Below are 56,131 nucleotides of genomic sequence, written 5' to 3' on the forward strand. Positions count from 1 at the left end.
ATATATATATATATAAACCTAAATATATATATATGTATAAGATGTTATGGTCTATTTGTTTACGTCCTTGTCATTGTTAATTAAAAAATCGCCGTTGTTTCAAGAATTGCTGTTGCTTTTAATAAATATATAGACCTAAATACCTTTTTTCTTTTTCTCTAATTGTTTGTGTATTGCTTGGTCATTGTTGCTATTCTGTGTTAGTTCACTCAAAAAAATAACTTGTTCCCGGAACATAATAAAATTATGGAAATAATTTCCACCTAAATAAAATGCTTTAATTTAGCAAGAAACAATTTTGTTGAGTGACCTGAATGTAAATATGATGGGTCAACATGATGCATTTGCATTAGTGTTACTTAATTACCAGTGGTCAGTCCAACTAGATTTGTAAGGGTAAATGTAACATACTAATGTAATTTTGTAATGCCATTTAAACATGTATGATATGATTATGAGTTACTTAATTTAATATGGTAGTTACAACTACTTTTTAAAACAGTGCAGTACATGAATTAATTGTGCTGAGCCAACAACACAAAGTTAGGTGGAAGTGGTTTAGCCCAAGAGACATGAAAATGAACACAATAGTACTTATTCAGAAAATAAACAATTAACATACATATTCAGCAATATAAACAAATGTCAACCTATATACCCCCAGCTGGTGTCAAGTTTGGAAAATAATAACACGAAGAAAAGAGCTCAAGTGGCTTTTGAGAAATCTGCAACATACATTCCTATACACTTAGACAAAACCATTGAACAACTCACATTAAGTGTTTATGTAACCCGGGTGAAAAACCCCATTGTCATTATTATTCCCTTTTTTTTGTGAAGCGTTAAATGATGCCGTGTGTCATTACGTCGTGCCGTTACGTCATTTCGTCGCGTCGTTACGTCATCACATTGCGCCGTAACATAACTCCGGTGGGGCTCGCTGCCGGCAGCAGTGAGAGGAGCACGCCGGGGAAATGTTTGCAGGAGGTACGTTGTAGTACGCCGCGGAATATCGTAATTTAAACACTCTGGAACTAAATGCATTACAGTAACCTAATGTTGAAACATAGGAGCCGACTACCGGAGCCGCTGATCATACGATTCGGAGACCTAGTCTAAATGAATCATGGAATTGGTGAGTTGCGCTAACGCTACATATTACTTGATGCGGTAAATGCCTGTTTCTTTGAATATGTCCTACCACAGAAAATATTAAGCATGCTAAGGTTGTTGGTGATACTGAAATGATTGATAAATATTGTAATATAACAAATATTGTTATTTATTTATAGTGATTTAATTATATTGTACAATATTGTGATTGATATACTGATATGTATTGGGATTATTGTGTGATTATGAGATATTTAATAGGTCCTGTTTTCCATACAGGCCAGGTGATGGCGAGAAGTATAAGAGTATAGTCAAGTTTGAAGATCCTTGGAAACCTCCACTGCTTTGGTCGGGCTGGTAGGAGGCTCCTTGGCACAGGCGCTCCTCTCTCTCTGCCCTTACACTCATTTAACATTCCACACCTACATTACACACATTCACCCATTAATACAGACTGTTCCCTAAAACTTATTTATTGTCAATTTGTATATATATATGATCGGAACTGTACATATTGTATTGTTGTATATGAATGGCCATTTGTATTTTGTTAAATAATTCTGGTAATGGTTCACAATTATATGGTGTCACCAAACTTAAACTGCGTTCTGTGTCTTCCTCTCCACTCCTAGAGTCAGACCTGTTCTTCTGAATTCAGCCCAAACCTTAGACTTTCGAAACGCATCTAAATAATAGCTATCTGTTAAACTAATTGTACCTTATTAGGGTAGTGTACATGTTACATATTGTGGCGAGCTAGCCAGGAGTGGAGAAAGACTTGAACATTTGTGGTTTTTTTTGGTTTTCATATATTCATATATTTGTGTAGTGGTAATAATAATAATGGACATATTCGAGAAGCGTGGCATTAAGATTCCGAATGCAGTTTTGATAAAGGAAGCAACAAAAACTGAAACAGATGATGAAGTAGTCGACTTTTTACAGCAGTACGGTTCTATTTTAAAATTTGAACGTATCGATGATGAACCCGATTCTGTTTTTCACCAGTCGATTGTGATTGAATATAATTCCACCGCTGCAGTAGTTGCGTTACGTCCACTTCTACCGTATATATATGAGTGTGATGGCGATGATGTTACTTATAAGATCTTGGACCTATCTACTGTCTGCGCGCATGAGGTTGGGAGGTCACAAACTAAGAACTACCTCTCTGAATTACAAAAAGTTGCGAAATGGACAGGCCAAGATTTTGCGGTTGTCCTTAACGGGGTAATGTCTCTGTTTGGTCAGTCAGTCACCCAGCTTGATCCTACTGCTACTGATGTGGAGACTTCGTTGGATGATGGAAAGCCACCGTCTGCTGTCATAGTCAATCTGTCGACCCCAGCACTGCTCTCTGCTGCCACCTTTGGTCATTCACTTGGACCTGCTTCTTCAGACCAGAGCACAGAACCACGCACAAGGGCCCAGCCGGACCCTACAGCCCAACACGCCTCAAGATCCTCGTTACCAGCTATGTCACATGCTAACCTTAATCCACCTGAAGTTCAACGCTATGTGGTTGAGCATATCGTCAAGAACAGCGACAGTGCTATGCACCCTGCACAGCGTCTGAGAACATTCTCTGGAAGATCACCCAGAACTCAAACCGAGTCAGATTACGACACATGGCGTTCCGGAGTTGAACTGCTATTACAAGATCCTGCAGTGTCCGACCTACAGCGTTCACGAAGGATCTTTGACAGCTTGTTACCACCTGCTGCTGATGTGATTAAGCACTTGAAACCCGACACTCCACCAACAGTGTATCTACAGACACTTGATTCAGCGTACGGTACGGTGCAGGATGGCGATGAGCTATACGCCAAATTCATGGACACATTCCAGGATGCTGGAGAGAAACCGTCCCACTATTTGCAACGTCTGCAAGTGGCGTTGAACCAGGCTGTGAAACGAGGCGGAGTTTTAAATAAAGACTTTGATCGACACCTACTGACTCAGTTCTGCCGTGGCTGTTGGGACAATTCTCTCATCATAGAACTCCAATTAAAGCAACGGAAACATAATCCCCCATCGTTTGCTGAATTTCTGCTACTTCTACGAACTGAGGAAGATCGAGATGCTGCAAAAACTATTCGCATGAAGCAACATCTAGGCTCTTCACGACCCAGAGCTGCCACTAACATGCAGTATGCCTACACCGACAGTGCAGGAAAAGGAGAGATTGCTGCACTTACCAACATCACGCAGCAACTCGCTCAACAACTGGCCGATATACAGAAGCAGCTTGCAAATCTCACTGTTGTCCGGTCAAGCTCCAGTCAATCCACTGCTTTCAAACCCACACCTGGTCACAAGTGGGGTGAGGGGCAGGGGGCGGGCAAGCCATCAAAGAACCCGTCTTCTGTTCCCAAGCCAGGCTACTGCTATCGGTGTGGTGAAGATGGCCATATAAAGACTCATTGTGACAATCCCCCAAACTCTGCACTTGTCGCCGCAAAGAGGAAGCAGTTCAGCGAAAAGCAGCAAAGATGGCAGAAATCGAATACTCCGACAATGTCCTAACCAGAGAAACCATGTTGAATGTTATGAATTAACCCAGATTACTCCCGCTGTTCCAGCTAGGTTACCCAAAGGCCTGGTTGGATCCTGCTGCACAGCCAACATCAAAATCTCTGGTGAAGAATTTCACTGTTTGTTGGATACAGGATCGCAAGTCACTACGATCCCGGTGTCGTTCTACAACCAGCATTTCGCCAACCAATCTGTTAAACCCTTGCGTGATTTACTGCAAGTTGAAGGAGCCGCGGGGCAAGTAATTCCTTATCTTGGATATGTGGAGATGGTGGTTACATTCCCCAGTGAGTTTCTGGGAGTTGATTTGGATGTCTCCACGCTAGCACTTGTTGTTCCTGACGTTGGAGCCCATCAGTCCCCAGTGTTAATTGGCATGAACACCTTGGAGCCGCTGTACAACCAGTACATTGGAAGTGAATACACTAACTTCCAGCCGACTGGCCATGGCTACAAAGCAGTGCTGAAACTACTGCAGATCCGCCACCAGCAACACCAGGTGGGCAGCAATGGAGTGGTAAGGTTAGCCAGCAAAGCTCCCATCCTCGTCCCTGCTGGTCACACCACCCTCATAGATGGTTCCATCCACACCAGCATGCTGTTTCCTGGTCAATGGGCCCTTGTGGAGCATCCAGCTTCACCACTGCCAGGTGGGCTGTGTGTCAAAAGCTCTTTGATCATGCTCCCAAGTCAACCCCAAGAGAAGATCACAGTCATCCTCAGCAATGAGTCGGATCAGGACGTGACCATCCCACCTCTCTCTACCATCGCTGAACTGGCAGTTTCGCCCCAGATCTTATCGCACACTGTGTCAACAAGCCGGTCATCATCAGAAACTTCCCCTACTCTGAAGTTGGATTTTGGAGAATCACCTATTCCACCAGAGTGGAAGAGGAGAATCACTGAGAAGCTCAACAACATTCCTGATGTTTTTGCACTTAGTGATATGGACTTTGGATGCACAGACAAGGTGAAACATCGCATAAAGCTACACGATGAAACTCCATTCAAGCACAGGGCTAGGCCCATCCACCCTCAAGACATTGAAGCAGTCCGACAGCATCTAAGGGACCTTCTAGAGGCTGGTGTCATTCGTGAATCGGAGTCGTCATTTTCATCGCCAATTGTTGTTGTCCGTAAAAAGAATGGTGACATACGGTTGTGCATTGATTACAGAAGACTGAACCTTCAGACCGTTAAAGATGCCTATCCCCTGCCAAACCTGGAGGAGTCGCTGTCTGCTTTGTCCGGGTCCAAATGGTTCAGTGTTCTCGATTTTAAATCTGGATATTATCAGATCGAAATGAATGAAGAAGACAAAACTAAAACGGCTTTTGTGACACCCATTGGATTTTGGGAATTCAACCGAATGCCTCAAGGAGTAACAAATGCTCCATCAACATTCCAGCGGTTAATGGAGAAGAGCATGGGAGATCTACATCTAAAAGATGTTCTGGTTTATCTTGATGATCTTATTGTCTTCTCAGATACACTGGAGGAACACGAGCGGAGGTTGCTGCAAGTATTACATCGCTTGGAAGAATACGGTCTCAAGCTTTCTCCCGAGAAATGTAAATTTTTCCAGACGTCCGTTAAATACTTGGGACACATTGTTTCAGAGAAGGGGGTCGAGACTGATCCAGATAAGATCTTTGCTCTAAAATCGTGGCCAATTCCAAGAACCCTGAAGGAGCTCAAATCATTCCTGGGATTCGCTGGATATTACCGGAGGTTCATAAAAGGGTACTCCGCCATTGCAAAACCCCTCAATGATTTGACGCGTGGCTATACACCTACCTCCAAAGTTCAGAAAAGGTCCAGTCCAGTAAAAACCCATGACTCGAAACAGCCCTTTGGAGAGCGATGGTCCCCCACCTGCCAGTTTGCATTTGAAATGCTCATTGAAAAGTTGACCAGTTCCCCAGTTCTTGGCTTTGCTGACCCAAAGCTGCAATATATTTTGCATACTGACGCCAGTACCACTGGGCTTGGAGCAGCTCTATACCAAGAGCAAGAGGGTCGGCTGAGAGTAATCGCCTATGCCAGTCGTGGCCTGTCAGCGAGCGAGTCGAGGTATCCTGCACACAAGTTAGAATTTCTTGCATTGAAATGGAGTGTGTGCGAAAAGTTCCATGACTATCTGTATGGAGCCAGCTTTGTGGTAGTGACTGATAACAACCCGCTCACTTACCTGTTAACAACTGCAAAGTTAGACGCCGCCAGTCACAGATGGCTTGCTACCCTGTCCACCTACACTTAAACCTTGACGCTGACGCTCTATCTCGCCGCCCTCACAGCCACCCTACTGACCTCACAGAACAGAAAGATTGGGACCTGATCAACAAGTTTACGACAGAGCGAGTCATTAAATCTGGTGAATTGGAAGAACTCAACACAGACATTATCTCTGCCATCTGTCACCGCTGTCTTGTCACCAATCAGTCCAGCAGTTCGGCAGGGAGTCCCATTGCCTTGGTCAAGTCTTTGAGCCTGTCAGCTAAAGCCCTTCCTGACTGTTATGCCAGCGAGAACCTCCATGGCTTACCAGTTGTTCCCTCCCTGTCACACCTCAGCCTTAAGGAAAAGCAACGTGCTGATCCATTACATTACATGTCATTTAGCAGACGCTTTTATCCAAAGCGACTTACAAAAGTGCATTTAAACATTTGGGTACATGTAAGAGCTAGAAGTAAGTAAGAGCTTCAAGTAGAACAAACAATTAAGTGCTAGTCATAAGTGCGATGTACAAGTTTTTTGTTTTTTTTTTTGTTTTTTTTTCGTCTTAGTCGAGGTAGAGTCGGAAGAAATGTGTTTTTAGTCGGCGTCGGAAGATGTGGAGGCTTTCAGCTGTCCGGATGTCGATGGGGAGGGCGTTCCACCATTTGGGAGCGAGGATCCAGTCATAAGAGAGGTTATCTACCAGATGGAGACTGGGGAAAAGGTTCCCCCAACAGCAAGGCAAGAACTTCCAGACCTTGTGCGGTTGTTGAGGGAGCTAAACCGCCTCGAACTGCAAGAGGACATCTTGTACAGAAGGAGGCGAGATGGAGAAGAAGTCTTGTTTCAGCTGGTGTTACCGGAGGAGCTGAGGTCAATCGTGCTTACAAGCTTGCATGATGACATGGGCCACATGGGCCTCGAGCGGACCCTAGACCTTGTACAGTCCCGGTTTTTCTGGCCCTGCATGGCAGCTGACATTGAAACTAAGATTAAGACCTGCAACCGTTGTGTGAGACGCAAGGCGCTCCCAGAGAGATCAGCACCACTTGTTAACATTAAAACCACTCGTCCCTTGGAGTTACTCTGCATGGATTATTTGTCACTTGAACCAGATCAAAGCAATACAAAAGACATTCTCGTCTTCACGGATCACTTTACAAAGTTTGCAATAGCCATTCCCACAGCAAACCAAAAGGCGAAGACAGTGGCAAAATGTTTATGGGAGAACTTCATAGTGTGTTATGGGATACCAGAACGCCTCCACACAGACCAAGGGCCTGACTTTGAGTCCAAGTTGATTAAGGAGCTTTGCCAATTCTCTGGGATCGTAAAAACACGAACAACCCCTTACCATCCTCGGGGAAACCCAGTTGAGAGATTCAACCGGACCCTGCTCAACATGCTTGGAACGCTCGAGCGCAAGCAAAAAGCTAGATGGAAGGACTATGTGAAACCGTTAGTGCACGCTTACAACTGCACACGGAATGATGTCACCGGCTTTACACCATATGAATTAATGTTCGGCCGTTCACCACGTCTTCCAGTGGATCTGGCTTTTGGCCTGCCTGTGTGGGAGCATCAGACTACTTCTCACTCTCAGTATGTTGAGGACCTGCGGTCCAGACTTGAGGAAAGCTTCCAGCTGGCTTTGAAGAATGCTGTAAAATCTGGCGAAAGAAATAAAGCCCGCTTTGATCAATGAGACATCGAGTCTGAAAGAAGGTGATCGAGTTTTGGTGCGAAATGTACGACTTCGTGGCAAGCACAAACTGGAGGATAAATGGGAGCAGGATGTCTATGTTGTTGTAAAACGTGTTGGAGACCTGCCCGTGTACACAGTGCAGCCTGAAGATAGGGCGGATGTACCGACTCGTACACTACACCGAGATTTACTTCTTCCATGTTCCTTCCTACCTGTATGTGGTCATTCAGATCCTGCACCAGTTACACCTCCACGTCGTCCTCAAACCCGGAGCCAGAATCCAGCTAGTGTTGATCACACTGAAGATTTGTTTGAGGAGGAAGATGGATGGAATGTGCCTGAAGTTCAGATCAAGCCAGCCACATTCCAGTTCCAAAGTTCACATGTGGAACCCTCTTCTGAATACAGTACTCAGTCTCTATCCAGGACTGTTGGTCTACCTGTGTTCTCGGAGGATGCTGTATGTTCTGATCTGGAAATTGTGCACTTACCTGTTGATGGGGAGTCTTCTGCTGAGTCCATAGCTTCTCTACCTGTGGGAGAAGAGGAGCCTGCGCTTGGTGAAGCAGTATCTGTGACTGATGGGATACTACCTACCTGTGTTCTTGAAATTCTACCTGTTGAAGGATCAGTACTTCCTGACCAAGCAGAGACATCACCCAGCCAAAGTGAGCAATTGCTCAGTCCATCTCCGATATCAGTTACAGCTCCAAACTTACCTGATCCAGTCGATGAATCGATTCCTGTCGCCAGACGTTCTACTCGGCAGCGTCAACCTCCTAATCGCCTTGAGTATGTGGCATTAGGTAATCCGCTTATGACGGTCGTGCAGACACTTTTTCATGGGTTGGTTAATGCTTATAGCGACGCATTTAGTACCGCAGCAGTAAAATCTTGTGTTTACGATGTTTAGCATGCATCAGGAGTTGCATGGTCTAAAGGGGGGAGGGTGTAACCCGGGTGAAAAACCCCATTGTCATTATTATTCCCTTTTTTTTGTGAAGCGTTAAATGATGCCGTGTGTCATTACGTCGTGCCGTTACGTCATTTCGTCGCGTCGTTACGTCATCACATTGCGCCGTAACATAACTCCGTTGGGGCTCGCTGCCGGCAGCAGTGAGAGGAGCACGCCGGGGAAATGTTTGCAGGAGGTACGTTGTAGTACGCCGCGGAATATCGTAATTTAAACACTCTGGAACTAAATGCATTACAGTAACCTAATGTTGAAACATAGGAGCCGACTACCGGAGCCGCTGATCATACGATTCGGAGACCTAGTCTAAATGAATCATGGAATTGGTGAGTTGCGCTAACGCTACATATTACTTGATGCGGTAAATGCCTGTTTCTTTGAATATGTCCTACCACAGAAAATATTAAGCATGCTAAGGTTGTTGGTGATACTGAAATGATTGATAAATATTGTAATATAACAAATATTGTTATTTATTTATAGTGATTTAATTATATTGTACAATATTGTGATTGATATACTGATATGTATTGGGATTATTGTGTGATTATGAGATACTTAATAGGTCCTGTTTTCCATACAGGCCAGGTGATGGCGAGAAGTATAAGAGTATAGTCAAGTTTGAAGATCCTTGGAAACCTCCACTGCTTTGGTCGGGCTGGTAGGAGGCTCCTTGGCACAGGCGCTCCTCTCTCTCTGCCCTTACACTCAATTAACATTCCACACCTACATTACACACATTCACCCATTAATACAGACTGTTCCCTAAAACTTATTTATTGTCAATTTGTATATATATATGATCGGAACTGTACATATTGTATTGTTGTATATGAATGGCCATTTGTATTTTGTTAAATAATTCTGGTAATGGTTCACAATTATATGGTGTCACCAAACTTAAACTGCGTTCTGTGTCTTCCTCTCCACTCCTAGAGTCAGACCTGTTCTTCTGAATTCAGCCCAAACCTTAGACTTTCGAAGCTATAACGCATCTAAATAATAGCTATCTGTTAAACTAATTGTACCTTATTAGGGTAGTGTACATGTTACATTTATATTTAGTGCTTTCTGACTAAAAAAAAACAATCAAATCAAAGCTGGTTACAAAGCTATATGCAGAAAGTGGTCCTGGCAACTGAGTGCAAAGAAAAATGTTTGAGAACAAACTGAAAATACTGCATTGTGCATACTTATATCTCAAGTGTCAAAGTAGTTTCCTTTTGAAAAGAACACTTTTTTTTAACCCTACCTTTGTTTCAAACCATTTTAATGTGTAACCCCAAAATAGAAACAGTCAGAAGTATTAAAACAAAAACACAGCTTCCGATTTTAGTAAATTCTCTAATGGCTTCAAATACCTTCCCATAAGAGTAACCCTATCTGTAGTTTACTCTATTGAGGATGACTAACGTGCAAGTAGAGTTTTCAGTGTTTGATTTTTTTTTGAGAGTCCGTTTCCATCAAGAAGATCATCATGGAGATGATCTTCTGGAAAGCTTCAAATGTGTATCTCAGTTCTGGCGGGTAGCTGAGGTCAAGAGCATAAACAAGCGCGAACAACATCACCACAGCAAGTGGTATGTTTCCCAACTCATGCAGAACTTCCACACCCTCCAGAACAATACCTACATCTTCCGGTCCAACATCTGGCTCCTCGCCTTCCTTGCGAATGACAAAGATTCCAAATGTAGTCTCCGTGATTGCAGCTTCAATGCTTTGACCATCCGTGTTCTTCACAGAAATAAGGGGGAAATATAGGATATATATGTAAAGATTTGTTGTCCCATTTTACACACACACAGAGTAAAACAGCTATCATTTATCAAATTTATATTAATTAATATGTAGGACTGGTGAATAAAAACTAAATTACATACCATGTATTCTTTCACAAGGTTCTTGGGCTCTTCATTCAGGTACACACACAGGGCTTTGATGATGCACTCTCTTCTGACATCAATGGCATCAGTCTGAGTATTTAGGACATACTCACTTCTACAACTGACTCGGAGAACCCGTACAAGATTTCCAATGTGCCTGGACTGTCTGTTTAAGCACAAATGGCAAATAAAAACCTTGAAAAAAGATAACCTATTAATCAACAGGTAGAGAAGATTTCACAAACAAAACATTGAATTAAACTTTCTTTCAAATGTAACGATCTTTATTGACCATTGTTTATGATATATGAAGTCACAATATCCATGGGGCAGTGGTTGTATGTTCAATCATAGAAATCATTAATCATAGAAATGTCAAATGAAAGCATGTGGTCCCAGGAAACAGTAACTACCATTGCAACATCAGTGGACATCGTCACATCTGCCTAAGGTTCATATTTATCAGATCCTTCTTCAAAAAAGTGCATTACCCACATCTAGTTTTATTTCTCTCCAACCCTCTGACAGTTCCTCTTTAATGTCATGCATTAAGTTTGAAATATTAAAGCTGTACAGGTTTGACAGTTTCACATTTTTTCTATTATCATACCTGGGTGATGGGTAACATGATGCTCCTAATTTTTCATCCTTGAACGCCACCTTTCTTGCCAGACACCCTCATCAACTTCGAAGAGTGAGCATCCAGCTTGGAGAAGAACTTGGACAGCAAACTGACGGTTGTAATCCTCTTGAATTCAGCAGTTAGCTTAAACGGAAAAAAAGGGCACACAAAAGCAAATTTGACTATCATAGCATTGAAATGAGCTACTAGTTCAACAATTGTCATCTATCACCAAATCCTGAATCAGCTCACGAGTTACTTCAAAGGCTTGCCCACATTTTGTTGGCTGATATAAATCACACTGTACATATTAAATGAAGACAACATATTTCAATTAAAGTGAATGAGCACTGTGCTATTATTCACCTACCTCACGTACACAGAAGAGAGCTGGCCATCTGGTTTTGTAATCCGCAATTAAGGGTGCATCACGAATAACTTCTTGCCTTCTGTGTGCAAAGGTCTTCTCCATCATTGCTGCCAGTGTGTCCTCATTGTTCCTTTTCCTTACGTCTAAAAGCAGGTTCTCTCTTATCTTTTCAAGTGTCTCTGCAGATTCACCAGATGGGTAGGTGGGGCAGTAATTTACTTGGGCTCTTCTGGGCTTCTTTACACCATAAGCAGGAGTGCATTTGTCTACAGGTTTATTTGTCAGGGAATTCAGTTCCACCTCTGGACATCCAAGCCGCTTGAGCTTCCTCCTGTAGTTGGCAAGTTTGTACTTTAAGCTCACCTTCCAGCCACCATATCCAGTGGCAGAGCCTGGCTCTTTCAAACATGGATGTGATGACACAAGGGCTTCGGCAACCTCTTCAACCTCATTGTCTGAGGGGTACACTTTGTATTTAACAATTTCTTCAGCTAAACTGTCAAGAATGGCAGTTTTAAGTCTCATGTCTGGATTCAATAAAGTTCCGCTCTCTTTGAATGCAGTATTGGCTCTGTCCAGCTGCAGCTCACAATCATATGGGAATCGAGGAAGAAAAAAAACAACAGGCCATCCAGAGGATCTTGAAGGGATGGACTCAGGTGAAGACAAAATATCTGTAAATATCACACAAGCTACCAGATGAAAGTGATGACTCATTACCAGACCCTGATGTGGCAGGAGTGGAGTAGGGTGGAGGGGGTGAACCACCAGGCAGGACAGAGGCAGCTGAATCAAAGACAAGTTTTAAGGTACTTTTGTCCTGGATCTCTGACATTGAAGTCAAGTTGGTAAATTCACTGCCAAACTCCGTATCCATAAATTGCAGCCTGAAGTGCTCCTCTACCCCTCTTTATGTTCTGAACAAGTTCACCAACAGTCTCTGGAAGCCCATCTTGCAGGGTCAGTCTCTGGGAATCGTTTATCCCCGAGGATGATTCTGAGTTTCACTGTAGCCATTTCACAATAATCTGGGAATAAAAACAAACACACGTATAAAAATCTATTTGTACAAGTGTACATATTATCTAAGGTTGAGAGACTTATTTTCATTGGTTATCCTAAAATATAATATCTAGATTCATCATTATACATGTAATTTCTGGAAAAAAAAACAAAAAAAAAACTGTTCTCAAAAGCCCAAAGCAATAATTGTAAAGCTGTCTGTTACAAAACTTATTTCAGACAGAAAGCTACGAGTTACATGATACATAATATAGCTACCTAGTTTATGATATTGCCAATTTAATGCTGCATTTATTGTCATTTTTGCATTCAATTATTTTTCACCAGTTCATCTATTTTCAGGCTAGTTTAAGCATTGTTTTGATAAATCTATAACTCATAAGCACACCTATTTTTTTTTTAATTCCAAGAGAGCAGTGACAGTCCAAATAACATAACATGTCTTTTTAATGTCACCATTCTGAGACCCCCTACAAAGTAGTCTACCAGAGGGTAGTCATCTGCTAGGTCACTAAGCTCAATCAGATCTATGTCTTTGGTTGGACATGGCATGAGCTCAAAGGCTCTGTGATGCTCACTATACCACCCACTAAGTCTCTTAACCATAAAAAAACAGTCTCTCCTGAATAACAAAAATGTGAACAATCTGTCCAAAATCAGGAAGTCCACTTGTAGACCCATGAGCTATAATCATGCCCTTTTTGAAACTTACACCTTTGGTTGACATAGACCTAGTTAAATGCACCTCTCTTGTACCAGGAAATTTTTGCTTAATATTCTCAACAATTTCGTCTTTTAATACATCGACAGAAACTGTTGAGACACTTGTCATCTCAAGAACAGGCCTTTCAAAACTCGATGCTCTCATGTGATATGAAATCATGAACTGATGCTTAAAAGCTAGTGAGAGGGGCACATTTTTGAAGCAGTTGGAGTGTTGAATGACATGCTTAAAAAAACTGTGCTTAGCCTCGAATCACATTGTCCAGAGACCAACGACAGGACCAAACTTCCTGATGAGTGTAGGATAGTGCTCTAAGTAATGGTGTTTGGGTAGAAGCTGCACATTAGGAAAGAGTTCTTGGTATCTTTTACGGTGCTCTGAAAAAGATACCAAGAACTCTTGGGACAGCTAGTTTTGTAGATGAGTCTGCGTGTGTCGTCAACGTTGTCGTATGCTAACTCGTGAGTTTAGTTAGCTGTGTGCATGGTGAAAGTCGGATATTAATCCACTCTAATAAAACACCCAGTAACAAAAAAAAAATCATCCGAAATGCAAAAGAGGACAATAACCAACTGTCGATAACATTTCTGCAGCCATATTGTTTTCTGTTCAATGGATGGTAAAGGTGATGTGATGTTGTATCTCAAAATGGCGGTTCCTCTTTACCTGCCAGGTCAAAGGCCATGCCACCTTTCACCATGGCCTTCAGAGAGGGGAACTACTAATTAGGAATGTGCACATTACTGCCACCTACTGCTCTGGAGTTGTAAGCAGAATTGGTTTGCAATCTTAACCCATTAGAATTAGGTTGTTTTAACATAAATTATTCTAGTAAATTTTTAATTGTTGCATTTAATGCTAAAACTGCATGTTTTAAAACTGTTCAACTACAAAAAATGATTTTATATAATAGAAGTTACATGTTAGACTTAGGATAAGGTAACAGACACCCAGTTTTCATTTTTTGAGTGTTGTTTTTAGTTTAGTGTGTTTCCGCGTTTTCACGGCAGGGATAGCGTCTGCTGAGACGCTGGTTCCCCGGCCACGGTGCGTGTTGCGCCGGCTCCGCGGCTGTTGTGCGTTTCGCACTGCGGTTCCGGTGCTGTGCGCTGCGGCGGCGGTACGTGTCGTGACCGGGGAGCCTGGTGGTTCCGCGGCAGCGGTGCGTGTCGCGCCGGAGTGTCGATATTGACTGTGCGCCACGCCGCGCGGCTTCAGTGAGGACCGACACGCACCTGGCCGGGCGCACCGCACTTCATTGTATCTCAAAAAAAGAAAATAATAGCCATTGTATTACAAGCTTGTGCATTTGAAATTGTATTGTAGCTTGAGCGTGCGCATGAGTTTATTTGTCAATGTGTGCCGTGATTTCATAGCGCTGGCCACGGTGATGAAATGAGCCTCGGTGTGGAAGCGTCACGGGATGACCTCATTATATAATTCCAGATTTTGGCTATGTTTGCACTGAGTATGTTTACTTTATTTCAAAAATGTAGCCATAATGGTCTCCAGTTTTAGCGGTGCATGTTGCGCCCAGTGTCAACGTGGATTGCGCGCAACGCCGCACCACACTTCCTTGTATCTTAAAAAAAAAAAAAACAATAGCTGCTGTATTACAAGCTTGTGCATTTGAAATTGTAATGTAGCTTGAGCATGCGCATGAGTTTATTTGTCAGTGTGTCCCGTAATTTCATAGCGCTGTCCATGGTGGTGAAATGAGCCTCGGTGTGGAAGCGTCACGGGGTGACCTCATTATATAATTCCAGATTTTGGCTATGTTTACACTGAGTGTGTTTCCATAATTTCAACAATTACCATAATGGTCTCCAGTTTTAGCGGTGCGTGTTGCGCGAGTGTCGACGTGGACTGTGCGCAGCGCAGTGCTGCACCGCACTTCCTTGTATCTTAAAAAAGAAAAGAATAGCCGCTGTGTTACAACCTTGTGCATTTGAAATTGTATTGTAGCTTGAGCGTGCGCATGAGTTTATTTGTCAATGTGTCCCGTGATTTCATAGCGCTGTCCATGGTGGTGAAATGAGCCTCGGTGTGGAAGCGTCACGGGGTGACCTCATTATATAATTCCAGATTTTGGCTATGTTTGCAATGAGTGTGTTTCCTTAATTTCAACAATGTAGCGATAATGGTCTCCAGTTTTAGCAGTGCGTGTTGCGCCCAGTGTCAACGTGGATTGCGCGCAACGCCGCACCACACTTCCTTGTATCTTAAAAAAAAGAAAACAATAGCTGCTGTATTACAACCTTGTGCATTTGAAATTGTATTGTAGCTTGAGCGTGCGCATGAGTTTATTTGTCAATGTGTCCCGTGATTTCATAGCGCTGTCCACGGTGATGAAATGAGCCTCGGTGTGGAAGCGTCACGGGATGACCTCATTATATAATTCCAGATTTTGGCTATGTTTGCACTGAGTATGTTTACTTTATTTCAAAAATGTAGCCATAATGGTCTCAAGTTTTAGCGGTGCGTGTTGCGCCCAGTGTCAACGTGGATTGCGCGCAACGCCGCACCACACTTCCTTGTATCTTAAAAAAACAACAACAATAGCTGCTGTATTACAACCTTGTGCATTTGAAATTGTATTGTAGCTTGAGCGTGCGCATGAGTTTATTTGTCAATGTGTGCCGTGATTTCATAGCGCTGTCCACGGTGATGAAATGAGCCTCGGTGTGGAAGCGTCACGGGATGACCTCATTATATAATTCCAGATTTTGGCTATGTTTGCACTGAGTATGTTTACTTTATTTCAAAAATGTAGCCATAATGGTCTCCAGTTTTAGCGGTGCGTGTTGCGCCCAGTGTCAACGTGGATTGCGCGCAACGCTGCACCGCACTTCCTTGTATCTTAAAAAAAAAGAAAAGAATAGCCGCTGTATTACAACCTTGTGCATTTGAAATTGTATTGTAGCTTGAGCGTGCGCATGAGTTTATTTGTCAATGTGTGCCGTGATTTCATAGCGCTGTCCACGGGGATGAAATGAGCCTCGGTGTGGAAGCGTCACGGGATGACCTCATTATATAATTCCAGATTTTGGCTATGTTTGCACTGAGTATGTTTACTTTATTTCAAAAATGTAGCCATAATGGTCTCCAGTTTTAGCGGTGCGTGTTGCGCGAGTGTCGACGTGGACTGTGCGCAGCGCAGTGCTGCACCGCACTTCCTTGTATCTTAAAAAAGAAAAGAATAGCCGCTGTGTTACAACCTTGTGCATTTGAAATTGTATTGTAGCTTGAGCGTGCGCATGAGTTTATTTGTCAATGTGTCCCGTGATTTCATAGCGCTGTCCACGGTGGTGAAATGAGCCTCGGTGTGGAAGCGTCACGGGGTGACCTCATTATATAATTCCAGATTTTGGCTATGTTTGCACTGAGTATGTTCACTTAATTTCAACAATGTAGCCATAATGGTCTCCAGTTTTAGCGGTGCTTGTTGCGCGAGTGTTGACGTGGACTGTGCGCAGCGCAACGCCGCACCACACTTCCTTGTATCTTAAAAAAAAGAGAACAATAGCTGCTGTATTACAACCTTGTGCATTTGAAATTGTATTGTAGCTTGAGCGTGCGCATGAGTTTATTTGTCAATGTGTCCCGTGATTTCATAGCGCTGTCCATGGTGGTGAAATGAGCCTCGGTGTGGAAGCGTCACGGGGTGACCTCATTATATAATTTCAGATTTTGGCTATGTTTGCACTGAGTATGTTTACTTAATTTCAACAATGTAGCCATAATGGTCTCCAGTTTTAGCGGTGCTTGTTGCGCGAGTGTTGACGTGGACTGTGCGCAGCGCAACGCCGCATCACACTTCCTTGTATCTTAAAAAAAACAAAACAATAGCTGCTGTATTACAAGCTTGTGCATTTGAAATTGTATTGTAGCTTGAGCGTGCGCATGAGTTTATTTGTCAATGTGTCCCGTGCGCAGTGCAGCGCGGCACCGCACTTCCTTGTATCTTAAAAAAAAAGAAAAGAATAGCCGCTGTATTACAACCTTGTGCATTTGAAATTGTATTGTAGCTTGAGCGTGCGCATGAGTTTATTTGTCAATGTGTGCCGTGATTTCATAGCGCTGTCCACGGTGATGAAATGAGCCTCGGTGTGGAAGCGTCACGGGATGACCTCATTATATAATTCCAGATTTTGGCTATGTTTGCACTGAGTATGTTTACTTAATTTCAAAAATGTAGCCATAATGGTCTCCAGTTTTAGCGGTGCGTGTTGCGCCCAGTGTCAACGTGGATTGCGCGCAACGCCGCACCACACTTCCTTGTATCTTAAAAAAAAGAAAACAATAGCTGCTGTATTACAAGCTTGTGCATTTGAAATTGTATTGTAGCTTGAGCGTGCGCATGAGTTTATTTGTCAATGTGTGCCGTGATTTCATAGCGCTTTCCACGGTGATGAAATGAGCCTCTGTATCGGCAGCGTCACGGGGTGACCTCATTATATAATTCCAGATTTTGGCTATGTTTGCACTGAGTATGTTTACTTAATTTCAACAATGTAGCCATAATGGTCTCCAGTTTTAGCGGTGCGTGTTGCGCCCAGTGTCAACGTGGATTGCGCGCAACGCCGCACCGCACTTCCTTGTATCTTAAAAAAAAAAAACAATAGCTGCTGTATTACAACCTTGTGCATTTGAAATTGTATTGTAGCTTGAGCGTGCGCATGAGTTTATTTGTCAATGTGTGCCGTGATTTCATAGCGCTTTCCACGGTGATGAAATGAGCCTCTGTATCGGCAGCGTCACGGGGTGACCTCATTATATAATTCCAGATTTTGGCTATGTTTGCACTGAGTATGTTTACTTTATTTCAAAAATGTAGCCATAATGGTCTCCAGTTTTAGCGGTGCGTGTTGCGCCCAGTGTCAACGTGGATTGCGCGCAACGCTGCACCGCACTTCCTTGTATCTTAAAAAAAAGAAAAGAATAGCCATTGTATTACAACCTTGTGCATTTGAAATTGTATTGTAGCTTGAGCATGCGCATGAGTTTATTTGTCAATGTGTGCCGTGATTTCATAGCGCTGTCCACGGTGGTGAAATGAGCCTCGGTGTGGAAGCCTCACGGGGTGACCTCATTATATAATTCCAGATTTTGGCTATGTTTGCACTGAGTATGTTTACTTAAATTCAACAATGTAGCGATAATGGTCTCCAGTTTTAGCGGTGCGTGTTGCGCCCAGTGTCAACGTGGATTGCGCGCAACGCCGCACCACACTTCCTTGTATCTTAAAAAAACAACAACAATAGCTGCTGTATTACAACCTTGTGCATTTGAAATTGTATTGTAGCTTGAGCGTGCGCATGAGTTTATTTGTCAATGTGTGCCGTGATTTCATAGCGCTGTCCACGGTGGTGAAATGAGCCTCGGTGTGGAAGCGTCACGGGGTGACCTCATTATATAATTCCAGATTTTGGCTATGTTTGCACTGAGTATGTTTACTTAATTTCAACAATGTAGCGATAATGGTCTCCAGTTTTAGCGGTGCGTGTTGCGCCCAGTGTCAACGTGGATTGCGCGCAACGCCGCACCACACTTCCTTGTATCTTAAAAAAACAACAACAATAGCTGCTGTATTACAACCTTGTGCATTTGAAATTGTATTGTAGCTTGAGCGTGCGCATGAGTTTATTTGTCAATGTGTGCCGTGATTTCATAGCGCTGTCCACGTTGGTGAAATGAGCCTCGGTGTGGAAGCGTCACAGGGTGACCTCATTATATAATTCCAGATTTTGGCTATGTTTGCACTGAGTATGTTTACTTAATTTCAACAATGTAGCGATAATGGTCTCCAGTTTTAGCGGTGCGTGTTGCGCCCAGTGTCAACGTGGATTGCGCGCAACGCCGCACCACACTTCCTTGTATCTTAAAAAAAAAAAAACAATAGCTGCTGTATTACAAGCTTGTGCATTTGAAATTGTATTGTATCTTGAGCGTGCGCATGAGTTTATTTGTCAATGTGTGCCATGATTTCATAGCGCTGTCCATGGTGGTGAAATGAGCTTCGGTGTGGAAGCGTCACGGGGTGACCTCATTATATAATTCCAGATTTTGGCTATGTTTACACTGAGTGTGCTTCTTTAATTTCAACAATGTAGCCATAATGGTCTCCAGTTTTAGCGGTGCCTGTTGAGCCGAGTGTAGACGTGGACTGTGCGCAGCGCAGCGCTGCACCGCACTTCCTTGTATCTTAAAAAAAAAGAAAAGAATAGCCGCTGTATTACAACCTTGTGCATTTGAAATTGTATTGTAGCTTGAGCGTGCGCATGAGTTTATTTGTCAATGTGTCCCGTGATTTCATAGCGCTGTCCATGGTGGTGAAATGAGCCTCGGTGTGGAAGCGTCACGGGGTGACCTCATTATATAATTTCAGATTTTGGCTATGTTTGCACTGAGTATGTTTACTTAATTTCAACAATGTAGCCATAATGGTCTCCAGTTTTAGCGGTGCGTGTTGCGCCCAGTGTCAACGTGGATTGCGCGCAACGCCGCACCACACTTCCTTGTATCTTAAAAAAAAGAAAACAATAGCTGCTGTATTACAACCTTGTGCATTTGAAATTGTATTGTAGCTTGAGCGTGCGCATGAGTTTATTTGTCAATGTGTCCCGTGATTTCATAGCGCTGTCCATGGTGGTGAAATGAGCCTCGGTGTGGAAGCGTCACGGGGTGACCTCATTATATAATTTCAGATTTTGGCTATGTTTGCACTGAGTATGTTTACTTAATTTCAACAATGTAGCCATAATGGTCTCCAGTTTTAGCAATGCGTGTTGCACCCAGTGTCAACGTGGATTGCGCGCAACGCCGCACCACACTTCCTTGTATCTTAAAAAAAAAGAAAAGAATAACCGCTGTATTACAACCTTGTGCATTTGAAATTGTATTGTAGCTTGAGCATGCGCATGAGTTTATCTGTCAATGTGTGCCGTGATTTCATAGCGCTGTCCACGGTGGTGAAATGAGCCTCGGTGTGGAAGCGTCACGGGATGACCTCATTATATAATTCCAGATTTTGGCAATGTTTGCACTGAGTATGTTTACTTAATTTCAACAATGTAGCGATAATGGTCTCCAGTTTTAGCAGTGCGTGTTGCGCGAGTGTCGACGTGGACTGTGCGCAGCGCAGTGCTGCACCGCACTTACTTGTATCTTAAAAAAAAGAAAACAATAGCTGCTGTATTACAACCTTGTGCATTTGAAATTGTATTGTAGCTTGAGCACGCGCATGAGTTTATTTGTCAGTGTGTGCCGTGATTGCATAGCGCTGTCCACGGTGATGAAATGAGCCTCGGTGTGGAAGCGTCACGGGGTGACCTCATTATATAATTCCAGATTTTGGCTATGTTTACACTGAGTGTGTTTCCTTAATTTCAACAATTACCATAATGGTCTCCAGTTTTAGCGGTGCGTGTTGCGCGAGTGTCGACGTGGACTGTGCGCAGCGCAGTGCTGCACCGCACTTCCTTGTATCTTAAAAAAAAAGAAAAGAATAGCCGCTGTATTACAACCTTGTGCATTTGAAATTGTATTGTAGCTTGAGCATGCGCATGAGTTTATTTGTCAATGTGTCCCGTGCGCAGTGCAGCGCGGCACCGCACTTCCTTGTATCTTAAAAAAAAAGAAAAGAATAGCCGCTGTATTACAACCTTGTGCATTTGAAATTGTATTGTAGCTTGAGCGTGCGCATGAGTTTATTTGTCAATGTGTTCCGTGATTTCATAGCGCTGTCCACGGTGGTGAAATGAGCCTCGGTGTGGAAGCGTCACGGGGTGACCTCATTATATAATTCCAGATTTTGGCTATGTTTGCAATGAGTGTGTTTCCTTAATTTCAACAATGTAGCGATAATGGTCTCCAGTTTTAGCAGTGCGTGTTGTGCCCAGTGTCAACGTGGATTGCGCGCAACGCCGCACCACACTTCCTTGTATCTTAAAAAAAAGAAAACAATAGCTGCTGTATTACAACCTTGTGCATTTGAAATTGTATTGTAGCTTGAGCGTGCGCATGAGTTTATTTGTCAGTGTGTGCGGTGTTTGCATAGCGCTGTCCACGGTGATGAAATGAGCCTCGGTGTGGAAGCGTAACGGGTGACCTCATTATATAATTTCAGATTTTGGCTATGTTTGCACTGAGTATGTTTACTTAATTTCAACAATGTAGCCATAATGGTCTCCAGTTTTAGCGGTGCTTGTTGCGCGAGTGTTAAAGTGGACTGTGCGCAGCGCAACGCCGCATCACACTTCCTTGTATCTTAAAAAAAACAAAACAATAGCTGCTGTATTACAAGCTTGTGCATTTGAAATTGTATTGTAGCTTGAGCGTGCGCATGAGTTTATTTGTCAATGTGTCCCGTGCGCAGTGCAGCGCGGCACCGCACTTCCTTGTATCTTAAAAAAAAAGAAAAGAATAGCCGCTGTATTACAACCTTGTGCATTTGAAATTGTATTGTAGCTTGAGCATGCGCATGAGTTTATCTGTCAATGTGTGCCGTGATTTCATAGCGCTGTCCACGGTGGTGAAATGAGCCTCGGTGTGGAAGCGTCACGGGATGACCTCATTATATAATTCCAGATTTTGGCTATGTTTGCACTGAGTATGTTTACTTTATTTCAAAAATGTAGCCATAATGGTCTCCAGTTTTAGCGGTGCATGTTGCGCCCAGTGTCAACGTGGATTGCGCGCAACGCCGCACCACACTTCCTTGTATCTTAAAAAAAAAAAAAACAATAGCTGCTGTATTACAAGCTTGTGCATTTGAAATTGTATTGTAGCTTGAGCGTGCGCATGAGTTTATTTGTCAATGTGTGCCGTGATTTCATAGCGCTTTCCACGGTGATGAAATGAGCCTCTGTATCGGCAGCGTCACGGGGTGACCTCATTATATAATTCCAGATTTTGGCTATGTTTGCACTGAGTATGTTTACTTAATTTCAACAATGTAGCCATAATGGTCTCCAGTTTTAGCGGTGCGTGTTGCGCCCAGTGTCAACGTGGATTGCGCGCAACGCCGCACCGCACTTCCTTGTATCTTAAAAAAAAAACAAACAATAGCTGCTGTATTACAACCTTGTGCATTTGAAATTGTATTGTATCTTGAGCGTGCGCATGAGTTTATTTGTCAATGTGTGCCGTGATTTCATAGCGCTGTCCATGGTGGTGAAATGAGCCTCGGTGTGGAAGCGTCACGGGGTGACCTCATTATATAATTCCAGATTTTGGCTATGTTTGCACTGAGTATGTTTACTTTATTTCAAAAATGTAGCCATAATGGTCTCCAGTTTTAGCGGTGCGTGTTGCGCCCAGTGTCAACGTGGATTGCGCGCAACGCTGCACCGCACTTCCTTGTATCTTAAAAAAAAGAAAAGAATAGCCATTGTATTACAACCTTGTGCATTTGAAATTGTATTGTAGCTTGAGCATGCGCATGAGTTTATTTGTCAATGTGTGCCGTGATTTCATAGCGCTGTCCACGTTGGTGAAATGAGCCTCGGTGTGGAAGCGTCACAGGGTGACCTCATTATATAATTCCAGATTTTGGCTATGTTTGCACTGAGTATGTTTACTTAATTTCAACAATGTAGCGATAATGGTCTCCAGTTTTAGCGGTGCGTGTTGCGCCCAGTGTCAACGTGGATTGCGCGCAACGCCGCACCACACTTCCTTGTATCTTAAAAAAAAAAAAACAATAGCTGCTGTATTACAAGCTTGTGCATTTGAAATTGTATTGTATCTTGAGCGTGCGCATGAGTTTATTTGTCAATGTGTGCCGTGATTTCATAGCGCTGTCCACGTTGGTGAAATGAGCCTCGGTGTGGAAGCGTCACAGGGTGACCTCATTATATAATTCCAGATTTTGGCTATGTTTGCACTGAGTATGTTTACTTAATTTCAACAATGTAGCGATAATGGTCTCCAGTTTTAGCGGTGCGTGTTGCGCCCAGTGTCAACGTGGATTGCGCGCAACGCCGCACCACACTTCCTTGTATCTTAAAAAAAAAAAAACAATAGCTGCTGTATTACAAGCTTGTGCATTTGAAATTGTATTGTATCTTGAGCGTGCGCATGAGTTTATTTGTCAATGTGTGCCGTGATTTCATAGCGCTGTCCATGGTGGTGAAATGAGCTTCGGTGTGGAAGCGTCACGGGGTGACCTCATTATATAATTCCAGATTTTGGCTATGTTTACACTGAGTGTGCTTCTTTAATTTCAACAATGTAGCCATAATGGTCTCCAGTTTTAGCGGTGCCTGTTGAGCCGAGTGTAGACGTGGACTGTGCGCAGCGCAGCGCTGCACCGTACTTCCTTGTATCTTAAAAAAAAAGAAAAGAATAACCGCTGTATTACAACCTTGTGCATTTGAAATTGTATTGTAGCTTGAGCGTGCGCATGAGTTTATTTGTCAATGTGTGCCGTGATTTCATAGCGCTGTCCATGGTGGTGAAATGAGCTTCGGTGTGGAAGCGTCACGGGATGACCTCATTATATAATTCCAGATTTTGGCAATGTTTGCACTGAGTATGTTTACTTAATTTCAACAATGTAGCGATAATGGTCTCCAGTTTTAGCGGTGCGTGTTGCGCCCAGTGTCAACGTGGATTGCGCGCAACGCCGCACCACACTTCCTTGTATCTTAAAAAAAAGAAAACAATAGCTGCTGTATTACAACCTTGTGCATTTGAAATTGTATTGTAGCTTGAGCACGCGCATGAGTTTATTTGTCAGTGTGTGCCGTGATTGCATAGCGCTGTCCACGGTGATGAAATGAGCCTCGGTGTGGAAGCGTCACGGGGTGACCTCATTATATAATTCCAGATTTTGGCTATGTTTACACTGAGTGTGTTTCCTTAATTTCAACAATTACCATAATGGTCTCCAGTTTTAGCGGTGCGTGTTGCGCGAGTGTCGACGTGGACTGTGCGCAGCGCAGTGCTGCACCGCACTTCCTTGTATCTTAAAAAAAGAAAAGAATAGCCGCTGTATTACAACCTTGTGCATTTGAAATTGTATTGTAGCTTGAGCACGCGCATGAGTTTATTTGTCAGTGTGTGCCGTGATTGCATAGCGCTGTCCACGGTGATGAAATGAGCCTCGGTGTGGAAGCGTCACGGGGTGACCTCATTATATAATTCCAGATTTTGGCTATGTTTGCACTGAGTATGTTTACTTAATTTCAACAATGTAGCCATAATGGTCTCCAGTTTTAGCGGTGCTTGTTGCGCGAGTGTCGACGTGGACTGTGCGCAGCGCAACGCCGCACCACACTTCCTTGTATCTTAAAAAAAAGAAAAGAATAGCCATTGTATTACAACCTTGTGCATTTGAAATTGTATTGTATCTTGAGCATGCGCATGAGTTTATTTGTCAGTGTGTGCCGTGATTTCATAGCGCTGTCCACGGTGGTGAAATGAGCCTCGGTGTGGAAGCGTCACGGGGTGACCTCATTATATAATTCCAGATTTTGGCTATGTTTACACTGAGTGTGTTTCTTTAATTTCAACAATGTAGCCACAGTGGTCTCCAGTTTTATGAAGTTAATGTTGAGAATGTATCTTGTCTGCGGCGAATGAGTTAGTTCAACTTAAACCATTTAGGAAACCAATTAAGTTTATTAACTCAAACAATTTAAGCATAACAAAGTATTTGATTTGAGTACAAGTAACTCAAGTATTTGTTGTTAAAGTAACCTGGGTAAAGTGCATTGTCCTAATTACATTCAGTTAATCAAAACTACTAAGTATGTGACACTTATGTGAAACGGATTCATCTGAACTGAAATGATCTTCTTTATACAAATGTTAATACTTAAGTTGACTTGACTCTTTTCTTTCTACTAAATCAAATTATTACATTCTACTTCTGACAACTTGAAATGGAGATCATAGATCAGTGCGTGAGCCATTACAACCTGATTGTGAGGACCAGAGACACATGGTGAGTTTCAAAGGGAACTCCAGCAGGAACCTGATCTTCATTCACTACTGCCACCAGAGCCACTGCCCCTCTTGGGTTGCTTCCAACTCATCCTGAAAAGGGAACAAACACATGTTCAGTGTTTTCAGTGTATTCAGACAAATCATTCAACTTAAAAAAGAAAACATGATGTCATCATCACTACTTGATGCAATAGTCAAATAGAAGCGCTGTCAATAAAAAGGTAAACATGTTGCATGTATTAGTTGTGAAATGTAGCGTTACACTGTACTCACATCTTATACCAAACTGAGAATACAAGCTTATTTAGGGAAGATCATCACCCTTCTTTTCTCCTTCTATATGATGAGGAGAGAGTTCCAGTCTGTGTGTTCACTTGTTACTGAGGTTTTGTCAAAATATCTGATAAAGATCAGTTTACACACACACACACACATGTATCTGAATCTTTGTAGTACCAATAGTAAAAGATGTTAAAGACACAATAAACACACAGCAGAAAGCATCAGTGACTTTGCTTTGAATATGAATGTACTGATCTATGGATATGGGAAAAGGAGAATAGAAAAAAGACTTTTGTTGAAACAGTGGAATCCTCCTTTAAATACAGCAGCAGGCCAGCCAGGGCTGCTGTTCTAGCTGCAGTCATGTTTTTGTCCTGTTTGCACAGGGGGGTGTTAAGCTCTACTCCTCACATTCAACAGCAATGTAATGCAAATGGTCCTCATATGCCATCAAAACATCTTCCATCTTCTCACCAAAACTTCCAGTCTTCCTCTTCTGTTCAAGTTTCAGCAGCTGGGGTGCATATTTGTCAAGTGCAGTGTAGAAGGACAATGGTAGATATGGATTGGTGATTCTGTGGAATTCACTGTAGAGCTGCATGGAAAACAAAGCACAGGACATTTTGGCACGACTAGACGTAACATATTAAAACTCTTTTCCAGCTAAAGCATTGCTACAACGATGACTTTGACAGTGTGTGGGTGTCACCATCCGCTTTCACTCACTTGAGCTTCACTAAAGAGTGCAGGTCGTGTCTCTTTTAGTTTGGCAAGGAGGAGCTGAATTCCCAGTTTCTTCATGCCTGAGTGCAAAGGTGCGCTGCATATGTTGATGGAGACCTGTGACATAAAACACAAGGAGCTACTGAAGGTGCTACGTCTGTTTTTCACTAGACTACTCATAGATATCACTACATCGACTGACAGTTAATGTATTATTTATTTGAACTTACAATTTTACATTTATATTAAAATACATACACAAATATGAAAAAACTGTACACTATAGTGGCGGTGATTCACTGAACATCATATGTTGGGTGCACATTTAAACACAGGATCCAGGCAGCTTTCCAAGTTCCAATATTTTATTTCCAAGTAAACGGTAGTTGGTGATGAGGGGTAATGGTGGATGATTTTGTCTATATGAAAATGATAAAGGAAATATTACAATCTAGAAAGTATCAAATATACAATAAGAAATGAGGTTGTCTTAGACTTACATCAATAATACGTCCACTCTTACTTTCCTCTCTTTAGCAAAGGATTAAACTCAGGATTCTAGTATAATGAAACACAAACAATAAGTAAGTCTTCAGACAAGATGTAGTATCAACCAAATGAATCATTAAATGAGTGAACGTCCATAAAACTCACAGCCAGTGTCCCTTTGTTCTCGTGGATTGTTTGGAGGGAAAATAGGGGGGTCAAAGGGCGGAAGGGGCGGTTTATATAGGATTAGGGGTGTGATCCAGGTAGGTGTGGCAGTGAGGAGGCAGGTGAGGTGGAGACTTGGGATTTTAACAAAATACATATGCAGTGACCGTGCGACTTTAATATAAATCTAAAATTCGAAGGTAAAATCAATTATTAATACTATCCAAAATGTCTACATTAAAAACAAAATAACACGTCAACCACAAATCTATGGATCACACCAAGCATCTGAGAGACGTCTGAGCCAGCGGATCATTTCATCAGGACAGGCCGAGGTTACGCCGACAACGTACCGCGCTGAAATCAGTTTCAGGTTGGATATTCAACAGACATTCGCTTCCTTACATTCAAGTGTTGAGTGTGTTTGTGGTTTGTTTCTGTTTGGTTGTGATGAGTTTCTGTTGTACTCATGCCACTAAACCGAATCCAGTCTGTGGTTTGTAGCAGGTTTGCATTGTTGCTGCACACAGAGAGTGAGACACAAACATGGGACTGTGATGGTTTCATTAAAAGACAAGAGATGAGAAGAAGACTGGAGTCAGTGAGGAAACAAGGAAACAAAGTAACGTCAAACTTACATCTGTGATCTGTCAGCAGTTTGAATACTGGCACGAATGGTCAGCTTACACACTGTGGGAGAGCGACAACAACGGTGAACAAAACAAACGCCACAGAAGCTGCAGTGCAAACTCCACCCATCTATGCCTGCAGAGGAAAAACTACATGTCTACTATAAACTGCTTTCTATATCCCTTCTATATCCTGGTTGGATTTAAACAGACACACCTGCCAATTTATTAGGTACACATTTTCTGTTGTTTATGAACACACTGATTGAATGAGCCAATCACATGGCAGTAAGTCATTGCATTTAGGCAGGTAGACATGATCAGGACGCCCAAATCAAGTTCAAACAGACTATCAGCATTAGGAAGAAAGGTGATTCAAGGAGCTTTTAATGTGGCATGGTTACTGGTAGTATTTGACAAACTGCTTGCACAACCACGGTGTGAAAAACAGAAAATATCCAGTCATGCCATGTTGAGGTCAAAGATCAGAAGAAAGGCCACGATAAGAAAGCAAAAGGAACTCAAATCACTGCAACCAAAGTGTGCAGAACACCATCTGAAGGCACAACACATTGAACCTGCAGAAGACCACAGCACGTGTCACTGCCACCACCATCATACCCTGTGTACTTAATAGTGTAGCCAATGAAAGTAGAAAACACACAACCAGAGCCAAAACAATGCAATACTCACTTATTGACGGAACCATGTGTAGACTCTGCAGACCTGAGAAGACGCAGGTATACATCCCACAATGTTCCTCACTGTCTGCTCTTTGAAGTAGAGGAGGTCCATTTCCCAGAAGAAGCAGGTCCTGGTCCACTTCAGCTTGGCCCTCCCACTGGTTGAAGGTGCGCCTGGTCCTGCTGTCATATCTTAACCCTTAAGAGTTCCTATAAATAGAGGAAGATTTGATTCAAAGCTGCTAAATCGTTCAAACTGATTAGAAATGAATAGAGCCCACGTTGCTTCCTGTCAAATCTGGCCGGTGTAGTGCCGAAAAGAGACTGCCCCCGATGGGAACGCGCATCAGTTAAGAGGTAGTGAGTGTATATGTCTACTGGTAGATATAATACTGTATAGAGGGTACACCCTATAAGTCTTTGTTTGAAGGAGCGATATTGACCAAATTCACTGTACATGCACCAGTTTTCCTCGACTGCTCATGCTGAAAAGACAGAGAATGTAAGCCCTAACAATCCAGAGTTGTACGGTGCAGTCACTTCTCGGCAGGCCCTGCCGAGAAGTGACTGCACCCTGTAACTCTTTATTGCAAGGAGCGATATTGACCAAATTCACTGTACATGCACCTGGTTTCCTCTACTTTCCTCTCCTGTACTGATTCTTCCAATTAGCCACTCACAGTGTGACTCCTGGCTGCTGAGTTAGTTAGCACCAGTTAGTTACTAGAAACCCAAGCCTTTTCAGATGATTCATATTAATAAATACACCATTAAATAATTACTGAAGTCAGTCATTAACTATTTAAATACATAAATACACCATTAAGAAATGACTAAAGTGTCATTCATTATTTAAATTAATAAATAGACTGTTCAATAATTACTTACATCACATTGGTTTTCTTAGGTTACAAAACACTGACATGGGTTTTTACGCCATAACTCAGTAACAATAATAATAATAATGATAATATTCAGTGGAGTTCCACTTCAGGTTTTATGTGATACTCATTCCAAACTAAATATTAGTTTAAATGTCATATGATTAAAAAAATGTGTTAAAGTTTGATTGTACACTTACATTTAAGTGTTAAGTGTGTTTGTTTCTGTTTGGTTGTGATGAGTTTCTGTTGTACTCACACCAGCAAACCGAATCCAGTTCAGTCCGTCCATGAATACCAGTCCGGGTTTGCAGCAGGTTTGCGTTGATGCTGCAAACAGAGAGTGAGACACAAACAGGTGACTGTGATCGTTTCATTAAAGACAAGAGATGAGAAGAAGACTGATGTCAGTGAGGAAACAAAGTAACGTCAAACTTACATCTGTGATCTGTCAGCATCTCCTCTCCCTCTGGTGCAGCTGTCAACACAGGAGTTTAAATATTGGCACAACGGTCAGCCAATCCGGTGTGAAAGCTTGAAATGTTTTGGGGCGGGGCTTATTATTGAAAACATGTGCGCTGTGACTGACTTTTTTTAACCATAACTTTATTTAAAACATTCCACAAACGTTGCATTGTTCTGGGGGTCCTCTGGGTCAAATAACACACTAATATATATATATACTGGTGGTCATTGTTGCTATTCTGTGTTAGTTCACTCAAAAAAATAACTTGTTCCCGGAACATAATAAAATTATGGAAATAATTTCCACCTAAATAAAATGCTTTAATTTAGCAAGAAACAATTTTGTTGAGTGACCTGAATGTAAATATGATGGGTCAACATGATGCATTTGCATTAGTGTTACTTAATTACCAGTGGTCAGTCCAACTAGATTTGTAAGGGTAAATGTAACATACTAATGTAATTTTGTAATGCCATTTAAACATGTATGATATGATTATGAGTTACTTAATTTAATATGGTAGTTACAACTACTTTTTAAAACAGTGCAGTACATGAATTAATTGTGCTGAGCCAACAACACAAAGTTAGGTGGAAGTGGTTTAGCCCAAGAGACATGAAAATGAACACAATAGTACTTATTCAGAAAATAAACAATTAACATACATATTCAGCAATATAAACAAATGTCAACCTATATACCCCCAGCTGGTGTCAAGTTTGGAAAATAATAACACGAAGAAAAGAGCTCAAGTGGCTTTTGAGAAATCTGCAACATACATTCCTATACACTTAGACAAAACCATTGAACAACTCACATTAAGTGTTTATGTAACCCGGGTGAAAAACCCCATTGTCATTATTATTCCCTTTTTTTTGTGAAGCGTTAAATGATGCCGGGTGTCATTACGTCGTGCCGTTACGTCATTTCGTCGCGTCGTTACGTCATCACATTGCGCCGTAACATAACTCCGTTGGGGCTCGCTGCCGGCAGCAGTGAGAGGAGCACGCCGGGGAAATGTTTGCAGGAGGTACGTTGTAGTACGCCGCGGAATATCGTAATTTAAACACTCTGGAACTAAATGCATTACAGTAACCTAATGTTGAAACATAGGAGCCGACTACCGGAGCCGCTGATCATACGATTCGGAGACCTAGTCTAAATGAATCATGGAATTGGTGAGTTGCGCTAACGCTACATATTACTTGATGCGGTAAATGCCTGTTTCTTTGAATATGTCCTACCACAGAAAATATTAAGCATGCTAAGGTTGTTGGTGATACTGAAATGATTGATAAATATTGTAATATAACAAATATTGTTATTTATTTATAGTGATTTAATTATATTGTACAATATTGTGATTGATATACTGATATGTATTGGGATTATTGTGTGATTATGAGATATTTAATAGGTCCTGTTTTCCATACAGGCCAGGTGATGGCGAGAAGTATAAGAGTATAGTCAAGTTTGAAGATCCTTGGAAACCTCCACTGCTTTGGTCGGGCTGGTAGGAGGCTCCTTGGCACAGGCGCTCCTCTCTCTCTCTGCCCTTACACTCATTTAACATTCCACACCTACATTACACACATTCACCCATTAATACAGACTGTTCCCTAAAACTTATTTATTGTCAATTTGTATATATATATGATCGGAACTGTACATATTGTATTGTTGTATATGAATGGCCATTTGTATTTTGTTAAATAATTCCGGTAATGGTTCACAATTATATGGTGTCACCAAACTTAAACTGCATTCTGTGTCTTCCTCTCCACTCCTAGAGTCAGACCTGTTCTTCTGAATTCAGCCCAAACCTTAGACTTTCGAAACGCATCTAAATAATAGCTATCTGTTAAACTAATTGTACCTTATTAGGGTAGTGTACATGTTACATATTGTGGCGAGCTAGCCAGGAGTGGAGAAAGACTTGAACATTTGTGTTTTTTTTTGGTTTTCATATATTCATATATTTGTGTAGTGGTAATAATAATAATGGACATATTCGAGAAGCGTGGCATTAAGATTCCGAATGCAGTTTTGATAAAGGAAGCAACAAAAACTGAAACAGATGATGAAGTAGTCGACTTTTTACAGCAGTACGGTTCTATTTTAAAATTTGAACGTATCGATGATGAACCCGATTCTGTTTTTCACCAGTCGATTGTGGTTGAATATAATTCCACCGCTGCAGTAGTTGCGTTACGTCCACTTCTACCGTATATATATGAGTGTGATGGCGATGATGTTACTTATAAGATCTTGGACCTATCTACTGTCTGCGCGCATGAGGTTGGGAGGTCACAAACTAAGAACTACCTCTCTGAATTACAAAAAGTTGCGAAATGGACAGGCCAAGATTTTGCGGTTGTCCTTAACGGGGTAATGTCTCTGTTTGGTCAGTCAGTCACCCAGCTTGATCCTACTGCTACTGATGTGGAGACTTCGTTGGATGATGGAAAGCCACCGTCTGCTGTCATAGTCAATCTGTCGACCCCAGCACTGCTCTCTGCTGCCACCTTTGGTCATTCACTTGGACCTGCTTCTTCAGACCAGAGCACAGAACCACGCACAAGGGCCCAGCCGGACCCTACAGCCCAACACGCCTCAAGATCCTCGTTACCAGCTATGTCACATGCTAACCTTAATCCACCTGAAGTTCAACGCTATGTGGTTGAGCATATCGTCAAGAACAGCGACAGTGCTATGCACCCTGGGAACAGAACATTCTCTGGAAGATCACCCAGAACTCAAACCGAGTCAGATTACGACACATGGCGTTCCGGAGTTGAACTGCTATTACAAGATCCTGCAGTGTCCGACCTACAGCGTTCACGAAGGATCTTTGACAGCTTGTTACCACCTGCTGCTGATGTGATTAAGCACTTGAAACCCGACACTCCACCAACAGTGTATCTACAGACACTTGATTCAGCGTACGGTACGGTGCAGGATGGCGATGAGCTATACGCCAAATTCATGGACACATTCCAGGATGCTGGAGAGAAACCGTCCCACTATTTGCAACGTCTGCAAGTGGCGTTGAACCAGGCTGTGAAACGAGGCGGAGTTTTAAATAAAGACTTTGATCGACACCTACTGACTCAGTTCTGCCGTGGCTGTTGGGACAATTCTCTCATCATAGAACTCCAATTAAAGCAACGGAAACATAATCCCCCATCGTTTGCTGAATTTCTGCTACTTCTACGAACTGAGGAAGATCGAGATGCTGCAAAAACTATTCGCATGAAGCAACATCTAGGCTCTTCACGACCCAGAGCTGCCACTAACATGCAGTATGCCTACACCGACAGTGCAGGAAAAGGAGAGATTGCTGCACTTACCAACATCACGCAGCAACTCGCTCAACAACTGGCCGATATACAGAAGCAGCTTGCAAATCTCACTGTTGTCCGGTCAAGCTCCAGTCAATCCACTGCTTTCAAACCCACACCTGGTCACAAGTGGGGTGAGGGGCAGGGGGCGGGCAAGCCATCAAAGAACCCGTCTTCTGTTCCCAAGCCAGGCTACTGCTATCGGTGTGGTGAAGATGGCCATATAAAGACTCATTGTGACAATCCCCCAAACTCTGCACTTGTCGCCGCAAAGAGGAAGCAGTTCAGCGAAAAGCAGCAAAGATGGCAGAAATCGAATACTCCGACAATGTCCTAACCAGAGAAACCATGTTGAATGTTATGAATTAACCCAGATTACTCCCGCTGTTCCAGCTAGGTTACCCAAAGGCCTGGTTGGATCCTGCTGCACAGCCAACATCAAAATCTCTGGTGAAGAATTTCACTGTTTGTTGGATACAGGATCGCAAGTCACTACGATCCCGGTGTCGTTCTACAACCAGCATTTCGCCAACCAATCTGTTAAACCCTTGCGTGATTTACTGCAAGTTGAAGGAGCCGCGGGGCAAGTAATTCCTTATCTTGGATATGTGGAGATGGTGGTTACATTCCCCAGTGAGTTTCTGGGAGTTGATTTGGATGTCTCCACGCTAGCACTTGTTGTTCCTGACGTTGGAGCCCATCAGTCCCCAGTGTTAATTGGCATGAACACCTTGGAGCCGCTGTACAACCAGTACATTGGAAGTGAATACACTAACTTCCAGCCGACTGGCCATGGCTACAAAGCAGTGCTGAAACTACTGCAGATCCGCCACCAGCAACACCAGGTGGGCAGCAATGGAGTGGTAAGGTTAGCCAGCAAAGCTCCCATCCTCGTCCCTGCTGGTCACACCACCCTCATAGATGGTTCCATCCACACCAGCATGCTGTTTCCTGGTCAATGGGCCCTTGTGGAGCATCCAGCTTCACCACTGCCAGGTGGGCTGTGTGTCAAAAGCTCTTTGATCATGCTCCCAAGTCAACCCCAAGAGAAGATCACAGTCATCCTCAGCAATGAGTCGGATCAGGACGTGACCATCCCACCTCTCTCTACCATCGCTGAACTGGCAGTTTCGCCCCAGATCTTATCGCACACTGTGTCAACAAGCCGGTCATCATCAGAAACTTCCCCTACTCTGAAGTTGGATTTTGGAGAATCACCTATTCCACCAGAGTGGAAGAGGAGAATCACTGAGAAGCTCAACAACATTCCTGATGTTTTTGCACTTAGTGATATGGACTTTGGATGCACAGACAAGGTGAAACATCGCATAAAGCTACACGATGAAACTCCATTCAAGCACAGGGCTAGGCCCATCCACCCTCAAGACATTGAAGCAGTCCGACAGCATCTAAGGGACCTTCTAGAGGCTGGTGTCATTCGTGAATCGGAGTCGTCATTTTCATCGCCAATTGTTGTTGTCCGTAAAAAGAATGGTGACATACGGTTGTGCATTGATTACAGAAGACTGAACCTTCAGACCGTTAAAGATGCCTATCCCCTGCCAAACCTGGAGGAGTCGCTGTCTGCTTTGTCCGGGTCCAAATGGTTCAGTGTTCTCGATTTTAAATCTGGATATTATCAGATCGAAATGAATGAAGAAGACAAAACTAAAACGGCTTTTGTGACACCCATTGGATTTTGGGAATTCAACCGAATGCCTCAAGGAGTAACAAATGCTCCATCAACATTCCAGCGGTTAATGGAGAAGAGCATGGGAGATCTACATCTAAAAGATGTTCTGGTTTATCTTGATGATCTTATTGTCTTCTCAGATACACTGGAGGAACACGAGCGGAGGTTGCTGCAAGTATTACATCGCTTGGAAGAATACGGTCTCAAGCTTTCTCCCGAGAAATGTAAATTTTTCCAGACGTCCGTTAAATACTTGGGACACATTGTTTCAGAGAAGGGGGTCGAGACTGATCCAGATAAGATCTTTGCTCTAAAATCGTGGCCAATTCCAAGAACCCTGAAGGAGCTCAAATCATTCCTGGGATTCGCTGGATATTACCGGAGGTTCATAAAAGGGTACTCCGCCATTGCAAAACCCCTCAATGATTTGACGCGTGGCTATACACCTACCTCCAAAGTTCAGAAAAGGTCCAGTCCAGTAAAAACCCATGACTCGAAACAGCCCTTTGGAGAGCGATGGTCCCCCACCTGCCAGTTTGCATTTGAAATGCTCATTGAAAAGTTGACCAGTTCCCCAGTTCTTGGCTTTGCTGACCCAAAGCTGCAATATATTTTGCATACTGACGCCAGTACCACTGGGCTTGGAGCAGCTCTATACCAAGAGCAAGAGGGTCGGCTGAGAGTAATCGCCTATGCCAGTCGTGGCCTGTCAGCGAGCGAGTCGAGGTATCCTGCACACAAGTTAGAATTTCTTGCATTGAAATGGAGTGTGTGCGAAAAGTTCCATGACTATCTGTATGGAGCCAGCTTTGTGGTAGTGACTGATAACAACCCGCTCACTTACCTGTTAACAACTGCAAAGTTAGACGCCGCCAGTCACAGATGGCTTGCTACCCTGTCCACCTACACTTAAACCTTGACGCTGACGCTCTATCTCGCCGCCCTCACAGCCACCCTACTGACCTCACAGAACAGAAAGATTGGGACCTGATCAACAAGTTTACGACAGAGCGAGTCATTAAATCTGGTGAATTGGAAGAACTCAACACAGACATTATCTCTGCCATCTGTCACCGCTGTCTTGTCACCAATCAGTCCAGCAGTTCGGCAGGGAGTCCCATTGCCTTGGTCAAGTCTTTGAGCCTGTCAGCTAAAGCCCTTCCTGACTGTTATGCCAGCGAGAACCTCCATGGCTTACCAGTTGTTCCCTCCCTGTCACACCTCAGCCTTAAGGAAAAGCAACGTGCTGATCCATTACATTACATGTCATTTAGCAGACGCTTTTATCCAAAGCGACTTACAAAAGTGCATTTAAACATTTGGGTACATGTAAGAGCTAGAAGTAAGTAAGAGCTTCAAGTAGAACAAACAATTAAGTGCTAGTCATAAGTGCGATGTACAAGTTTTTTGTTTTTTTTTTTGTTTTTTTTTCGTCTTAGTCGAGGTAGAGTCGGAAGAAATGTGTTTTTAGTCGGCGTCGGAAGATGTGGAGGCTTTCAGCTGTCCGGATGTCGATGGGGAGGTCGTTCCACCATTTGGGAGCGAGGATCCAGTCATAAGAGAGGTTATCTACCAGATGGAGACTGGGGAAAAGGTTCCCCCAACAGCAAGGCAAGAACTTCCAGACCTTGTGCGGTTGTTGAGGGAGCTAAACCGCCTCGAACTGCAAGAGGACATCTTGTACAGAAGGAGGCGAGATGGAGAAGAAGTCTTGTTTCAGCTGGTGTTACCGGAGGAGCTGAGGTCAATCGTGCTTACAAGCTTGCATGATGACATGGGCCACATGGGCCTCGAGCGGACCCTAGACCTTGTACAGTCCCGGTTTTTCTGGCCCTGCATGGCAGCTGACATTGAAACTAAGATTAAGACCTGCAACCGTTGTGTGAGACGCAAGGCGCTCCCAGAGAGATCAGCACCACTTGTTAACATTAAAACCACTCGTCCCTTGGAGTTACTCTGCATGGATTATTTGTCACTTGAACCAGATCAAAGCAATACAAAAGACATTCTCGTCTTCACGGATCACTTTACAAAGTTTGCAATAGCCATTCCCACAGCAAACCAAAAGGCGAAGACAGTGGCAAAATGTTTATGGGAGAACTTCATAGTGTGTTATGGGATACCAGAACGCCTCCACACAGACCAAGGGCCTGACTTTGAGTCCAAGTTGATTAAGGAGCTTTGCCAATTCTCTGGGATCGTAAAAACACGAACAACCCCTTACCATCCTCGGGGAAACCCAGTTGAGAGATTCAACCGGACCCTGCTCAACATGCTTGGAACGCTCGAGCGCAAGCAAAAAGCTAGATGGAAGGACTATGTGAAACCGTTAGTGCACGCTTACAACTGCACACGGAATGATGTCACCGGCTTTACACCATATGAATTAATGTTCGGCCGTTCACCACGTCTTCCAGTGGATCTGGCTTTTGGCCTGCCTGTGCGGGAGCATCAGACTACTTCTCACTCTCAGTATGTTGAGGACCTGCGGTCCAGACTTGAGGAAAGCTTCCAGCTGGCTTTGAAGAATGCTGTAAAATCTGGCGAAAGAAATAAAGCCCGCTTTGATCAATGAGACATCGAGTCTGAAAGAAGGTGATCGAGTTTTGGTGCGAAATGTACGACTTCGTGGCAAGCACAAACTGGAGGATAAATGGGAGCAGGATGTCTATGTTGTTGTAAAACGTGTTGGAGACCTGCCCTGAAGATAGGGCGGATGTACCGACTCGTACACTAGGAGGTACGTTGTAGTACGCCGCGGAATATCGTAATTTAAACACTCTGGAACTAAATGCATTACAGTAACCTAATGTTGAAACATAGGAGCCGACTACCGGAGCCGCTGATCATACGATTCGGAGACCTAGTCTAAATGAATCATGGAATTGGTGAGTTGCGCTAACGCTACATATTACTTGATGCGGTAAATGCCTGTTTCTTTGAATATGTCCTACCACAGAAAATATTAAGCATGCTAAGGTTGTTGGTGATACTGAAATGATTGATAAATATTGTAATATAACAAATATTGTTATTTATTTATAGTGATTTAATTATATTGTACAATATTGTGATTGATATACTGATATGTATTGGGATTATTGTGTGATTATGAGATACTTAATAGGTCCTGTTTTCCATACAGGCCAGGTGATGGCGAGAAGTATAAGAGTATAGTCAAGTTTGAAGATCCTTGGAAACCTCCACTGCTTTGGTCGGGCTGGTAGGAGGCTCCTTGGCACAGGCGCTCCTCTCTCTCTCTGCCCTTACACTCAATTAACATTCCACACCTACATTACACACATTCACCCATTAATACAGACTGTTCCCTAAAACTTATTTATTGTCAATTTGTATATATATATGATCGGAACTGTACATATTGTATTGTTGTATATGAATGGCCATTTGTATTTTGTTAAATAATTCTGGTAATGGTTCACAATTATATGGTGTCACCAAACTTAAACTGCGTTCTGTGTCTTCCTCTCCACTCCTAGAGTCAGACCTGTTCTTCTGAATTCAGCCCAAACCTTAGACTTTCGAAGCTATAACGCATCTAAATAATAGCTATCTGTTAAACTAATTGTACCTTATTAGGGTAGTGTACATGTTACATTTATATTTAGTGCTTTCTGACTAAAAAAAAACAATCAAATCAAAGCTGGTTACAAAGCTATATGCAGAAAGTGGTCCTGGCAACTGAGTGCAAAGAAAAATGTTTGAGAACAAACTGAAAATACTGCATTGTGCATACTTATATCTCAAGTGTCAAAGTAGTTTCCTTTTGAAAAGAACACTTTTTTTTAACCCTACCTTTGTTTCAAACCATTTTAATGTGTAACCCCAAAATAGAAACAGTCAGAAGTATTAAAACAAAAACACAGCTTCCGATTTTAGTAAATTCTCTAATGGCTTCAAATACCTTCCCATAAGAGTAACCCTATCTGTAGTTTACTCTATTGAGGATGACTAACGTGCAAGTAGAGTTTTCAGTGTTTGATTTTTTTTTGAGAGTCCGTTTCCATCAAGAAGATCATCATGGAGATGATCTTCTGGAAAGCTTCAAATGTGTATCTCAGTTCTGGCGGGTAGCTGAGGTCAAGAGCATAAACAAGCGCGAACAACATCACCACAGCAAGTGGTATGTTTCCCAACTCATGCAGAACTTCCACACCCTCCAGAACAATACCTACATCTTCCGGTCCAACATCTGGCTCCTCGCCTTCCTTGCGAATGACAAAGATTCCAAATGTAGTCTCCGTGATTGCAGCTTCAATGCTTTGACCATCCGTGTTCTTCACAGAAATAAGGGGGAAATATAGGATATATATGTAAAGATTTGTTGTCCCATTTTACACACACACAGAGTAAAACAGCTATCATTTATCAAATGTATATTAATTAATATGTAGGACTGGTGAATAAAAACTAAATTACATACCATGTATTCTTTCACAAGGTTCTTGGGCTCTTCATTCAGGTACACACACAGGGCTTTGATGATGCACTCTCTTCTGACATCAATGGCATCAGTCTGAGTATTTAGGACATACTCACTTCTACAACTGACTCGGAGAACCCGTACAAGATTTCCAATGTGCCTGGACTGTCTGTTTAAGCACAAATGGCAAATAAAAACCTTGAAAAAAGATAACCTATTAATCAACAGGTAGAGAAGATTTCACAAACAAAACATTGAATTAAACTTTCTTTCAAATGTAACGATCTTTATTGACCATTGTTTATGATATATGAAGTCACAATATCCATGGGGCAGTGGTTGTATGTTCAATCATAGAAATCATTAATCATAGAAATGTCAAATGAAAGCATGTGGTCCCAGGAAACAGTAACTACCATTGCAACATCAGTGGACATCGTCACATCTGCCTAAGGTTCATATTTATCAGATCCTTCTTCAAAAAAGTGCATTACCCACATCTAGTTTTATTTCTCTCCAACCCTCTGACAGTTCCTCTTTAATGTCATGCATTAAGTTTGAAATATTAAAGCTGTACAGGTTTGACAGTTTCACATTTTTTCTATTATCATACCTGGGTGATGGGTAACATGATGCTCCTAATTTTTCATCCTTGAACGCCACCTTTCTTGCCAGACACCCTCATCAACTTCGAAGAGTGAGCATCCAGCTTGGAGAAGAACTTGGACAGCAAACTGACGGTTGTAATCCTCTTGAATTCAGCAGTTAGCTTAAACGGAAAAAAAGGGCACACAAAAGCAAATTTGACTATCATAGCATTGAAATGAGCTACTAGTTCAACAATTGTCATCTATCACCAAATCCTGAATCAGCTCACGAGTTACTTCAAAGGCTTGCCCACATTTTGTTGGCTGATATAAATCACACTGTACATATTAAATGAAGACAACATATTTCAATTAAAGTGAATGAGCACTGTGCTATTATTCACCTACCTCACGTACACAGAAGAGAGCTGGCCATCTGGTTTTGTAATCCGCAATTAAGGGTGCATCACGAATAACTTCTTGCCTTCTGTGTGCAAAGGTCTTCTCCATCATTGCTGCCAGTGTGTCCTCATTGTTCCTTTTCCTTACGTCTAAAAGCAGGTTCTCTCTTATCTTTTCAAGTGTCTCTGCAGATTCACCAGATGGGTAGGTGGGGCAGTAATTTACTTGGGCTCTTCTGGGCTTCTTTACACCATAAGCAGGAGTGCATTTGTCTACAGGTTTATTTGTCAGGGAATTCAGTTCCACCTCTGGACATCCAAGCCGCTTGAGCTTCCTCCTGTAGTTGGCAAGTTTGTACTTTAAGCTCACCTTCCAGCCACCATATCCAGTGGCAGAGCCTGGCTCTTTCAAACATGGATGTGATGACACAAGGGCTTCGGCAACCTCTTCAACCTCATTGTCTGAGGGGTACACTTTGTATTTAACAATTTCTTCAGCTAAACTGTCAAGAATGGCAGTTTTAAGTCTCATGTCTGGATTCAATAAAGTTCCGCTCTCTTTGAATGCAGTATTGGCTCTGTCCAGCTGCAGCTCACAATCATATGGGAATCGAGGAAGAAAAAAAACAACAGGCCATCCAGAGGATCTTGAAGGGATGGACTCAGGTGAAGACAAAATATCTGTAAATATCACACAAGCTACCAGATGAAAGTGATGACTCATTACCAGACCCTGATGTGGCAGGAGTGGAGTAGGGTGGAGGGGGTGAACCACCAGGCAGGACAGAGGCAGCTGAATCAAAGACAAGTTTTAAGGTACTTTTGTCCTGGATCTCTGACATTGAAGTCAAGTTGGTAAATTCACTGCCAAACTCCGTATCCATAAATTGCAGCCTGAAGTGCTCCTCTACCCCTCTTTATGTTCTGAACAAGTTCACCAACAGTCTCTGGAAGCCCATCTTGCAGGGTCAGTCTCTGGGAATCGTTTATCCCCGAGGATGATTCTGAGTTTCACTGTAGCCATTTCACAATAATCTGGGAATAAAAACAAACACACGTATAAAAATCTATTTGTACAAGTGTACATATTATCTAAGGTTGAGAGACTTATTTTCATTGGTTATCCTAAAATATAATATCTAGATTCATCATTATACATGTAATTTCTGGAAAAAAAAACAAAAAAAAAACTGTTCTCAAAAGCCCAAAGCAATAATTGTAAAGCTGTCTGTTACAAAACTTATTTCAGACAGAAAGCTACGAGTTACATGATACATAATATAGCTACCTAGTTTATGATATTGCCAATTTAATGCTGCATTTATTGTCATTTTTGCATTCAATTATTTTTCACCAGTTCATCTATTTTCAGGCTAGTTTAAGCATTGTTTTGATAAATCTATAACTCATAAGCACACCTATTTTTTTTTTAATTCCAAGAGAGCAGTGACAGTCCAAATAACATAACATGTCTTTTTAATGTCACCATTCTGAGACCCCCTACAAAGTAGTCTACCAGAGGGTAGTCATCTGCTAGGTCACTAAGCTCAATCAGATCTATGTCTTTGGTTGGACATGGCATGAGCTCAAAGGCTCTGTGATGCTCACTATACCACCCACTAAGTCTCTTAACCATAAAAAACAGTCTCTCCTGAATAACAAAAATGTGAACAATCTGTCCAAAATCAGGAAGTCCACTTGTAGACCCATGAGCTATAATCATGCCCTTTTTGAAACTTACACCTTTGGTTGACATAGACCTAGTTAAATGCACCTCTCTTGTACCAGGAAATTTTTGCTTAATATTCTCAACAATTTCGTCTTTTAATACATCGACAGAAACTGTTGAGACACTTGTCATCTCAAGAACAGGCCTTTCAAAACTCGATGCTCTCATGTGATATGAAATCATGAACTGATGCTTAAAAGCTAGTGAGAGGGGCACATTTTTGAAGCAGTTGGAGTGTTGAATGACATGCTTAAAAAAACTGTGCTTAGCCTCGAATCACATTGTCCAGAGACCAACGACAGGACCAAACTTCCTGATGAGTGTAGGATAGTGCTCTAAGTAATGGTGTTTGGGTAGAAGCTGCACATTAGGAAAGAGTTCTTGGTATCTTTTACGGTGCTCTGAAAAAGATACCAAGAACTCTTGGGACAGCTAGTTTTGTAGATGAGTCTGCGTGTGTCGTCAACGTTGTCGTATGCTAACTCGTGAGTTTAGTTAGCTGTGTGCATGGTGAAAGTCGGATATTAATCCACTCTAATAAAACGCCCAGTAACAAAAAAAAAATCATCCGAAATGCAAAAGAGGACAATAACCAACTGTCGATAACATTTCTGCAGCCATATTGTTTTCTGTTCAATGGATGGTAAAGGTGATGTGATGTTGTATCTCAAAATGGCGGTTCCTCTTTACCTGCCAGGTCAAAGGCCATGCCACCTTTCACCATGGCCTTCAGAGAGGGGAACTACTAATTAGGAATGTGCACATTACTGCCACCTACTGCTCTGGAGTTGTAAGCAGAATTGGTTTGCAATCTTAACCCATTAGAATTAGGTTGTTTTAACATAAATTATTCTAGTAAATTTTTAATTGTTGCATTTAATGCTAAAACTGCATGTTTTAAAACTGTTCAACTACAAAAAATGATTTTATATAATAGAAGTTACATGTTAGACTTAGGATAAGGTAACAGACACCCAGTTTGCATTTTTTGAGTGTTGTTTTTAGTTTAGTGTGTTTCCGCGTTTTCACGGCAGGGATAGCGTCTGCTGAGACGCTGGTTCCCCGGCCACGGTGCGTGTTGCGCCGGCTCCGCGGCTGTTGTGCGTTTCGCACTGCGGTTCCGGTGCTGTGCGCTGCGGCGGCGGTACGTGTCGTGACCGGGGAGCCTGGTGGTTCCGCGGCAGCGGTGCGTGTCGCGCCGGAGTGTCGATATTGACTGTGCGCAACGCCGCGCGGCTTCAGTGAGGACCGACACGCACCTGGCCGGGCGCACCGCACTTCATTGTATCTCAAAAAAAGAAAATAATAGCCATTGTATTACAAGCTTGTGCATTTGAAATTGTATTGTAGCTTGAGCGTGCGCATGAGTTTATTTGTCAATGTGTGCCGTGATTTCATAGCGCTGTCCACGGTGATGAAATGAGCCTCGGTGTGGAAGCGTCACGGGGTGACCTCATTATATAATTCCAGATTTTGGCTATGTTTGCACTGAGTATGTTTACTTAATTTCAACAATGTAGCGATAATGGTCTCCAGTTTTAGCGGTGCGTGTTGCGCCCAGTGTCAACGTGGATTGCGCGCAACGCCGCACCACACTTCCTTGTATCTTAAAAAAAGAAAACAATAGCTGCTGTATTACAACCTTGTGCATTTGAAATTGTATTGTAGCTTGAGCGTGCGCATGAGTTTATTTGTCAATGTGTGCCGTGATTTCATAGCGCTGTCCACGGTGATGAAATGAGCCTCGGTGTGGAAGCGTCACGGGATGACCTCATTATATAATTCCAGATTTTGGCTATGTTTGCACTGAGTATGTTTACTTTATTTCAAAAATGTAGCCATAATGGTCTCCAGTTTTAGCGGTGCGTGTTGCGCCCAGTGTCAACGTGGATTGCGCGCAACGCCGCACCGCACTTCCTTGTATCTTAAAAAAAAAGAAAAGAATAGCTGCTGTATTACAACCTTGTGCATTTGAAATTGTATTGTAGCTTGAGCGTGCGCATGAGTTTATTTGTCAATGTGTGCCGTGATTTCATAGCGCTGTCCACGGAAATGAATTGAGCCTCGGTGTCGGCAGCGTCACAGGGTGACCTCATTATATAATTCAAGATTTTGGCTATGTTTGCACTGAGTGTGTTTACTTAATTTCAACAATGTAGCCATAATGGTCTCCAGTTTTAGCGGTGCGTGTTGAGCCGAGTGGACGTGGACTGTGCGCAGCGCCGCACCACACTTCCTTGTATCTTAAAAAAAGAAAACAATAGCTGCTGTATTACAAGCTTGTGCATTTGAAATTGTAATGTAGCTTGAGCATGCGCATGAGTTTATTTGTCAGTGTGTCCCGTGATTTCATAGCGCTGTCCATGGTGGTGAAATGAGCCTCGGTGTGGAAGCGTCACGGGGTGACCTCATTATATAATTCCAGATTTTGGCTATGTTTACACTGAGTGTGTTTCCTTAATTTCAACAATTACCATAATGGTCTCCAGTTTTAGCGGTGCGTGTTGCGCGAGTGTCGACGTGGACTGTGCGCAGCGCAGTGCTGCACCGCACTTCCTTGTATCTTAAAAAAGAAAAGAATAGCCGCTGTGTTACAACCTTGTGCATTTGAAATTGTATTGTAGCTTGAGCGTGCGCATGAGTTTATTTGTCAATGTGTCCCGTGATTTCATAGCGCTGTCCATGGTGGTGAAATGAGCCTCGGTGTGGAAGCGTCACGGGGTGACCTCATTATATAATTCCAGATTTTGGCTATGTTTGCAATGAGTGTGTTTCCTTAATTTCAACAATGTAGCGATAATGGTCTCCAGTTTTAGCAGTGCGTGTTGCGCCCAGTGTCAACGTGGATTGCGCGCAACGCCGCACCACACTTCCTTGTATCTTAAAAAAAAGAAAACAATAGCTGCTGTATTACAACCTTGTGCATTTGAAATTGTAATGTAGCTTGAGCATGCGCATGAGTTTATTTGTCAGTGTGTCCCGTGATTTCATAGCGCTGTCCATGGTGGTGAAATGAGCCTCGGTGTGGAAGCGTCACGGGGTGACCTCATTATATAATTCCAGATTTTGGCTATGTTTGCAATGAGTGTGTTTCCTTAATTTCAACAATGTAGCGATAATGGTCTCCAGTTTTAGCGGTGCGTGTTGCGCCCAGTGTCAACGTGGATTGCGCGCAACGCCGCACCACACTTCCTTGTATCTTAAAAAAAACAACAACAATAGCTGCTGTATTACAACCTTGTGCATTTGAAATTGTATTGTAGCTTGAGCGTGCGCATGAGTTTATTTGTCAATGTGTGCCGTGATTTCATAGCGCTGTCCACGGTGATGAAATGAGCCTCGGTGTGGAAGCGTCACGGGATGACCTCATTATATAATTCCAGATTTTGGCTATGTTTGCACTGAGTATGTTTACTTTATTTCAAAAATGTAGCCATAATGGTCTCCAGTTTTAGCGGTGCGTGTTGCGCCCAGTGTCAACGTGGATTGCGCGCAACGCCGCACCGCACTTCCTTGTATCTTAAAAAAAAAACAAACAATAGCTGCTGTATTACAACCTTGTGCATTTGAAATTGTATTGTATCTTGAGCGTGCGCATGAGTTTATTTGTCAATGTGTGCCGTGATTTCATAGCGCTGTCCATGGTGGTGAAATGAGCCTCGGTGTGGAAGCGTCACGGGGTGACCTCATTATATAATTCCAGATTTTGGCTATGTTTGCACTGAGTATGTTCACTTAATTTCAACAATGTAGCCATAATGGTCTCCAGTTTTAGCGGTGCTTGTTGCGCGAGTGTTGACGTGGACTGTGCGCAGCGCAACGCCGCATCACACTTCCTTGTATCTTAAAAAAAACAAAACAATAGCTGCTGTATTACAAGCTTGTGCATTTGAAATTGTATTGTAGCTTGAGCGTGCGCATGAGTTTATTTGTCAATGTGTGCCGTGATTTCATAGCGCTTTCCACGGTGATGAAATGAGCCTCTGTATCGGCAGCGTCACGGGGTGACCTCATTATATAATTCCAGATTTTGGCTATGTTTGCACTGAGTATGTTTACTTTATTTCAAAAATGTAGCCATAATGGTCTCCAGTTTTAGCGGTGCGTGTTGCGCCCAGTGTCAACGTGGATTGCGCGCAACGCCGCACCGCACTTCCTTGTATCTTAAAAAAAAAAAAACAATAGCTGCTGTATTACAACCTTGTGCATTTGAAATTGTATTGTATCTTGAGCGTGCGCATGAGTTTATTTGTCAATGTGTGCCGTGATTTCATAGCGCTGTCCATGGTGGTGAAATGAGCCTCGGTGTGGAAGCGTCACGGGGTGACCTCATTATATAATTCCAGATTTTGGCTATGTTTGCACTGAGTATGTTCACTTAATTTCAACAATGTAGCCATAATGGTCTCCAGTTTTAGCGGTGCTTGTTGCGCGAGTGTTGACGTGGACTGTGCGCAGCGCAGTGCTGCACCGCACTTCCTTGTATCTTAAAAAAGAAAAGAATAGCCGCTGTGTTACAACCTTGTGCATTTGAAATTGTATTGTAGCTTGAGCATGCGCATGAGTTTATTTGTCAATGTGTGCCGTGATTTCATAGCGCTGTCCACGGTGATGAATTGAGCCTCGGTGTCGGCAGCGTCACAGGGTGACCTCATTATATAATTCAAGATTTTGGCTATGTTTGCACTGAGTGTGTTTACTTAATTTCAACAATGTAGCGATAATGGTCTCCAGTTTTAGCGGTGCGTGTTGCGCCCAGTGTCAACGTGGATTGCGCGCAACGCCGCACCACACTTCCTTGTATCTTAAAAAAAAGAAAACAATAGCTGCTGTATTACAACCTTGTGCATTTGAAATTGTATTGTAGCTTGAGCGTGCGCATGAGTTTATTTGTCAATGTGTCCCGTGCGCAGTGCAGCGCGGCACCGCACTTCCTTGTATCTTAAAAAAAAAGAAAAGAATAGCCGCTGTATTACAACCTTGTGCATTTGAAATTGTATTGTAGCTTGAGCGTGCGCATGAGTTTATTTGTCAATGTGTCCCGTGATTTCATAGCGCTGTCCATGGTGGTGAAATGAGCCTCGGTGTGGAAGCGTCACGGGGTGACCTCATTATATAATTCCAGATTTTGGCTATGTTTACACTGAGTGTGTTTCCTTAATTTCAACAATTACCATAATGGTCTCCAGTTTTAGCGGTGCGTGTTGCGCAAGTGTCGACGTGGACTGTGCGCAGCGCAGTGCTGCACCTCACTTACTTGTATCTTAAAAAAAAGAAAACAATAGCTGCTGTATTACAACCTTGTGCATTTGAAATTGTATTGTAGCTTGAGCATGCGCATGAGTTTATTTGTCAATGTGTGCCGTGATTTCATAGCGCTGTCCACGGTGATGAATTGAGCCTCGGTGTCGGCAGCGTCACGGGATGACCTCATTATATAATTCCAGATTTTGGCTATGTTTGCACTGAGTATGTTTACTTTATTTCAAAAATGTAGCCATAATGGTCTCCAGTTTTAGCGGTGCGTGTTGCGCCCAGTGTCAACGTGGATTGCGCGCAACGCCGCACCACACTTCCTTGTATCTTAAAAAAAAAAAAACAATAGCTGCTGTATTACAAGCTTGTGCATTTGAAATTGTATTGTATCTTGAGCGTGCGCATGAGTTTATTTGTCAATGTGTGCCGTGATTTCATAGCGCTGTCCATGGTGGTGAAATGAGCTTCGGTGTGGAAGCGTCACGGGGTGACCTCATTATATAATTCCAGATTTTGGCTATGTTTACACTGAGTGTGCTTCTTTAATTTCAACAATGTAGCCATAATGGTCTCCAGTTTTAGCGGTGCCTGTTGAGCCGAGTGTAGACGTGGACTGTGCGCAGCGCAGCGCTGCACCGCACTTCCTTGTATCTTAAAAAAAAAGAAAAGAATAGCCGCTGTATTACAACCTTGTGCATTTGAAATTGTATTGTAGCTTGAGCGTGCGCATGAGTTTATTTGTCAATGTGTCCCGTGCGCAGTGCAGCGCCGCACCACACTTCCTTGTATCTTAAAAAAAAGAAAAGAATAACCGCTGTATTACAACCTTGTGCATTTGAAATTGTATTGTAGCTTGAGCATGCGCATGAGTTTATCTGTCAATGTGTGCCGTGATTTCATAGCGCTGTCCACGGTGGTGAAATGAGCCTCGGTGTGGAAGCGTCACGGGATGACCTCATTATATAATTCCAGATTTTGGCAATGTTTGCACTGAGTATGTTTACTTAATTTCAACAATGTAGCGATAATGGTCTCCAGTTTTAGCAGTGCGTGTTGCGCCCAGTGTCAACGTGGATTGCGCGCAACGCCGCACCACACTTCCTTGTATCTTAAAAAAACAAAAAAACAATAGCTGCTGTATTACAACCTTGTGCATTTGAAATTTTATTGTAGCTTGAGCGTGCGCATGAGTTTATTTGTCAATGTGTCCCGTGATTTCATAGCGCTGTCCATGGTGGTGAAATGAGCCTCGGTGTGGAAGCGTCACGGGGTGACCTCATTATATAATTCCAGATTTTGGCTATGTTTGCACTGAGTATGTTTACTTAATTTCAACAATGTAGCCATAATGGTCTCCAGTTTTAGCGGTGCTTGTTGCGCGAGTGTCGACGTGGACTGTGCGCAGCGCAACGCCGCACCACACTTCCTTGTATCTTAAAAAAAAGAAAAGAATAGCCATTGTATTACAACCTTGTGCATTTGAAATTGTATTGTATCTTGAGCATGCGCATGAGTTTATTTGTCAGTGTGTGCCGTGATTTCATAGCGCTGTCCACGGTGGTGAAATGAGCCTCGGTGTGGAAGCGTCACGGGGTGACCTCATTATATAATTCCAGATTTTGGCTATGTTTACACTGAGTGTGTTTCTTTAATTTCAACAATGTAGCCACAGTGGTCTCCAGTTTTATGAAGTTAATGTTGAGAATGTATCTTGTCTGCGGCGAATGAGTTAGTTCAACTTAAACCATTTAGGAAACCAATTAAGTTTATTAACTCAAACAATTTAAGCATAACAAAGTATTTGATTTGAGTACAAGTAACTCAAGTATTTGTTGTTAAAGTAACCTGGGTAAAGTGCATTGTCCTAATTACATTCAGTTAATCAAAACTACTAAGTATGTGACACTTATGTGAAACGGATTCATCTGAACTGAAATGATCTTCTTTATACAAATGTTAATACTTAAGTTGACTTGACTCTTTTCTTTCTACTAAATCAAATTATTACATTCTACTTCTGACAACTTGAAATGGAGATCATAGATCAGTGCGTGAGCCATTACAACCTGATTGTGAGGACCAGAGACACATGGTGAGTTTCAAAGGGAACTCCAGCAGGAACCTGATCTTCATTCACTACTGCCACCAGAGCCACTGCCCCTCTTGGGTTGCTTCCAACTCATCCTGAAAAGGGAACAAACACATGTTCAGTGTTTTCAGTGTATTCAGACAAATCATTCAACTTAAAAAAGAAAACATGATGTCATCATCACTACTTGATGCAATAGTCAAATAGAAGCGCTGTCAATAAAAAGGTAAACATGTTGCATGTATTAGTTGTGAAATGTAGCGTTACACTGTACTCACATCTTATACCAAACTGAGAATACAAGCTTATTTAGGGAAGATCATCACCCTTCTTTTCTCCTTCTATATGATGAGGAGAGAGTTCCAGTCTGTGTGTTCACTTGTTACTGAGGTTTTGTCAAAATATCTGATAAAGATCAGTTTACACACACACACACACATGTATCTGAATCTTTGTAGTACCAATAGTAAAAGATGTTAAAGACACAATAAACACACAGCAGAAAGCATCAGTGACTTTGCTTTGAATATGAATGTACTGATCTATGGATATGGGAAAAGGAGAATAGAAAAAAGACTTTTGTTGAAACAGTGGAATCCTCCTTTAAATACAGCAGCAGGCCAGCCAGGGCTGCTGTTCTAGCTGCAGTCATGTTTTTGTCCTGTTTGCACAGGGGGGTGTTAAGCTCTACTCCTCACATTCAACAGCAATGTAATGCAAATGGTCCTCATATGCCATCAAAACATCTTCCATCTTCTCACCAAAACTTCCAGTCTTCCTCTTCTGTTCAAGTTTCAGCAGCTGGGGTGCATATTTGTCAAGTGCAGTGTAGAAGGACAATGGTAGATATGGATTGGTGATTCTGTGGAATTCACTGTAGAGCTGCATGGAAAACAAAGCACAGGACATTTTGGCACGACTAGACGTAACATATTAAAACTCTTTTCCAGCTAAAGCATTGCTACAACGATGACTTTGACAGTGTGTGGGTGTCACCATCCGCTTTCACTCACTTGAGCTTCACTAAAGAGTGCAGGTCGTGTCTCTTTTAGTTTGGCAAGGAGGAGCTGAATTCCCAGTTTCTTCATGCCTGAGTGCAAAGGTGCGCTGCATATGTTGATGGAGACCTGTGACATAAAACACAAGGAGCTACTGAAGGTGCTACGTCTGTTTTTCACTAGACTACTCATAGATATCACTACATCGACTGACAGTTAATGTATTATTTATTTGAACTTACAATTTTACATTTATATTAAAATACATACACAAATATGAAAAAACTGTACACTATAGTGGCGGTGATTCACTGAACATCATATGTTGGGTGCACATTTAAACACAGGATCCAGGCAGCTTTCCAAGTTCCAATATTTTATTTCCAAGTAAACGGTAGTTGGTGATGAGGGGTAATGGTGGATGATTTTGTCTATATGAAAATGATAAAGGAAATATTACAATCTAGAAAGTATCAAATATACAATAAGAAATGAGGTTGTCTTAGACTTACATCAATAATACGTCCACTCTTACTTTCCTCTCTTTAGCAAAGGATTAAACTCAGGATTCTAGTATAATGAAACACAAACAATAAGTAAGTCTTCAGACAAGATGTAGTATCAACCAAATGAATCATTAAATGAGTGAACGTCCATAAAACTCACAGCCAGTGTCCCTTTGTTCTCGTGGATTGTTTGGAGGGAAAATAGGGGGGTCAAAGGGCGGAAGGGGCGGTTTATATAGGATTAGGGGTGTGATCCAGGTAGGTGTGGCAGTGAGGAGGCAGGTGAGGTGGAGACTTGGGATTTTAACAAAATACATATGCAGTGACCGTGCGACTTTAATATAAATCTAAAATTCGAAGGTAAAATCAATTATTAATACTATCCAAAATGTCTACATTAAAAACAAAATAACACGTCAACCACAAATCTATGGATCACACCAAGCATCTGAGAGACGTCTGAGCCAGCGGATCATTTCATCAGGACAGGCCGAGGTTACGCCGACAACGTACCGCGCTGAAATCAGTTTCAGGTTGGATATTCAACAGACATTCGCTTCCTTACATTCAAGTGTTGAGTGTGTTTGTGGTTTGTTTCTGTTTGGTTGTGATGAGTTTCTGTTGTACTCATGCCACTAAACCGAATCCAGTCTGTGGTTTGTAGCAGGTTTGCATTGTTGCTGCACACAGAGAGTGAGACACAAACATGGGACTGTGATGGTTTCATTAAAAGACAAGAGATGAGAAGAAGACTGGAGTCAGTGAGGAAACAAGGAAACAAAGTAACGTCAAACTTACATCTGTGATCTGTCAGCAGTTTGAATACTGGCACGAATGGTCAGCTTACACACTGTGGGAGAGCGACAACAACGGTGAACAAAACAAACGCCACAGAAGCTGCAGTGCAAACTCCACCCATCTATGCCTGCAGAGGAAAAACTACATGTCTACTATAAACTGCTTTCTATATCCCTTCTATATCCTGGTTGGATTTAAACAGACACACCTGCCAATTTATTAGGTACACATTTTCTGTTGTTTATGAACACACTGATTGAATGAGCCAATCACATGGCAGTAAGTCATTGCATTTAGGCAGGTAGACATGATCAGGACGCCCAAATCAAGTTCAAACAGACTATCAGCATTAGGAAGAAAGGTGATTCAAGGAGCTTTTAATGTGGCATGGTTACTGGTAGTATTTGACAAACTGCTTGCACAACCACGGTGTGAAAAACAGAAAATATCCAGTCATGCCATGTTGAGGTCAAAGATCAGAAGAAAGGCCACGATAAGAAAGCAAAAGGAACTCAAATCACTGCAACCAAAGTGTGCAGAACACCATCTGAAGGCACAACACATTGAACCTGCAGAAGACCACAGCACGTGTCACTGCCACCACCATCATACCCTGTGTACTTAATAGTGTGGCCAATGAAAGTAGAAAACACACAACCAGAGCCAGATATTGGAGCGATATTGACCAAATTCACTGTACATGCACCAGTTTTCCTCGACTGCTCATGCTGAAAAGACAGAGAATGTAAGCCCTAACAATCCAGAGTTGTACGGTGCAGTCACTTCTCGGCAGGCCCTGCCGAGAAGTGACTGCACCCTGTAACTCTTTATTGCAAGGAGCGATATTGACCAAATTCACTGTACATGCACCTGGTTTCCTCTACTTTCCTCTCCTGTACTGATTCTTCCAATTAGCCACTCACAGTGTGACTCCTGGCTGCTGAGTTAGTTAGCACCAGTTAGTTACTAGAAACCCAAGCCTTTTCAGATGATTCATATTAATAAATACACCATTAAATAATTACTGAAGTCAGTCATTAACTATTTAAATACATAAATACACCATTAAGAAATGACTAAAGTGTCATTCATTATTTAAATTAATAAATAGACTGTTCAATAATTACTTACATCACATTGGTTTTCTTAGGTTACAAAACACTGACATGGGTTTTTTTCGCCATAACTCAGTAACAATAATAATAATAATGATAATATTCAGTGGAGTTCCACTTCAGGTTTTATGTGATACTCATTCCAAACTAAATATTAGTTTAAATGTCATATGATTAAAAAAATGTGTTAAAGTTTGATTGTACACTTACATTTAAGTGTTAAGTGTGTTTGTTTCTGTTTGGTTGTGATGAGTTTCTGTTGTACTCACACCAGCAAACCGAATCCAGTTCAGTCCGTCCATGAATACCAGTCCGGGTTTGCAGCAGGTTTGCGTTGATGCTGCAAACAGAGAGTGAGACACAAACAGGTGACTGTGATCGTTTCATTAAAGACAAGAGATGAGAAGAAGACTGATGTCAGTGAGGAAACAAAGTAACGTCAAACTTACATCTGTGATCTGTCAGCATCTCCTCTCCCTCTGGTGCAGCTGTCAACACAGGAGTTTAAATATTGGCACAACGGTCAGCCAATCCGGTGTGAAAGCTTGAAATGTTTTGGGGCGGGGCTTATTATTGAAAACATGTGCGCTGTGACTGACTTTTTTTAACCATAACTTTATTTAAAACATTCCACAAACGTTGCATTGTTCTGGGGGTCCTCTGGGTCAAATAACACACTAATATATATATATACTGGTGGTCATTGTTGCTATTCTGTGTTAGTTCACTCAAAAAAATAACTTGTTCCCGGAACATAATAAAATTATGGAAATAATTTCCACCTAAATAAAATGCTTTAATTTAGCAAGAAACAATTTTGTTGAGTGACCTGAATGTAAATATGATGGGTCAACATGATGCATTTGCATTAGTGTTACTTAATTACCAGTGGTCAGTCCAACTAGATTTGTAAGGGTAAATGTAACATACTAATGTAATTTTGTAATGCCATTTAAACATGTATGATATGATTATGAGTTACTTAATTTAATATGGTAGTTACAACTACTTTTTAAAACAGTGCAGTACATGAATTAATTGTGCTGAGCCAACAACACAAAGTTAGGTGGAAGTGGTTTAGCCCAAGAGACATGAAAATGAACACAATAGTACTTATTCAGAAAATAAACAATTAACATACATATTCAGCAATATAAACAAATGTCAACCTATATACCCCCAGCTGGTGTCAAGTTTGGAAAATAATAACACGAAGAAAAGAGCTCAAGTGGCTTTTGAGAAATCTGCAACATACATTCCTATACACTTAGACAAAACCATTGAACAACTCACATTAAGTGTTTATGTAACCCGGGTGAAAAACCCCATTGTCATTATTATTCCCTTTTTTTTGTGAAGCGTTAAATGATGCCGTGTGTCATTACGTCGTGCCGTTACGTCATTTCGTCGCGTCGTTACGTCATCACATTGCGCCGTAACATAACTCCGTTGGGGCTCGCTGCCGGCAGCAGTGAGAGGAGCACGCCGGGGAAATGTTTGCAGGAGGTACGTTGTAGTACGCCGCGGAATATCGTAATTTAAACACTCTGGAACTAAATGCATTACAGTAACCTAATGTTGAAACATAGGAGCCGCCTACCGGAGCCGCTGATCATACGATTCGGAGACCTAGTCTAAATGAATCATGGAATTGGTGAGTTGCGCTAACGCTACATATTACTTGATGCGGTAAATGCCTGTTTCTTTGAATATGTCCTACCACAGAAAATATTAAGCATGCTAAGGTTGTTGGTGATACTGAAATGATTTATAAATATTGTAATATAACAAATATTGTTATTTATTTATAGTGATTTAATTATATTGTACAATATTGTGATTGATATACTGATATGTATTAGGATTATTGTGTGGAATTATGAGGGCTAATAGGTCCTGTTTCCATACAAGGCCAATTGATGGCCGAAGGCTATAAAGTATAGATACTTAGAGTTTTGAGGGTCCTTGGAAACCTCACACTGCTTTATGGTCAGGGCTGGTGAGGAGGCTCCCCTTGGCACGGCTCCCTCTCTCTCTCTCTGCCCCTTACACTCATTTAACATTCCACACCTACATTACACACATTCACCCAGTAATACAGACTGTTCCCTAAAACTTTTATTTATTGTCAATTTGTATATATATATATATGATGAACTGTGCATATTGTATTGTATGAATAGCCATTTGTATTTTGTTAAATAATTCATTGTAGTTTTTAATTATATGGTGTCACCAAGCTTAAACTCTGCGTTGTGTGTTCCTCTCCACTCCTAGAGTCAGGCCTGTTCTTCTGAATTCAACCCAAACTGTAGACTTTAAAGCGCATCTAAATAATAGCTATCTGTTAAACTAATTGTTACTTTTTATGACCAGGGTAGTGGCCGTATTTTTACATATTGTGGCGGCTAGCCAGGAGTGGAGAACTTGGTTTATTTGTGTTTTTTTTTTGGTTTTCATATATTCACATATATTTGTGTAGTGGTAATAATAATAATGGACATATTCGAGAAGCGTGGCATTAAGATTCCGAATGCAGTTTTGATAAAGGAAGCAACAAAAACTGAAACAGATGATGAAGTAGTCGACTTTTTACAGCAGTACGGTTCTATTTTAAAATTTGAACGTATCGATGATGAACCCGATTCTGTTTTTCACCAGTCGATTGTGGTTGAATATAATTCCACCGCTGCAGTAGTTGCGTTACGTCCACTTCTACCGTATATATGGGCCATTCTACCGAATTCGTGCAAAGTCCAGAGTTGGAAACACATTTTCAAAAGTTGTTTTTTTCCAAAAACCTTGTCCATACATATATTGTACCATATGTCTATGGTACATATCTAGTAAAGGCGCAGTCAAATTTCATATATTAATGTCTGCCTGTTCTTGAAATGTTTTTCAACTCCTAAAATTTGTCACTACCGTAACACAGCAACACACTGCAATAAAAAACATTATATTAATCTGTTAATATTGTGTGTCCATACACCCTCTAAAGAATAATTTTAGTAATTTATTATGAAGGGTTTTACAACTAAATCAATTAAAATCATTTTTTTAACAAATTTACAAAGTTTATTTTCTAAGACTCATCAAAATTTAAATGCAATCTTTTTTGTAAAATGAATTACACTGATCATAGAGATCTCAGAGTTCATTAGTTATTACATTGAATGTATATTTAACCAATAGTTATCATGAAATGTTATTTAATGACTCAATTCTTATTTTATTTTACAAAACATTCAGTGTTACGGTAGTGACCGCACTGTTACGGTAGTGACCGCACTGTTTTGCTCATGACCACAGTATTTTGTTTGCAAGGTTGTATTATATCCCCTCAACCTTATTGCTTAATATTAACTCATAACCTGCCTTTTTAATGTGAATTTTACAAACACAAATGTTATGTCTCTGATATGTGAACTTTAGATGTGGGTTGTCTGCAGTCGTGTTGAGAGCTGCCTGTGGGAGCTGCCTAGTGTTTCTCTGAGCATAGAAACGAGATTGTATTTTCTGAGCAACCTGCTTGTCAATGCGCGTCTTAATCCATGTTTCTCTTTATAATTGGCAGACTTGTATTTTTTTCTGCAAATTGTGCATGAGTGTGTTATGAAAAAGAAGGGTCTTTCTGATATGCACAGGAACTCTGTGCTTCCATACTTCCTTCTGAGTTTTTGTTCTTGCAGAACATTTTGACTTCTCTGGCCTCACGCACAATCTATGGCACCGTTTT

The 56,131-nt window shown here is 42.0% G+C and overlaps 2 long non-coding RNA genes across 2 annotated transcripts; both read left to right on the forward strand.

Annotated features, from left to right (window-relative positions):
- The first annotated feature begins 934 nt into the window (after positions 1-934).
- LOC122764221 lies at positions 935-1,495 on the forward strand. The gene is made up of 3 exons (XR_006359581.1): positions 935-987; positions 1,071-1,135; positions 1,393-1,495. It is a non-coding gene; the product is annotated as an uncharacterized LOC122764221 (long non-coding RNA).
- Positions 1,496-8,580: 7,085 nt separating this feature from the next.
- LOC122764222 lies at positions 8,581-9,448 on the forward strand. Its single transcript, XR_006359582.1, has 2 exons — positions 8,581-8,869; positions 9,127-9,448. It is a non-coding gene; the product is annotated as an uncharacterized LOC122764222 (long non-coding RNA).
- The last annotated feature ends 46,683 nt before the right edge of the window (positions 9,449-56,131 follow it).

The sequence above is a fragment of the Solea senegalensis genome, unplaced genomic scaffold (genome assembly GCF_019176455.1).
Source record: "Solea senegalensis isolate Sse05_10M unplaced genomic scaffold, IFAPA_SoseM_1 scf7180000017324, whole genome shotgun sequence".
NCBI lineage: Eukaryota > Metazoa > Chordata > Actinopteri > Pleuronectiformes > Soleidae > Solea > Solea senegalensis.